Source organism: Populus alba, chromosome 10 (assembly GCF_005239225.2).
Source record: "Populus alba chromosome 10, ASM523922v2, whole genome shotgun sequence".
Lineage (NCBI taxonomy): Eukaryota > Viridiplantae > Streptophyta > Magnoliopsida > Malpighiales > Salicaceae > Populus > Populus alba.
This window is the reverse complement of record NC_133293.1, coordinates 13,130,148-13,200,165: the sequence shown is the minus strand read 5'-3', so window position 1 is coordinate 13,200,165 and position 70,018 is coordinate 13,130,148. Positions and strand designations below refer to the sequence as shown.

General features: G+C 33.6%; 7 protein-coding genes and 1 long non-coding RNA gene across 12 annotated transcripts; 3 read left to right on the top strand and 5 right to left on the bottom strand.

The window, feature by feature from the left end:
* The first annotated feature begins 628 nt into the window (after positions 1-628).
* On the top strand, positions 629-3,374 carry LOC118057909 (uncharacterized). Its single transcript, XM_035070648.2, has 3 exons — positions 629-821; positions 904-1,112; positions 2,732-3,374. The coding sequence occupies exons 1-3, from the start codon at positions 729-731 to the stop codon at positions 3,027-3,029; spliced, it is 600 nt and encodes a 199-aa protein (XP_034926539.1). The 5' UTR covers positions 629-728; the 3' UTR covers positions 3,030-3,374.
* A 10,046-nt stretch (positions 3,375-13,420) lies between these two features.
* LOC118057908 (uncharacterized) lies at positions 13,421-18,326 on the bottom strand. 2 transcript variants are annotated; one of them, XM_035070645.2, is made up of 13 exons: positions 18,155-18,326; positions 17,969-18,067; positions 17,812-17,896; positions 17,655-17,724; positions 17,516-17,576; positions 17,376-17,429; positions 16,919-17,075; positions 16,741-16,837; positions 16,466-16,575; positions 15,755-15,861; positions 14,357-14,467; positions 14,102-14,257; positions 13,421-13,855 (listed from the first exon to the last, which is right to left on the bottom strand). In XM_035070645.2, exons 1-12 carry the CDS (start codon positions 18,263-18,265, stop codon positions 14,141-14,143), a joined length of 1,179 nt encoding a protein of 392 aa, XP_034926536.1. In that variant the 5' UTR covers positions 18,266-18,326; the 3' UTR covers positions 13,421-13,855; positions 14,102-14,140. The 2 variants fall into 2 exon arrangements, with proteins under 2 accessions (XP_034926536.1, XP_034926535.1); XM_035070644.2 differs by lacking the exon at positions 13,421-13,855 and having other exon boundaries at positions 13,871-14,257.
* A 7,524-nt stretch (positions 18,327-25,850) lies between these two features.
* On the top strand, positions 25,851-28,824 carry LOC118057906 (receptor protein kinase-like protein ZAR1). The gene is made up of 2 exons (XM_035070643.2): positions 25,851-27,611; positions 27,767-28,824. Exons 1-2 carry the CDS (start codon positions 26,132-26,134, stop codon positions 28,435-28,437), a joined length of 2,151 nt encoding a protein of 716 aa, XP_034926534.1. The 5' UTR covers positions 25,851-26,131; the 3' UTR covers positions 28,438-28,824.
* A 1,881-nt stretch (positions 28,825-30,705) lies between these two features.
* Positions 30,706-33,355, bottom strand: LOC118057905 (uncharacterized). 2 transcript variants are annotated; one of them, XR_012170848.1, is made up of 3 exons: positions 33,169-33,244; positions 32,261-32,502; positions 30,706-32,075 (listed from the first exon to the last, which is right to left on the bottom strand). It is a non-coding gene; the product is annotated as an uncharacterized lncRNA (long non-coding RNA). The 2 variants fall into 2 exon arrangements; XR_012170847.1 differs by having other exon boundaries at positions 32,261-33,355.
* A 909-nt stretch (positions 33,356-34,264) lies between these two features.
* LOC118057904 (auxin-responsive protein IAA32) lies at positions 34,265-36,640 on the bottom strand. The gene is made up of 4 exons (XM_035070642.2): positions 35,644-36,640; positions 34,888-35,136; positions 34,693-34,801; positions 34,265-34,594 (listed from the first exon to the last, which is right to left on the bottom strand). Exons 1-4 carry the CDS (start codon positions 35,786-35,788, stop codon positions 34,513-34,515), a joined length of 585 nt encoding a protein of 194 aa, XP_034926533.1. The 5' UTR covers positions 35,789-36,640; the 3' UTR covers positions 34,265-34,512.
* Positions 36,641-38,463: 1,823 nt separating this feature from the next.
* On the bottom strand, positions 38,464-44,471 carry LOC118057903 (uncharacterized). Of its 3 annotated transcripts, none has more exons than XM_035070640.2 (9): positions 44,073-44,469; positions 43,911-43,988; positions 42,786-43,469; positions 42,557-42,626; positions 40,910-41,010; positions 40,608-40,782; positions 39,280-39,450; positions 39,094-39,194; positions 38,464-39,000 (listed from the first exon to the last, which is right to left on the bottom strand). In XM_035070640.2, the coding sequence occupies exons 1-9, from the start codon at positions 44,391-44,393 to the stop codon at positions 38,941-38,943; spliced, it is 1,761 nt and encodes a 586-aa protein (XP_034926531.1). In that variant the 5' UTR covers positions 44,394-44,469; the 3' UTR covers positions 38,464-38,940. The 3 variants fall into 3 exon arrangements, with proteins under 3 accessions (XP_034926531.1, XP_034926532.1, XP_034926530.1); XM_035070639.2 differs by having other exon boundaries at positions 38,522-39,000; positions 42,524-42,626; positions 44,073-44,468; XM_035070641.2 differs by lacking the exon at positions 39,094-39,194 and having other exon boundaries at positions 42,524-42,626; positions 44,073-44,471.
* A 2,492-nt stretch (positions 44,472-46,963) lies between these two features.
* On the top strand, positions 46,964-53,938 carry LOC118057902 (elongator complex protein 2). Its single transcript, XM_035070638.2, has 10 exons — positions 46,964-47,244; positions 47,339-47,426; positions 47,672-47,757; positions 48,053-48,203; positions 48,675-48,835; positions 48,930-49,604; positions 50,391-50,712; positions 51,564-51,781; positions 52,627-52,804; positions 53,377-53,938. Exons 1-10 carry the CDS (start codon positions 47,095-47,097, stop codon positions 53,844-53,846), a joined length of 2,499 nt encoding a protein of 832 aa, XP_034926529.1. The 5' UTR covers positions 46,964-47,094; the 3' UTR covers positions 53,847-53,938.
* Positions 53,939-58,967: 5,029 nt separating this feature from the next.
* LOC118057901 (uncharacterized) lies at positions 58,968-61,626 on the bottom strand. The gene is made up of 2 exons (XM_035070635.2): positions 60,295-61,626; positions 58,968-60,151 (listed from the first exon to the last, which is right to left on the bottom strand). The coding sequence occupies exons 1-2, from the start codon at positions 61,521-61,523 to the stop codon at positions 59,278-59,280; spliced, it is 2,103 nt and encodes a 700-aa protein (XP_034926526.1). The 5' UTR covers positions 61,524-61,626; the 3' UTR covers positions 58,968-59,277.
* Positions 61,627-70,018: the final 8,392 nt, after the last annotated feature.

The window sequence follows — 70,018 nt, the reverse complement described above, 5'->3', positions numbered from 1 at the left end:
AATACCAGGATTACGATCAAAACCAGCAAATCCCTCAATTGCCCCATCATTAGTCGATCTCCATCTCCATCCCGTGCTCATGACAGCACCAGATCAAAACCTCCTTTAATGACAATCATATTTTACCCGCTAGTTAAACTAAAAAATATCGGCTCATGTCCTAAAAGCAGAGCATCCAGAGAAAGCAAAGCAGCTCCCCTATAAAGAGGAAAGTGGGAAAGAGAAATGCAAGAACTCAAGCTCGAAGAGACTACCATTAAAAGCAGATAATTAACTAACACAAAACAAAAAAAAATGCCCTTAAAGATTCAATAATATTACACCGTTCTCCAACAGTTTTAAATTATCGAATATCACTCCTATAGCTTATTAAAGACTCTCAATTTTACCATCTACTATTTAAGTTACTAATGTAAAGCGAGCTTTTTCCAGATTTCATCTCTCTCTCTCTCTCAAGTCCAGATACATGCTATAGTATCTCAAAACACACTTCAAAAACTAAAAAAAAAAAAAGGCTTTTTGTTGTTTAATGTTAACGTTGGAATTTTCTGCAAATTAAAAGGGCAAAATCAGGGAATTCTAAACTATAGAAACAGAAGTGAAACATAGAGAAATGAATAGAAAGGGGCAAAAGGGGAATCTTATCAAAGCAAGCAAAACAGCATATTTTTAACATACATATACTGACACAGAGAGTCACAGAGTAGCAGCAAAAGCGATAAAAAAAAATGGCAGTCTCAGTCTCCATTTTAGCTGTCATCACTTCTCTTCACCTCATCGCCTTCGTCCTCGCCATCGGCGCTGAAAGACGTCGCAGCACCGTAACTCTCTCTCTCTCTCTCTCTCTCGATTTTTTAGTCTTTATCCCTTCTATTAATATTTTGTTTTGTGTTGTGTGAGAAGGCTAAGGTGGTGCCTGACCAGTACGATGAGAGGACTTACTGTGTCTATGATACGGACGCGTCTACGGTTTACGGGCTAGCGGCGTTTGGGCTGATACTTATTAGCCAAATGATTTTAAACGGCGTTACCAGGTGTCTCTGCTTTGGTAAAGGCCTTGTTACTGGAAGCTGCTCCACTACTTGTGCCATCATCTTCTTCATCTTTTCCTGGTAAAAGAAAGTTTCCATTTTCTCCCTTCCCATCTCTTCAAATTCCCTGTCTATCATCATTTTTTTTTTCCAATTATTTAGAATCATTAATTTTAACGGTCTGGATCAGTCCTTTATTTACATATACTTGATTGATTAACTGGGTCCCATTTCAAAATTTACTCTTCCACCGACAAATGAGTTAAAAGTTTCTCGAATATTTGCACTCTGTCGTTTGAACTATTAAGTGGCAACATGTGAACTAAGCAACAAAATTAGGGAAACATGTTAATCTGAATAAAGAGTGTGTTGAATTGATGTGGTTATGTTTGGTAGTGATTAATCTGCAGTTAATTAAATCCTTGGGCTATAGTGCCTCCATTTTCAACTTTCGGCTTTCAGGTTTCAATCTAGGCGCGCCAGGCTTTGGCATTTGTCCTTTCGGGAGTTGGTAACTGACCCACTGTCTTGACTTTGTGGCGATGATTTATTAGAAAGAAGCTTGAAGTAACACCTTTTTTGTGTGAACTCTATGAATAAGGGCTTCCCTTTGCCGTGATTATCAATCGAATAATACTGTTTTCGAAGAAAATTATGATTTTTTTTTAAATTAACATGCTTTTTTAAAAGTTTTTTTTTGACAAAATAACAAAATTTAAAAAATTATTGGTGAAATAGCATAGTTTATATCTATTGGGAACTGCAACATTCAAATTTGTTTGTTATTCAAAAACATGACATTTCAAAGAAATTGTGAAATGAGTTACATAAATTACAATGAGGAGAGAAAATAAAAAAATAGATCTCAGAGGCGTACCAAAGTTTCGATTAGAAAACCACATGTGCCATTGAGATGATCCCGATCAGATGAATCTAACGACACTAAGAAAGGTCACCAACAGTTATTGAATTGTGCTACACTTGCCGCACAAAGATGGTGGGTGGCTCATTTGCCTTGGGTGAAAGTGTGGCCTAATCTGGTCATTGTTGGTGATCTTTTTGGTATTGTTGGATTCGTCTTGTAATCTAACGGCACTAAGAAAGGTCACCAACAATTATTGAATTGTGCTACACTTGCCGCACAAAGATGGTGGGTGGCTCATTTGCCTTTGGTGAAAGTGTGGCCTACTCTGGTCATTGTTGGTGATCTTTTTGGTATTGTTGGATTCGTCTTGTAATCTAACGACACTAAGAAAGGTCACCAACAATTATTGAATTGTGCTACACATGCCGCACAAAGATGGTGGGTGACTCCTTTGCCTTTGGTGAAAGTGTGGCCTACTCTGGTCATTGTTGGTCATCTTTTTGGTATTGTTGGATTCGTCTTGTTGTGATTTTTATGAAGGTACTGGTGATATTATAATTCGAGCTTCAATAAGCCTCCAGGGTTTCTTTCTTTCTTTTTTTCTCTCCTCTCTCATTGTAATTTCTAAAGAGAGGAGAAAGGGAAAAAAAGAAAAAGAAAAAGAAAGAGAGACAAATTTGAATGCTGCTTTTCTTGGTCCATATACAAAAAGTGTTATTTCACCGATTCTTTTTTAAACCATGTGATTTTGTTAGTTTTCTTTAAAAACCATGGCTTAATTTGTTAGTTATTTGGATTTATAATAGGTGAGAGATCTTAACTACTAAATCTCCAGGTTAAGCTTTTTAGGAGCTGAGGCATGCTTATTAGCTGGATCAGCAAGGAATGCATATCATACCAAGTACAGAGGACTGTTTAATCAGGGTGAATTATCATGCGCCACCCTTCGCAAAGGTGTCTTTGCTGCTGGTGCAGCTCTTACATTGCTGTCATTGATAGGGTCAATCCTTTACTATTTTGCTCACTCGAGAGCCGATACTGGCGGATGGGAGAAACACCAGAATGTAGGTGTTGGGATGACCAGTGCAAGTTACCCACAGCAGCAACAAACAAGTGAGTTTGAGAAGGTTTAACTATGATTTGATGAGGTCAATATCTACAGTTTTGGGGGCTTATCATTGGGGAAAGATTGACCGTGGAAAATGAAATGGTGTTAGAGATCTTCAAGCATGCATGCGTTAACTTATATCATGTCTGGTGTGAAATTCGTGTTTTTTCCATGTATATTTGTTGTGCACTTCATGGTCACTTGCACGGATTTGACATTATAGTTATACTATTAAGATCGCATCTGCCTGTGTCCCGCTATGCCCATTGAGTCCATCCACACTTGGCTGCACAATAGTCTTATGATTGCTGCTCTTGTAATAATTCTAAAACTTTGATTGTCGAGTTTTTAAGTGGCGTGGTTCCTTCTAGCTTGGTGAGATGTTGCAGAATGCTACTCCTTGTCTTGCAGCTCTGATACACAATGGGCCCTCAAATGAATCTGAGAAAGAATTGTGAATCTATAAATCCAACTGGCTCTGAGGTTCCAGGTTCAAATACTGGATAAGTTGTCTGATGGACTGGTTAGGAAATCAATCAGGTGGTTGAAATCTGACATTTCTTCCCCGTGAGGAAGCTAACAAAAACTCATTAATTGAACATAATTACATTGGAGTTTAGGCCTTAGGGTCTCTGGCATTGAATTTCAACAACTTCTTTTTTTAATAAAATTTGAATTTTATTGACATTTTCCCCATAAAGCAATAGACTAGGGATCCTACACTGCTTTTCATAGAGTTCTATATTGCCTTCCCTTTTGACAATTTCCCCAGAATTTAATGTGTTTGGTGATAATTTTCTATAATTGTTTTATCCTTCTTTTCATTAATCTTTAATTTCATTATGGGTAATTGTTTATTTGAAATAAGAAATAAAAAGCCCGTAATGACGCCACTCAAAGTTGATAGGGCAACATTATGAGATTAATTGAAGTAGGATGTTGTTATACAGCGGCCCCCTCCCATTATAGGCGTTGGATTTTTATTACAATTCGATCAAAGTCTCTTTATCATAAGGATATTCTCAGACTAATTTATCAAGATTAAGTACTATAAATGACTTTAAAAACGCTTTTTACATCTGCTATATTTAAATAAACTTAATAAATCTTTCTGAATATTAACTCCAAATTATATACAATTATAATTATACGCTTAAGTTTAACTACCAAACTAAACTCTCGAAGATGCCATATAATTATACGCTTAAGTTTAACTACCGAACTAAACTCTCGAAGATGCCATCAATCAAGGTAGATCTGCTTTTCTTTTCTTAATTACCCCACTTTATTCTCTTAATTAGTGGGGCAGAGCTTGAGCAGATTTTAAGGAGGCGGCAAAACAAAAAATATGAGATGTTTATTTTTGTGTTTTAAAAATATATTTAAAAAGAATTAATTTTTTTATTATTTTTTACATTAAATTTATATTTTTTGGTGTTTTTAGATCATTTTGATACGTTGATTTTAAAAATAATTTTTTTAAAATAAAAAATATTATTTTTATATATTTCTAAGTAAAAAATACTTAATAAAAACAACCACACTTTCAAAATTTACATTCAACTTTGTTTCAAAAAGATGCGGTTTCAGTATTTTTTTTTTTTTAGGTTTAAAGTAAAGCTATTTTGAATTAAAAAAAAATTATTAATCCAAATCAACCCACTAACCTATGGATTGATCTACTCAACTGTAACCCGAATCTTTACCATGTTTTTTTTGGCTTAAGTTAGCAATTAAGCTAGCACCGCTCCTGGTCTTGTAACCCATGAGGATTTTGCTATAAGAATAATGTGCTGCCTTTCCTTGCACTTGAGATTTTACAGTAATGTACTAGCTTTGATATCCGCGCGATACCACGGATCATTTTTTTTATATAAAAAATATTAAAAAAAATAAAAATTTAAAAATTTTGGGGTTTTCTGCAAAGTTATACCTAACAATCTTAGGTTTGGCTACAACGCCTGACCTAAGAGTAATATTTATAATATTAATAATAAAATTAAACTTGCATGACCCAAGTTTAAGTGAGCCTGACTATAACACCGGACCCAAGAATATTGGATGTGGGTCTGGCTATAAGGTTGTGTCATAAAAGTGTGATAATTAAATAGATTAATTAAAAAAAACAAAGAAAAAAAATGAACAGAAAGGAAAAAACTAATGAAGAAAAAGAAAAATAAATTGAATTAATTGGGTTAACCCTTTAAACCATGTTATCTTGTAAAACCTTGGATTTGCATCATGAAAATTTGATAACTAAATAGAAAAAAAATAATGGGTTTATCGAGAATTAACCGGGTTAACTCGTCAAATCAAGTTAACCCGTCAAGCCCAGGATACGTGTCATGAAAGTCTGATAATTAAATAGAAAGAAAATTAACTTTAACAAACTAAACTAAATGAAAAAAATAATTCGTCAAATCAGGTTAACCCATCAAACCCGATATTCGTATCATGAAAATATGATAACTAAATAAAAAAAAATTAACATTAACAAACTAAATCAAACAAAAACAATTCATTAAAAAAAATTAAAAAAAAAAACAAAAGAAAAAAACGGTCATATAATATAATACAATATAATAATAATTATAATGAAAAAACATAGGGAAAGCTAAAGCTAAAGCTAAATTCTCAATCAACTCAATATTAAAAAAATAAATTTAACAAAGATAATTTAAAAAATAAACATGTGGGGGAAACACTGCAGCCAAACAAAAATCATGTAAGGGAAACACTGTAGTAATCCATAGTGTTTTTTTTTTTTTTAAAAAAAAAAGCTACAAAATTAAGTTCTCAACCAACTTAATATATATAAAAAAAACGAGATCTGTGTAATGAAAGTATGATAACTAAATTAATTTTTTTTTTTCACATTAACAAACTAAAAAAAAAAAAGTCATTAAAAGAAAAAAAAACACAAAGAAAAAAGAAAAAAAAAAGCCCATGGGCAAAAAAAAAAAAAAAAAAAAAAGTCAAGTGTTTTACTGTGTATACAATGATACATTATATGTAAAAAACAGAAGAAACAAAAGTGGGGAAAAAAAAAAAAAAAAGCTGCTGCAATGAAAAACCCACACGTTAAAAAAAATGTAAAAAAAAAAAAAAAAACTGCTACAGTGAAAAAACATTAAAAAAAAACAAAAGTAAAAAAAGGAAAAAATGCTATAGAAAAAAAAACCAAAAATAAAAAAAAAATGCCACAGAAAAAAAAAAAAAAAAAAACAGCTTTAACTACAGTGAAAAAGCTACACATTTTAATATATTACTTAATTTATTCTTCAACTAGTAATGAATAATTAAATTGTTTAATTTTATAATATAGCAGTTATCAATCTTTCATCTCCATTTTAGAAAAGAATGCACTGACCATCAATTTTAAATATAAACATCAGAATCATGTTAATTTGATTTGCTTTTAAAATAATAAAAAAAATATCATAGAAAAAGAAAATGCGATCGCAAGAGAAGAAAAAAAAATCCAATGCAATCCTTATTTTTTCAACTGGAAAGTTTGTTAACGTAAACTTTTCATGCTTTCTTACGAAAATCATGTATTGCTGAATATTAATTAGTAAATACAGTTTTTTTATTTTCTTAAAGAAAAAAGGTAAAAAAAATATAAATAAACAAAATCTTAAAAAAAAAAATGTTTTACTTCGTTAAAAAGCATATCCTACATGTGATGGTTGAATAGGAGAATTTGGTCTCAATGGGATAGCATTTCAAGGTATATCACCCTCAGAATTTGTATTTGAGGCTAGACTTTTGACTGTCTGAGGTCAATTTCAAGCATCAAGTACCAGATTTTATTATATCATTTTCACAATCAAATAAGCAATGTAAAATCAATAAAATTATATAACATGTCTTTTAGCTTCAAACACGCTAATGTATTTAATTTCCTGTGCAACAATAGCTAAGGAATTTTATTCACAAAGAAATATATCATGAACCCTAACGATTTTACTTCGAACTTCAAGATCAATGCTGGTCCAGCTGCTTGATCTTGAATTTTGGTCATGAAAAATCATATACAAGATTGAAATGTTATGATGGGAACCTCTTATTTGCCTGCTGATTTAAGAAACATTCTGCACAGGTATCTGTTTACAAGTTCTGCCATTCCAATTCAAATGGTGGACTGACCCGTAACTTCACCATTACCATTCATGTTTAAACATCTTATGATCTCACTGTTAAGAAACATAACGGAAGTTGCTAAAGCCTAGAACGTAGGATTTTCTTGAGAAATGATATCTGATTTCACGACATAACAGGTGTTAGCTAATCATGGATACAATGATATTTAAGTAGAAGAAATTGATGCTAACTCAACATTTCTGTCTAAGGAAACTGTCTGATGCAAGCCTTCAGTTATCATCCTGCAATAATCAAATGAAGTCAACCAGCACTTCAAGATTCAAATAAGAAACATTTTTCTCTCTGTCACTGACTAAATTGTAGCCGCCAGCCAGCTTCCTCGTTGAAGAAAGTAGACTGGAACCACATTCTGTGCGAACGAAGGCGTTATAATATGACTTGCAGTTATTGAAGAATATGGCTAGCATTTCTTCAACTCTCTCATGATTCTGAGAACTGATAATTAATATGGCAAAGAATTGTATAGCAATCAACTTCGGCAAAAGATAATTGGAGAAAATAATTGGTCAGGGAACAAAAGGTATGATCATAGTGGACTCCAAAAGCAGTAAGATATTCAACAGCATCTTCTAGCACTGACGTTCGGTCCTGCTGAAATACATCTGGGAAATTTTGATTGATTGGATGTAATTAGACGGTATTGCCAAGAAACAGAAACAAAAAATCTGGAGAGAAGCATCAAAACAGTCAGAAATCCTCACAGAGACCAGCAATAACTAACAATTAAATTAATTGCTTTAGCAAAAAGAAACATAATACCATGTCATCCAGTACTAAAGCTTCGACCATTTAAAGATGAATTAGTGGCATCCACTCAAATGAAAAAAAAAAAATCTAATATGTTTTTCAGAACAACCCATTTATAGCAGCTACCAGCTCAACCATGTAAACTCTTACTTCAGCAGCTTCTGAATAGCCACATGAATGGTGGACTAGCTATAAAACAAACAAATAGATAGCTCCATGTCAAAATCAGAGCTCAGTTTGTGACAGATTTTAAGTTTCAAATATCTGGACTCACAAAGTTCCCTTAACCTTATCAATATATAAATACAGCTCAAGCCACTACTCGTGAAATTACAAAAGCCTATAACATGAAAGAGAATAATATAAGGGAGTTGGCTACATAGCCGATCCTTTACATAATCATTGGTGAAAAACACCATTGCTAACTAACTCATAGTTCAGAAAACAAATTGCAGGTAATGTTTTTGTAAAATTACAATATGGAAGCTTGAGCATCCCAGCTTCCTGTTAACAGCAAAATCAAGAAGATATTGTCAATATAGATTAGACACTGCGAACTTGTGACAGTTGGGTATCAATTACTGTAGAGCTCTCAGCTTTCCCTTGATCCGGTCCCTGCGCCTCTGCTCAATAACAAATACAACAACATAGTTGGAACTTGGACGGACTGCAATTTTTAGAACACATGATTACGAAACATCTAGGCTGCTACTAACTCTTACAGACACATTATGCATCTCAGCTGAGCGTGTTCTTTTAGGCCTTTGATCATGCTTCTTTCTCCTCGGTTCTCCGCAAACCTTGTCAGACACCTAAAACCAAACAGATTAGTGTGACAGTATTCAATTCATATGAATAGGTCTAGTGGCGAAAGTATTCGAAGAGCGGGTATCCTTATGACCTTTTAAGACCACATAGATACAATAAAATGCGTATACATTCGTTATGACCATGTATTTAGCCTAAAACAATTAGTAAGGAAAAATCAAGAGAACATGTATGAAACCAAACCAAGCCAAGTCAGTTTCTACTACTCACTTCACTTCGAGATTTTTGAAAGAGTGGTATGTCCTGAGATTTCTTTTTAGCTTCCACTTGACTCTGTTGTGCAAGGTTCCCATGGAAGCTCCCTTTTCAGCTCAGTGCTAGTTGTGGCCTGTAAAATTGGATGACACTCTATGTCTGTTAAGCCCCAAGAAATTTCTTGAAAACTCTCAGTTTCCATCGCATTAGAGTTCGAGAAATTCGGTGTCTGGGACCGAGAATTTGGCTCGGTGACACCAATACCAGCAACCATGGAAACAATATCTCCTTGATACCTTGAAGACGGCTCGGCATCATAATTACTACAACCCTCTATGAACTCCGAAAACTGCATTTGTCATAATGCAAAAATGCATATTTTTGTAAGGTTCAAGATATCATGATCAATAATGAGAGGGAGGAGTTATATTCAAATTGTATTATTCAAATATCTTTTAACCTGAATTATTTTTTCAAAATTTTTAACAAATTATGTTAGAATCATGACAATTTTGGTAACGTGATATGCCTACCATATTTGAGGAAATGTTGCTGCATTCTCTCGCCCCATTTTGTGGAGAGTCGGAAAACATTCTTTAATAGCCTTCATCACGTCACGCATAAAAGAGCGCAAGTACATGTCGATTTGAATGATCGTGCATTTGTATTATTATTTTGGTTTATAACTGTTCTCTGCTATATTTTATTGCTTTTATATGTTTATGGGATCAAGCTAAATATAACTGATGGTTAATTTAAGATATGTGATGTGGTTAAAGAATGTTTTTATTCTTTATTTATTTATAATCTATAATCTTAAAGAAAATACTTTTAAAATGGATAAGTGACACTTTTTAATCACATAATGTGTCTTAAACAGCTTGTGCTCATCTTATCTTGAGGATATGTTAAATCAAAATAAATATACTAACCAGACATAGTAAATCATAGTTTTTAGATCCGATCTGATTCAAGTGTCAGGTTTTCATTGAGTTGTCCGGATCAATTTTAAAAAGAAAATAAAAAAGATATCATTTTAGTAAAAAAAAAATTAACGGGTTGCAACCAAGTTTTTTACTAGATCTTGTCGGATCATATCAGATTTTTTTGTTAACTCTATCTAATTTCAGCTCTGGATTAACCTGTCAGGTCAAGTTTCAAAGCCATGTACTAAACCAAAATAATAGTGTAAGAATATAATAACTCAAATTGATATATTACACTTACAATTTGTCAAGACACTCAGGCAAATAGCTCAACCAAATATTTGAAGCCCAGCTCAGGGAATTTTGTGTTTGGGCCACTGGGTATATGCATAAAAGGAAATGATTAATTACGCCTAGTTTTCTAGGAGTTTTTCTTAATATATGTTTATTTTTTTATAGCAAAACTTAAATAACGGGGTCGGACAACTAAATAGGAACTCTCTTTTTTTCTTATAAATAAATTATAAGTGAATTTATTGATATTAAAATATTATCATAGAATTTACTGATAGTTTATTTTTTTCCAAAATTAAACTTATATGTACTTTTCTCTTTTCTTTTCTTTTTTTGTCTCCTCGAACAGTAATGAAAAAAAAAAAAAACCTAAAGCCTGAGAACAAAATATCTCGGAGAGAGCCTGTTTCCTTTGCACTTCGTTGAAAACATAAAATTAAATTTTGGAACCATTAGTCCCCAGAATTATCTGCTGGAATCCTAAAATACCGCTCAATGTCGTCTCCAAAACCGTTCATTTTAATAGTCCCCAGAACGTGTGTTATAGGATTATTTATTTTTGTGTTTTAAAAATATTTTTAAAAAAGTTTAAAATTTTTTAATATTTTTTTATTTTAAATTAATATTTTTTGATATTTTTAATATTATGATAATAAAAATAATTTTTAAAAAAATTAAAAACATCATTTCAATATATTTTAAAAAAAATATATTTACTTGTCAAACATCTAAACCGTTTATTTTAATATGTATAGGATAAGAAGTCAGAGAGACACGCTGACACAAATGGTCAGAGAGTTCATAGGTGGCATTAACGCAGCAATAAAATATTGTTTTAAATGATTTAAAACACAAAGACATTGACTTTCTATCAATAGAATATTTAACAATCTAATAATGAAGAAGACTTGGACCCCCCCCACGTTATACACATTTTAACTTAGTTTTTGGGATTTCTGCCACCGAAATACCCGCATCATTTCCTTATTTTTCACTCTGTTTACCGACCTGCTCTGGAGATTTCTTGTAGATGACTATTGAATAAGCTGACAAAGTCAGAGGTTAATATAGTCATGCGTTTATTTAAATTATATACTAAGTTATTTTCCCAGTGGCAATACACCCATACTTTAAGAAAAAATACACTCATTTTGCAGACAAATAATTATATGAATGTACTCTTGGCGGAAGATAAATCAATTTGGAGAGTAGAATAGTCGCATCTTTTGTTGACCTTGTTAGATGAAAGGTTGATAATTACCGGCCTCGAGACAATGGCTCTAATTAATCCCAAAAATTATGGAACCTTTAATTTCCCTTCTCCTTTGTTGGGCGCTTCACGTCCCCAAAACTGACTTTGAATTTGATAAGATTTGGACTAGTCCTCTCTTTCCGACACATGGTTTTCCAATTCATGTGTCTTGTCCATGGTTTTCAGCTGCCCTCTACTGAAAATTAAGGTCACTTGTTCTTTGGGAAACCTTATAGGGTACGAAGCTTTTCTTGTCATGACATGGCATTATGTAATTGGTGGTTAAATTTGATATATACTTGTGACCTTGCGTCGAGTCAATGCAAAAAAAAAAAAAAAAAAGTATTGATGAAATGATAGCATGTATGATATTGCTAACTAAAGGAGGACTTTAACCTTTAAGATCAGTGCCCCTAGCCATCACGAGCCAAGAAGAGAGAGAGAGAGAGAGATGGTGAGAGTTTGGAAAGAGACGATAAGAGGAGATGGAAAAATCTATGGTGAAGACTTGAGCAGTGCAGCTTTGCTCTTCTGGGCTGCAATCGTCACTCTTTCTGTAATTGCATCTGTCATTTTATCTTGCGCCGGTGGCGCGTCGAAAGACAAAGCCTCTACTACTGACCATACTTATGGTTCAACATGCGCTGGGTGCGGTGCGGCCTGTGGTGGATAAGCTCGGGTTCGCTGCTGCCTCCATGGAAGAGGCACAAGAACAACTTCACTTCTGCAAATTATCAACGGTGCAGCATACCTGCCATTTACCAAGTTCTGTTTCTAACAACTTTCAATCAAAATTTGCATTTTAGTTAAGAAGATAAGGTAGTTAATGCAACAATTGCAGATTTTCGTTTTTTTTTTTTTTTTTCATGAGTTGTCTTCGTTTTTATTTATATTATAAGCACCTTAGATCATGGCCGATTCATGATTTTTGAAAAAAAAACAAAGATATGTAATTGCATTAGCCATTATCATGACGAAATGAATAATAGCCAGAGATTTCTTATCCAATTTTAGATGACATTTTTCGTTTCAAAACTCAAGGCATCCCAATTTCTTCTTATTTGGTCAAAGCGCATCCCCTCCCTCCATTTAGCAACATCCACTGGATTATATTAAAAAAAAAAAAAATACAGGGCCGCAGCTATAATTAAGGCTAACAAGGAAGTAAGGGGTGGCAAGCCCCAACAAAATAATTTAGAATTTTATTTATTTAGTATTTAAATATAACAAGTAATGGTTTTCTAATAATAAATTATTATTTCATTAGTTATCTTTGAATTTAAAATTATTTTTTCATGTAAGTTGGAAAGAAAGATAAATAATTTTTTAAATTTAATTACTTTTTTTTATTGTTTCTTTATCTTCTTTTTCTAGAGTCCAGACAAAAAATATAATAATACAAAGTAAACTAATGCGGAAAGGTTAAAATAAAGCTGCCAATTAATTCATCAAAACAAGATAATTAGTTACTCAAAATTAAAATCTTTTGTTTTTTTTTATGTTTGTTAAGAATTTGTTCAGGCTTTTATATATATATATATATATAACTCTACTATTTTTTTTTTAGATCTACTAGTTTTACCATTTTTTATTTCTTGTTATAGTGAATGTCATTTTTTTAATGAATTGGATATATTTTATAGGTTTGTTTTGGTCATACTTAGATTTTTTATGTTGTTTTATTTTTAACAGAGCAGTTAAAATTATTTTTTTTTTCTCATATATACCTTATTATCACCAGGTCTAATATACAATTAGACACGATCTTTCTTGTCGAATAAAGTTCTTTGAAGAGCACATAACCAGCTTTAATTCAATTGAAGGTTTCTTTTTTTTTAGAAATTAATAATCCCATTTTTTATGTTAGATTTGCTTTTATATATCAGTTTTTTTTAACATGTTAATTTTATTTTTATATACCAGTATGGTTTACATATAAAAAATTATACCTTGTTATATTAGTTTTGGCCCGCTATTAAATAATCCCACCTCCGCCCTGCATGCTTCCTCTTTCCCCGTCCAGTAGGATACCACTAGTTTTGGATTCATACAATGCCAAATATCTTCTGTGACATCAGCTGCTTTTCAGAATTTCATATGCACTCTTGAGGACAAACACTAATGATTTAGAAGTACTTATGGAAACTGAACTGGAATACAGTAAAAAGCTGGCAGGGGAAATTTAGGAGTTAGAACACCCAAAACGTGAAAATTTCATATCCTACTTAAAACCGTATCCTGTCAAAAGATGGCTCATGGCTCGCTGCTTTGAGAGTCTCTTAGCCTCAAGCATACCCGTTCCATCCTGGAAATGAAAAGTGAAAACACCCAGAAAAGAAGCAAAACAGGTAAAGAGCCTGGAAGTTGACAACAGCGAGATCTTTCACCTAATCCCACTTTAAAGATGCCAAACCATAGTGTTTCAATGATTCTACACCAACGGCACTGCAGCAAGATCAATTAATAAGGAAAGATCAATAATGTTTCATTGATTCACTTAAAAATTTCACAGGTACTGCAGATTCAAATACAAGTGTAAAACATGCAGTGAAGGTAAAATGATAGCAGCATTTGGTACCCGTATTGACTTTTATTTGCATTTCTACAACAATTTTCTTTTCTTTCAACTCTAGTAATCAGTAGATGCATGAGGAAAGTACTTTCTATAGGCATAGCGCAAAATTATCATACAAAGAAGGATGTCATCAGTAGATGTTGCTGCCCATGAGATCACAGTCCACTACTCTTTCTTATTTCGGTGGAGGAAATATCTATGCGGAACCTATCAGCTGGTATTGAGACAAACATATCTTTCAATGTCTCTGGAATGTCGAAGTCTTCGAGAACCTGCAGAAAGACCAAGCAAACAACATTGACAGAATTTCCAAAAGAAGAAAATAGAGATGAAAAAGGATACTTTTATGGGCTTATGGTATGTGGAAACACCTTAAAGACACCATCCACGTTACGGCCACCTACAAGGAAGGTGCACCCAATTCTTTTGCATCCATCAAGTATCTCTAGCATCTTCCCATAGTCTCCATCATAATACTTAGGCTGGAAAGCAGTAAAATAATAATAAATGAATATAAATGGACAGGGAAAGAAAAACTTGTCCATTCTAACACAAATATTTTTCCTAGCAAAGGGAGACGAAATGTAAATGTTCAGATCAGGTCATTGTTTCCTAAGTAACATCAATTTATGTTGCAAGTCAGGTCATATTTTCCAGTCCTCGCTGTAGTTTTTGAAGGCATTCCTGCTAAAGAGTAGAGTAGGGAGCCAAATAAAACAAATATACAGGTCTCTTACATTATTAAGGCCTTCTCTGTCGCTATCTACAGACATAATAATTCCACCCCCTAGGCACACTGAAATGCAAAGTTCAAATCGCATAGGCAAAGAAAATAAAGGGGGTAAATAGGCGCAGTAGTAAACAAATCCCAGAACGTCAGAGTTACATGGGTATGTTGGCAAGCAAAGTTAATCCACGCATATATTTGAATGCATCAGTAAAGGGCCACATTAGGAACTCAGAAAAGTATTACAGCATGTTAGTTTCCTTCCATACCACTAGCTCCCATAAAAGAGCATGAATGCATGGCTTCTGCAGAAAGGGCTTAAAAAATGGGATTTGAAGATGTGCTTACTTGAATGAATTCCAGGAAAATTGCAAGGTTTAGAAATTTCATTCAGCGGTCAAAGAATGAGATTTTTTCTTGGAAAACCAAGTTTTCATTTTTAGATTTCAAGATTTTGAGCATAGTTTAAGAACCTGTACTTATCCTGTATTTTACTATTTAAATACATTTTCTAGTTTTTCAAATCAAGAAAAGTTTCAAGTTTTAGGTTAACAATGCTTCTTATTTTGGTTATACGAAATACGAACAGAAATGAGAAAGTAGAAATGCAAAACTCTTGTCTCTAGATAGCCTTCTCTTTATTGTTTGTCAAAAACATTTTGCATCACGTCCATAAGAAACTGAGATCCATAAACTGTACAGTTTAATCAGTAATCCATGCCCCTTAATAACTTTGATTGTGAATATGTACAATATGACAATATGGCAGCAAAAAAAATGCATTTACACAACAGAATCTTGCCAGCAAAATAGAGATCTTTTCCAAAGAAGATCTTACAGACAATATCTATGTTCATTAGAGGTGCAATGAATGCTATCTAGAGATAAGGCACCTTGACATTTGCAACAAAAGGAGAAAGCAGCATGAAATACCAAGTGATATTAAATAAGCAGCACGCACCATTAAAATGCACCAGAATCATAAACTGAGGTCATAATATAACTTGAGCATATTCAACTAAAGCAATTTCAAGATCCATACATTAATAAGCCTTGCCACCGTGTCTGCACCAATCACAAATGCACTGCCTGGAAAAAGCTCGGCCTTCTTATAGAAATAAGGTTGATTGGAAATAATTACTGTCTTTCCTGCCATTCTAAAAGTGAACTTGTTAATAGGTCATACATATAAGTAGGTGGTGACATTTTTCATACACAATTTAGCTAGATATGAGCCATATTTCTGCTGTTAAGTGAGTTTCAACATTCAAGTGGAGGGAAGAAGAAATAAAAACTACCACAAACTAAATAAGTTAGTGAGGGAAAATTAGCATACTATTAAAAAACAAGGAATCCCACAGAACTAACACAGGGAAATAAATTCAATTCCATTAACCATGCTGGTTTCACAGGGGCAGAGTCCATTAAGAGCTATATGGCAGAGATAAACAATCATTTGGAATGCCTTTAATGCTAGTTAAAGTAATACTCTACATCAAAGAGAAAGAAGGCTATTCCCGAACAAAAGCAGCATAGTGCCACTCATATGATAATCCTGATATGTTCAAAGTAACATTCTGTTACCTTTAGCTCAGAAGTGACCTATGCCTACACCAGTTACCCCAAAATTCTATCACCTCCCCTAAAACAATTCATCCAGTTATAGCCACATCATCACAAAAATATGACCCTTCCACAAACACACATAATACATGATGTCCAGGTGTGAAAACAATCAAATAATGAGCCTCACCAGCCTTTTCAAATTGCTTGATGCGGTCCTTAATTTGTGATACTGATAGTGGAGGTTTGTCAGCATTGACTGCTGATATTTCAAAACAGGGATATCCACTGCCACAAAAGCTACATAAAAAAGAGAAAGCAATGAGGAGCATTGTATTTTTACCCACATTTACACCAATGACAGAAAAGCTAAAATAAATGTCTACAGCATGAGTGGCATGGAAATTGAATTAAAGTGACTCCGGCATGCCTTAAATTTACATTTACAACTACAGAGTCATGTACCTAGTAGCAACTTCCAAAAGCTTGATGTGACCGTCGTGTAATGGATTAAACGAACCAGAAAGTATTATCTTTCTCTCAGCAGTAGATGTACAAGTCTCTGCAAACAGGTGGTAGAAACTAAATGATCGACAAAATGTACTGCTATTTGAATTTATTCAATCCAGGGAACTAATCATACCACTTGAAAATGGATAAACCTTAAAGCATATTTTCCCATCTACAAGTTGTTCCAATTCTTGATCTTCGCTGAAGTGTGTTTCATGTTCATCAGACAAGTCAGATTCGGTCAAATGAGAAACAGATGCTGCCTGGACTTTGCACGCATTTGCAATAGCCTGTAACAAAAGTTTGGGGGGGGAACACTAGCAAAATTAACCAAGAAATGTGTAAAATTGGAGCCATCACAAGCATATCACAGTTTGCAGAGTAAAAGGATTGCTGTTGCATCAGGACTCCTTTATCTTACTGACTTCAGGATCTTGAAAGTTCATAAAACCTTTCACAAAACAATACACACAAAGGGATATAAAAGATGTAACTTTCATGATTTTCAGTGGAAACGTCGTATCTTCTTTCTTTTCTTTTAACTGACTGGAAACATATAATTGAACAAAGCAAACGTGTCTCTCACAAACCTTGAGTAAGAGATGACTCGAAACTGTATCTTCTTGCTCCCGGGTTCTCAAACCCTGGGTTAAAAATCAGCAACAAGAGTACTTGAAAAGCACAACAATAGAAATTTAATTCAAAAAAAAAAATAAACTTTCATGACTACCTTAGACAATGTAACAGTAGATACTGAAAGTCGATCGGATGTTCTTGTTGACAAGTAAAACCTATAGGCAAGAAAAACAAGAAGTTAACCAGTAACCCAAAATGCTGCGAATCCAGAGAATGTCTTGAAGACAGAAAACCTGTGATCCCCAAATTTCGGACGTGAGCTGGCTAAAGAACCAGTAAAACCCACACCAACAACAGGGTAACCTGATTCAACAGACGAAAAGAAGCCAATTTAATTATTAAATTCAGATACATTTAATCAGCAAATACTACCAAATGTTAATTAGTGACCTGGGCTCGAAAGCTTGAGACCACGGTTGTAAGCTAATAGAGCCATTTCCTCTGCAGTTTGTTGACTACAATGTTGACCGGGAATCTGAAAAAATAAAAATAAAAATCATATGCTTGCAAAAAAAATTCTTAAAAGGAAAAAAACGAGCTTGATTACCTTGCCAAGTAATTGAATAAAGGACATTCTAGAGTAAGGAACAACAGCTTCAAGCACTGTATTTGAAGCTCCAGGTACTGACATCAACCATCCTAGCGCCTATAATTATCACGCACAAATTTTATTGGGTTTCTTAATTATGAAGTGGTGATGTGATAAGGAGGATAGACAGGGAAAAGAACAGACCTGAGAGGCACCACCGGCGAGATAAAGTACAGCCTGATTAGGGGCAGAATGTATGGCTTCCACTACACCTCGTATCCACGCGTCCGTCATGGTCGTCTTCTCCACGCTCATCGATCCTTCCCTCTTTCTCTAGGAAAATGACGACCCTTATTTTACTAATCGTGCTCAGCCCAGTCCTTGGGCCCAATACTCTGCGTTAAATAAACGTCAACGAATGACGTTTATTCCGGGTGAAATATTTTTTATCAACATAAAAATATATTATTATTATTATAATCAATTTATGAACTTGAGTTTGTTTATTTATTAATTTATATATATAACTCATGAAAAATAATAAAATATTTTAAAAATTATAATAGCATGCTACCGTCTTTGCTACTTTTACAATCTCCCTAGTTTTTTTTTCATTATCATCATCGTTGTTTTTTCAACTATCCACCTAATTATTGTTATCGTCGTATTTTCTTCATCGTTAATTATTAAATATTGTAAATTATATATATATATATATATATATATATATATATATATATATAACACTTCTCATTTTTAAGAGCAAGTGTCAGTTTTTAAAAAAAGAAATAAAAAGCTCTTTTTTTTCTTTTTATCAAAAAATTATACTATATGCTTGTAAAAAACTCAGCAAATCACAATTTTCGACACCATTATAGCCCCTCTCACAATGGTTTTTGCTCACCATAAAAAAAAATTCTTACCACTATCAAAAATACTTTGCCACAGGGGGTCAAGTATGTGTATGGTAATATGGTATATATAGTATCTTTTAATTGAAAATATTTTTTAAATTAATTTTTAGTACCAACACGTTAAAAATATTAAAAAATATCTAAAAATTAAAAAACAAGTTAAATCATAAAAACAAACACTCCATTCTCCATTGTACCAGAACCGAATATCCTCAAGCCAGCTATCCCACTGAAAACTGAGGTTTTTCACATGCAAGTTTAAAGGGAGCCATAGCACCTTCAAAGTTTGAAAAAAAATAAAATCATATCAGTCCTAAAACTTTGAATTTAAATTTGGAATGAAGGCTTGTTTCGGAAATATCTAAGTTGGTATCCAAAAAAATAATTACTATTCTATGGCCATCACCAGTTCATTTTATTTTTTAAATGTATTCTGATGACTTTAGTTGTAGTGGAACCCAGTTCTAGAACCCTAATTCCACTGTCTGGAAGGGAAGGGACATGAGAAAATTTCAAACCCATCCCGCCGTATTTGCAGTCTGGAAGCAAAATCACATTCTCACAGGATTACTTTTCCAGATCTCGTTATCCCCCTGGCAAAAAAGAAAATCTTGTTGGTCCTTAAATACGTGTTCATGGACAAGGCTAAATGACGGAAAACAAAGAATACTAAGGAATGACAACCTGGCAAAAATCTTGTGAAAAAACAGAGGAAAAAAAATTAAAGATGTTCCTCATAATGTCTGTCTGTGCCCCCAACATATATTCCCTGGTACTTCGTAGACTACTTGTCACTACATCAGTGTCTTCTGATCAGTTCTAACATGCATATGTGATATGGCGACACAAATTGCGTGTTAACTGGAGTATTAGGACATTGTTGCTGCTACATTAAAAAACAAAAAAAAAAAAAAAAGATCACTCCTTTCAACTGTAAATTACAAGGGACTCCCAACGCTACTTTTTTTCCCCTCGGAGAGAAGAACACTCAATGCAGGGCACGTGGAGGATATGGTTTTTCTAACGTGTCCTTATGACATGAGTGTTGATATAAATCTAAAAATTTAATTTTTATACTCATCAATATTAAATTAGAGGGTAAGGTTTCGGTTAATTGTGAAAATAATTCAATTAATCACATAAGCTAAACTTTTCAATTGTATTGATTAATTTATCACCTCAATACAAATGTTAGAATGACACATGTACATGTGTGATATACCTCTATGTTTATATTTTTTAATTATTATTAATATAGGTGTTCGGGTCAGTTTGTGTGCACCTTTACTAATCACATTGAATTTAAAGTTAATGACCATGTAAGTCTTTAGTAGTCTTGAGATTTATAAGACTCAAATTAATAATTTTTAAAAATTAAATTTAAATTCTGTTTAGTTAAATTATATTTTACAAAATTTCTGTAATTATATTTTAAGTGTATTGGTAGTTTCCATAAGGATGGAATTGGAGTTACCAAGGGCACATACGCTTGACTGTTCTGGCTTGAACAGGCACTTCTTGTCCTCTTGCTGACCTCTTATTTTTCACAATGCAAAGACATTATTGACAACAACGGAGCCCCAGCGAGGTGAGATGCTGGTTCTTGTTAACGGATTTAAAAAAAAAAAAAAAAACTTAAATTAATGGTCGGTCGTGATGTTAATTTCTTCAGGGAATGTCTTTTAACGTGTGGTTCATAATCTTCACCAGTGAATCAAGTGATTTGCATTTTCTGTAAGTTTGGCGATAAATATGGTGCGACCATGGTCCAGACAGGTATGCTGGCCCAGTGTTGATGTCTAAGTTTACATAAAATAGAGTAGCTAGACAAACACACCCTAAGGCAACTTCACCGGAAGGCTGATAGAAAAGACAGTAAAAACCGACATTACAAGTAAACAGGAGTCAGTTTTGAAACTATAATATTTATTCGGTTCGGTGTTTAATAGAGTAATACTATATTGGCGGTCTATGTTATGTTATGCTATGGGCAATGCCAATTTTTTTTCCAATATATATATAAATTTAACAATAACTTAATTTGATTAGCATCACGTTTGACAAGCTTAAAACAGTGGGTGGGTGACGCTGCCATGATAACATGGCATCGATCGCTCATCCCAGAAATAAGGATGCATGGAATCTTAAACTTAAATTTCATCAAACTTTGTGTTCAGCGATGCATAAGCAAGAAAGTACATGCATGATTAAATGAGACGAGTTGGATTCCCTTCTCCTGTTCAGATGCCTGGTCGAAGGGAGAAAGGCAACATGGTATTCAACAGCAATTTTTTCTCATAATAAGCAACGACAACGTTTCATCTATACTCAGGACAAAACAAAAAAACCTGGGGGTGTCATTGTACTTTTCGATGACTGGCCACGGTAAAAAAATCAGGTTTACTGTTCATCTATGGGATTCAAGGAGGCCATGGAGCATCCAGGTTGGAATAATGTTACTCTTGATTTTATTTTTTTTCCTCAGCCTCGACCCTTAACTCCTTCTCTATCTAGCCAGTTTTATTCTAAAAAATCTCCTCACGTGGTCATTTTGTCCATTTTTCGTTCAGTTCATCATTAGTTCTTAACAGCGTACCAAAAAAAAAAAAAGGCGTGCACGTGTCTATCATGTGTCAGAAATTCACTGTAAATTAGATGGAAATTCGAAGAAAAGACCATGTTAGAAAAAAAAAAAATGAATGGAAAGACTGACGTTTCAAAGAGAAAAAGAGTAGTCGTATTAAGAAAATATGGAAAATCAAATTCCCATCAAAGCTTGCAATTCACATTCCTAAAAATGGAGGGGAAATCACAAGTACCTCACATTTGCCCTTGAATTGCACCTATTAAGAGTTCTCATTTTACTATGTCATGTCACATCACGTCACATCACATTACATCGTAGCTCCAGCTAAATAATTACTCGTGCTATATTGTAAATCAATTCAATTTTATTAAATATAAAAAAAATTATCTAATTATTATTAGCATATTGTTTTATTAATTTAATATGACTTAATCAATTTTATATATTAAAATAAAATTTAATTAATAAATAAATATATAGTTTAACTAAAAAAATCAAAATAATATAATTTTTTAGAATAGTAAAACAACAACATATTATCTCTACTTGAATTTACTCGAATTGACTTAGATTTGCTCGAATCAATTCGAGTTAACTTGCTAAATCTTCAATTTAAATCATGAGACCATAGTAACTTTATAAAAAGCAAGTAAAAAAACTATTAACCCCATATATCAATAAAATCAATATTGAATGGTGAAATTAAAAATAAAATTCAATTAGAAAAATGAGTCGAGTTGAGTCAACTCAACCTAATCTGTCAACCTTTAGTCATGGGATTAAAAAAATCAATTAAAAAAAGGACATGCAAAAAAACACATGAGTTAACCGATCAAACCTATAACCCGATTCATAAAATCGAGATAACTTTATAAAATGCAAACTAAAATAGATTATGAAATCTAATTCTCATTCAACCTAATACTGAACGATGAAATTTTATAAAAAAATGGCAATAAAAACTCTAAAGTATCTGAGTTAACCCACAATCTTAATAATGAGAATGTGACAAACCCGTATAAAGCAAATGATATATATATATATATATAAAGTGCAATTTCCAATCAATTTAATATTGAAGGACGAAGTCAAGAAAAAAATCAATTAAAAAATAATAAAAAATAACCTTAGTTAACCTGGATTAATTTATCAAACCTAAATCATAAAAATTAAATAATTTCATAAAAATTTAATTAAAATAAATTATAAAATTTAATTTTTATTAAACCTTGGAATTGAATGATGAAATTATTAAAGAAAAAACTAAATTATAAAAGTTAAAACATTCTACTATTCATTGCTCCATTTAAATGCCATTAACAAATAGTAGGTACTAATTACAGTTAAAATTACAAGACATGCTTAAAACATTCAGGAAAAGGAATGATTGTTTTGCACTATTCCTCAAAACTGTACACTAAAAAACTTTTAGTATATACTATTCATATGTGAACAGGAAAAATGTGTGTGTATATATATATATATATTATTATTTACATCATCAGATTTTTTTATTTATTTGCGCTTTCATGTCTCAAGTTACATTAACAATGTTTTGTATGTTGAGATTCCCTTTATTTACAATCCCTCACATGTACAAAGTAATGGTGAATATTTTGATGATGAATTAAAAACTGATCCTGGTGAGATAAAACTTTATTTGTAGTTTAAAAATAAAGATGGAAAGAAGATGAACCATTTTTGTAAAAAAAAATGAAACATACACCATTTAGATATTGGCAAGAAAAAAAATCATTTTAATGCTTTAATTTTTAGTTCATTTATAGTTCGACTCTTGTTACTCTACCATTTCACATTTTGATCTTGTACTTTATTTTTTACATTTTAGTCCTTGAACATCGAGGGAATAAAAGAGAAGGTCACCAAAAAATATATAGAGAAAAAAAAATGCCTGGATGACTACATTTTGATCATTGAAAAAATTTATTTAGATGTGATAAGTTTGTATCTCTCCGAGGAGTTAAATAAAGGCGAGTTTGCCATTTAATCATGTAGGAAAGAGTAGATCGAGAACCTTAATTTTTTTTATTTATTCAATTTTCATTTTTCAAAGAGATTGAAGGTTGTTTTGGGATTGGAAATGAAACGAGTTTCTTAAAATTTATATGATATTTTAAGATGAATAAGAATCAAAAATGATTTTTTGAGATTAAAAAACCTAGATCTTAATTATTTTTTTTCCAATGGACGCGACTAGAAAATCATGTGAAGCATGATAGATCATTTGCCACCAAACAAGTTCGTTAACTATTTAAAACAAAAACCAGAACAAATAACGCTTCATTCGCTTCTAAAAAAAACCAATTAGGTATTTTTGGGTTGTCCTACTAAAGCATAACAACACCTTGTCTCTATTTTTTAACCTTTAATTATTATTTTTATTTAAATTAATACCCTCTCTTATTTATTAAATTTGTATTTTACTTTGCATTATTTTCCTTGTTTCAATTTTAATTAGCGGTCTATCTTGTTCCTTAAATCGTTTTGTTCACTTTTTTAAAAATTACAATTAGTCTTTTTTAATTCCATAATGCTTCAAAACAATTATTTTAATTTACATTTAAATTTATTTTTTATTTTATATAAATAAACTTTATTTACATGATATATTTATAAAAATAAAAATTGTTTGTTATCAGCAATCAAAATCAACTTACAAGATAACCGTGATTAAATATTTACACGTGCAAAATTATTAAATTTTTGTATTTTAATATTTAATCATCATTAATAATTATTTTTTATTTGTTGGCTCATATATATATATATATACATATATTATTAAATATAAATTTCTCAATTAAAAAACCAACGTACCTTGTTTATATCTCTAGCACCTTAGAGCCCGTTTAATTTTACTTTTCAAAAGTACATTTTTTTAAAAAAAAATTATTGTTTTTTGTTTCAATTTTTTTTGTGTTTTATGATTATTTTGATGTGAAATAAAAAATAAAAAAATTATTTTAATATATTTTTTAGCAAAAACAACTTTAAAAAGAAATCACTACCACATTCTTAAATATCCATACCATGTTCCCAAAAATATATATTCTTCTTTTACTTAAATTTTTTTTATATATATATTTCAGATTGTTGTGATGGGTTATATTAAAAATATTATTTTAAAATATTTTTTAATAAAAATATTTTAATCGAGAATTGTTACGAGATGCGCTCTCGTGCTATCAATCTCTTACGGTATTTTTCAAAAAAACCCTTCATCTCTTAGGTTCAATATTAAATTAAAATACTATACGCCACGTGTTGCGGATTACGGGACCAATGTGCAGCGATAATAAAAAGGAAACCTTTTCTTTTACCACTTCCTCGTCTGTGGTCGTAGCGATAAAGTATTCTAAAGTCTACAGTGGGGCTCACCACTCTGCTCTTGTAGCCCACTCGTCAAACGGCTATTTTATTATCATATCTTAATTCATCTCCAACATTTTCCTATCGCGAGATATGGAATCGACTCCTTTACAGGTAGTGTGCATGCATTCACGAGGTGTCCTTCGCCAGGGTCCCGCCAATTAAAAATGAAAGAAAGATCAGGACCATCTGTTTTCGTTTGATTGTACTGGATTTATGATTAAAACTTGGGCGATGTTACCCTAGCAGTCGAGATCCCAGCTATGGAAATGGAATAGGTTCTGAATCCTAGTGAATTTCTGCTGTATATAATATGATCATTGCTGGGTTCAAAGTGACCATAATCATAGCTTCTGTCTCCTTAACGGTTTATAACCAACGTGGGATCATCATGACTATCCAATTCATTGCTTCTGTCAGTTTATTGGGTAATTTGATATTAATTCCATGTCTTTTTACGGAAAGAAATTAGCTTAGGCTGTAATGTAGGACTTTCATGGAGAAAGAATCACCTTTTCCCCCCAATAGAGAATTATAGATTTATTACTCTTCTTTGCAATAATCAATGATGGTTAAATCAATTCTAAATCTATAACGTCATTTCTTCTGTATGTTGTGATAGCTGAAATATTCATATGATTTCAATTATTAATTTTAGTACATTTTTTTCATGCATCCATTGCAAAACTATATACTCTTTTGTGAAAGAAAGCTTCTATCCTCAAAAACTAAAATCTCATGGAAAACATAAAGGGGTCAATAACTATAAACGTTCAATTATGTCCGGAAGTATGTTTTGGCTTAAACGCAAAGAGACGGCTAGACAGGACCTTGCCAAAAGCAAACATTACAGGGAGCTCCCCAGAAAGCAAAAAAGAGCACGCTCATATTAGTAATTTACATGGAGTAGCTTTATGAAAATATCACGATAAATTGACCGGAAGAGAAATCGAAGAAGCCTTCTTAGATCTGTAAATAGTGTGAAAAGTCTCAACAGCTTTTGCTTTTCCCATTTTGTTTTCATCTCTCACTAAAATTATCTATCTTCCCAAGGTCTGGTCCATGCTTTACCGAAATAGCCCTTGCCCTTCTTCAACACTCTCCTCTGCCTGTGACACTCACACCCCCTCCCTCTCTTTCCCACACACAGATAGAGGGGGTCTCCATTGCCTCTCTCAGGCCTTCTTCTCTCTCGCTTGGTTTTCTGCTTCTGAAAGGTAAGCCCCTTGCCTTTCAAGCCCCAGCTACCTTTACATTTTGCACCCTCCAACAGTCCCTTTGTTTGGAGACATGTTTTCTTTGATTTTGCTGCTTCTTGCTCTCTTTAACTGTCATAGTCTAGTGAGTTGTTTGAATAATGAAGGGTACGCACTTTTGTCATTTAAGCAGTCCATTCATGAAGACCCAGAAGGGTCTTTGAGTAACTGGAACTCCTCCGATGATAACCCCTGTTCATGGAATGGGGTTACATGCAAGGACTTTAAAGTTATGTCTGTTAGCATTCCAAAGAAGAGACTTTATGGGTTTCTTCCTTCTGCTCTTGGGTCACTCTCTGACCTTAGACATGTAAATTTGAGGAATAACAGGTTCTTTGGTAGTTTGCCTGCTGAACTCTTTCAAGCTCAAGGACTACAAAGTTTGGTCCTTTACGGGAATTCCTTATCTGGGTCTTTGCCAAATCAATTTGGCAAGCTTGAGTACCTTCAAACCTTGGATTTATCCCAGAATTTCTTCAATGGGTCTGTACCCACATCATTTGTTCTATGCAAGAGACTTAGGGCCCTTGATCTTAGCCAAAACAATTTCACTGGTTATTTGCCAGTTGGGTTTGGTGCTAGTTTGGTTTCTCTTGAAAAACTTGATCTTTCATTTAATAAATTCAATGGTTCAATTCCTAGTGATATGGGAAATTTGTCTAGCTTACAAGGAACTGCTGACTTGTCACACAATCTCTTTACTGGTTCAATCCCAGCTAGCCTTGGAAACCTTCCTGAGAAGGTTTATATTGATCTAACTTATAACAATTTGAGTGGTCCAATACCTCAAACCGGTGCTCTAATGAACAGAGGACCAACAGCATTTATTGGAAACCCTGGTCTCTGTGGCCCTCCATTGAAAAATCCATGTTCTTCAGACACCGATGGTGCAGCTGCACCTTCATCAATCCCTTTTCTGCCCAACAACTCCCCCCCTCAAGATTCAGATAGCAATGGCAGAAAGAGTGAGAAAGGAAGAGGACTGAGTAAGACTGCTGTTGTTGCAATAATTGTTAGTGATGTCATTGGAATTTGCCTTGTTGGATTGTTGTTTTCGTATTGCTATTCAAGGGTTTGTCAGCGTAGTAAGGATAGGAATGGGAATAGTTATGGTTTTGAGAAGGGAGGGAAGAAAAGGAAAGAGTGCTTTTGCTTTAGGAAGGATGAGTCCGAGACTCTATCTGAGAACGTGGAGCAGTATGATCTCGTGCCACTAGATGCGCAGGTGGCTTTTGATTTGGATGAGCTGCTTAAGGCATCGGCTTTTGTTTTAGGGAAGAGTGGAATTGGAATTGTTTACAAAGTTGTGCTTGAAGATGGGCATACTTTAGCTGTGAGGAGATTGGGCGAGGGGGGCTCTCAAAGATTTAAGGAATTCCAAACAGAAGTGGAAGCAATTGGCAAGCTAAGGCATCCTAATATTGTAATTCTCAGAGCGTATTACTGGTCTGTTGATGAGAAGTTGCTCATCTATGATTACATACCGAATGGGAGTCTTGCCACAGCACTTCATGGTAAGTTCCAGAAACCATCATGCCACCGGAGCAAATTTTCTTTTGCCTCATTTACCCTAATTAATAGGTTTTATTTTTGTTTGCTCACGCAGTATTTTATTTGTTGGTTTAATGTTTTTGTTATTTTGAATGTTTCGATTCTTTAATGTCAATAGGGAAGCCTGGAATGGTGTCATATACCCCATTATCATGGTCGGATCGGTTGAAAATCATAAAGGGAATTGCAAAGGGCTTGGTTTATCTTCACGAATTCAGCCCTAAAAAATATGTTCATGGAGATCTGAAGCCAAGCAATGTACTTCTTGGACAGAACATGGAACCACACATTTCTGATTTTGGGCTTGGACGACTCGCTACCATTGCTGGGGGGTCCCCAACCCTGGAATCTAATCGAATTGCCTCAGAGAAACCGCAAGAGAGACAACAAAAGGGTGCGCCAAGCTCAGAAGTTGCTACAGTTTCATCTACAAACTTGGGATCTTATTACCAGGCTCCTGAAGCACTAAAAGTTTTAAAACCATCACAGAAATGGGATGTTTACTCTTATGGAGTTATCCTACTAGAAATGATCACAGGAAGATCGTCAATGGTCCATGTTGGTGCCTCTGAGATGTATCTCGTTCACTGGATTCAGCTTTGCATTGAAGAGCAGAAACCACTTGCAGATGTCTTAGACCCCTATTTGGCTCCAGACGTGGATAAGGAAGAAGAGATTATTGCAGTTTTGAAGATTGCAATGGCTTGTGTTCATAGCAGCCCAGAGAGGAGGCCTACGATGAGGCATGTCTCTGATGTTTTTAACAGATTGGCTGTGTCTTCTGATTAAGAAATCTAACAGAACTGTGAATCCAATGCTCTAGTGCTTCTCGAAAACCATCGGTTACTCTGAGAAGGGATTTCAAAGATAATTGTTTTTGGCTCTTTCAGTGGAAACATGTACCCTATTAAATTCGCTGTAGCAGTGTGAAGAGTATTGATGGCATCTGTGTAATTTCTCGTCATTGTCCATGTTAGGATTCTCTCCTTTGGTTTTGCGTGATGACTAGGTGAAGTTAGGTCTGCTAAAAGAGCATGCTAGCAACTGGGTTTTGTATGAGTCTGGCTTGTAACTTGTTCGTATATGTAAAAGGATGTCTTCTTCTTGCTCTCGTTGCAGGCCCTTTTGTCCCTTTCTTTGTTCTCCGTCAATGAATTTACCTCTTTCCTTGCTGTAGCTCTACTGTAATAACAAAAAATATTGTGTGGCTGTGCAATGCAGATAGATGAAGTATTCTCGCCACGTGAAAGAAGAAAACCCTAATGGCTGGTGACTGAGTGGCCACACACACACACACACACACACACACACATCCTGATAATATCCTGCACAGTAATCCTTAAGAGTTCTAACTATTTTCAATCTTTCTGGCAGCCATAGTTTTCCCACCAATTTGCTTAAACTTATTACCCTTTTTGTCCCTTTCACTCAAATCTCCATGCTTGATCGCATTATGACATTAAAGATTTCAGGGAATTGTTACCCAACTGGCTTGTGCTAAAAACAGAAGCCACTAGAAATAGTAGGGTTTTCTAGTTACCGAACCGCGTGGCGCGAATATAGGGGTGGAGTCCACTAGTGATCAAAGTATCCAATTACGAGAAAGTTCTTAGCTGTACACTGGATTTGATTGGTCATTGATTTGTTAAATCATTTTTTGACTTTAAGAGAGATTCTTGTTGGAATGTCTTTGGTCAATTCACTCCAGCTAAGCTGGTTTATCAGGGTTCTAGCTTCATTCAGGTTTTACTAATCTCGGGGCTTTAATTTCTTGGTCATGGTGGGGATGCAAGAATGCAAGATTTTTTTTTTTGAATAAATTTCGAATATAGACATACCTGTTTTGAATTAAATTTCGAATATAGACATACCTGTAGTCTTGTACATGATATCTGTCTTATTAGTCAACATTTTTATAAGGGTTTTTTCTTCCATGATAAAGTGCTTTAAAAAAAAAAAAAAAGGAACAGAGAAAAACAAAAAAGGTGATATAAGGGCCTTATTTCACTAATAAGGCGCATCAGACTGTAAGTAATCTGTGTACTGTACACAGATCTTTTACTATAAATCTGCGAGCCTTTATTTTTTTTTAACCAATTAACAGTTGGGGTGAGCTACAGTTGCGGTGGAGCAAAGGCCACGATTTGGCTGGCTAAGATATATTTGAGTATCAAAAACTTGGATTTAATGGGATGATCGGTCAGTTTATTTTTTTTTTCTAAGGTAAACCTCTTCTACTTTATTATTTTCAAAAAATTAGTGAAATAACAGTTTATATATGTTATAATTGAATAATGCAACATTCAAACTTGTCATGATTCAAAAATATAAAATGTAAAAAAAATTATAAAATAAACACACACATTACTTTTAGAAAAGAAAAGAGAAAAAATCTTAAAGATATAACAAAACTCTAATTAAGACATTATTAATATCTTTAAAAAAATCTTCACGAAATAAATTCAAGAATATCAACAAATATTACTATCAATAACTGCTACTCATCACACTTTAAACAACAAATATAACCAATTCCAGTAGCTATTGATAGGTTTTTTTAGCATCATTAAATTCATTTTGTCAAGATTTTTTTGAAATATTAATGATATCATAATCAAAATTTTAATATTTTTCTAAAATCACTTTCTTTCTTTACTCTTTCCTCATCATACCATTTAAGATTTTTTTTTTAACATGTTGCTATTTCCATCAAAGATAATTTAACATTTATTATTTTCCAATCCCGACACTCACCTACACTTTGCTACTTTACAAAAAAAAAAAAAAAAACTGTGTTATTAATTTTATCATTTTTTTAAAATGGTGTTAATGAGTAAAGATACCCTTTCAAATACTAGGAATTATCTTAGCTTCAACCCGAAAACGTTTATTCATGTTGTTGTGGTGGTGGATGGAAGAGGGAAAAACTGCAAGAACATCGTTTCCCACCCATCCTCCATCTTTAATTGCATAGAACCATGGATTTGTGTGGCCAGAACGATATTGACAACCTGCCTACACGAATTCAAGGCAGGAGACGTCGTTTTTACTAGATGCTTTAACATTAACTCCAGAATCTTTTAATTGACAACTCAAAACAAAATCAACCATAAACTGTGTGGTAGACATGAATTGTTTATAGAAACATTCAAAAAAGAGGAGAGATTCGGATTTCCTTGTTCACAGAATGTGTATTCCCTCTTTGTTGTTGAACCATCCCAGCGTTCACATCCCCGGTGACGGTACACGCTTAAGAAAGATGCACTGTCCAATTTGCTACCTGGGAGAACCGTCAGAAAAAATAGAGAAAAAAGGAAGAGCTAGCTAAGAATTTGCTCCGTTGAAATCTCATCGGCGCAACGCATAAACAGACGCAACCGATCAGCCTAAACAACTTGTCCGCAGACCATCTCTGCTGATTTACTCCTAAACTTGAAGGATCTCTCTCGTATTCTGGCAGGCATGAGCTCATCCCATCTCCTTGACCTTCAAATATCCTTGTACATTCTGCAACACCTTCATCACACAGCATATGAATTCAGAACAGCTAGTCATTTTCATGAATAAAGCATGGGCACATGTTTGGGCTAAACTTTTTTTTTTTTTTTATCAACATCAGTGTAAAAGGAATATATAAAATACTATACCGATATTATATATGTAATATAATACCTATATCTATATAGCATAAAAAGAAACAATGATATTATTTTAAATTTATTGTTTAATAATAAATAACATTAAGCATTAGTTTAATAGGATCTTACATTAACAAATTATGCTTATATTATATAGAATTCAGTTTTATATTAACTGAGAACCATGCTTATATATTAATCTATAAGTTTATATAAATATATTAAAACTAATTCAATTTAGTAATTTAATTGAATGTTAGGGCAAGAAAAGAATCCTTTCTTTGTTTTACTTGTATTATTTGAAAGCAAACAAGAATTTGAAATGCTATAAGAACCCTTATTGTCTATTGCCTTGTCAATAACCTCACTCGTCAGTTTTGGATTCGTGACAGCACGAATTGCTACAGTTAGTGAATATAGCCTAACCACTTCTTTTTGTGATGAACAGCAGCAAATCTTGAGGTGCCGTATCACACTTTGATGAAGAGATAAGCCTCCTGACAAGCATTCTCAAGAGAATTTACATGACAATCACAAAATGGCATTATTAAATTGATATCGTCAATCTTGGTGCCTAAAACAGGTTAATAAGCAGAGAGAGTTCATCATATCAAATGCCATTATTAATTTGATATCGTCAATCTTAGAACCTAAAACAAGTAACAGGCAATTTGATATTGTCTCAATTTATAGAGGTTGTTTTCTTTTAAAATTGACAAAAAAGCAACCCCTTGGAAGCGCTCCGGGACAATTTCAAATTAAGTTTCTTCTGGATACGCCAGTATTTATCTGAAAAAATCAACAGCAACAATAAACTATTTACCACTTTTATTATAGAGGAGAGATGTAAGAGAATCTGATTACAGAGCACTACCATATGCACAGAAGAACCTAGAGTGTGACCTAGTGCCAAAACATGTCACCATATAAAGTCGAAAGAAAACAATAGATTCTACGGTATTGCAATAACTTACATGAGGTATAGCAGCCTAATTGTTTTGAAGATGGACAACCACATCACCGCTGAACGGAAAATGAGAATTTCGCTTGAAGTTCCCATTTTGAGAATCTCCTCATGGAAACACAGTATAATCTTCACATTTGATACCTGAACCATATCCATGCTTACCGTGAATGGATACATTGTAATCTTCCATTGACCATTTTCCTGAGAACTTGAGCTGCACTTGATGTGGAGTTTTTGGGAAAAAAACCCCTGATAACAATGTTATAACATCTTAATCAATGGACATTGTAAGGGTGAAATAGGAGTCAATGCTTTGTCATGCATTTCTGCAAAGAGAGTTATTGACTCATGGACCACTTACTCTTACAATGGCCATTGTTCAAGATGTTATGACTATGAAGATCAAATGCATAACATTTTCCAACCACTGTATTTTAACTCTTTTCTATGCTAATTCGCTTCTCTATGCAAACAATATCCATCCATCATAACATTGTAAATTTAAATATTGACATTAGCATTCAGAGCTCATACAAAAAGGTTAAATGCCAAAACAGAAAAGGCAAAATTAAATGCCCGGGGGCAGGGGCAGTTGATGAAGATGTTTACAAGTATACGCATCATGCACGATTCCTAGCAATTACATTTATTTTCACAAAGAATATGAAGATAAATACTGTTCCTTCCTTACAATCAACCCTAATAACCCCCCAAATTTCACCATTACTGATCCAGGATTCATGCGAATCATCGGATAAAATGAAATTACGGTCCCATCAAAACTGTTGTAACTGGTTTTACCACCAAATCATTTTTTTCCTAGCAAAGAATATTTAAGCCTAATGCTAAAAGCAGAAGCAGTGTAAATTTAGGTACTGGAAGATTCAAGTAGAGAAACAAAAAAGTTAGCAATACCCAGTCGTTGTCGACGGTGAAAAGAGGCGGCTCTCTTGTTCCCTCGTTGTTCCTTCACGGATCAAGAAAATGGGCTGCACCTTGTGTGTCTGGTTTTTTATACTGGAAAAAGATGCCCTCCTCACGGCCCATGAGTTCATGACGAAACAATAGAACCCTAAGAAGCCCAAAAAGGCTATCAAGGTCACCAGCGAGCCAGATCAAACTTTTTGTTAAAAAAATAATCAGTACTACAAGTATATATGTTATTTCATTTGGGTCCTACCAAAGAAATACACTCAGATTTTAACCTAATATATATTACACTCATATTTTATTTTTTGTATATGTACATTTTTTTTCACATAGTCCGCTTGTCATTTACATTTTTTCGATGTTAATTGTTTGATGTATTTTGATTATTTTAGATTTTGTAAATTTAATTTAAAAAATTATTGGCTTATTTCATTTTTATTTTTTTTTTAGAAATAAGAGTGTTTCTGGTGCTCCAGAATGGTGTTTAAGTTATGCATTTAGGGTGTTTTGCATAGTTGTGGAACTAGAGGTGCTTTTAAAACAAATGTAATTTTTCAGAATTTTAAGGCTTATTTATTTTTGTATTTCAAATATATTTTTAAAAAAATTTAAAATTTTTATTTTTTCTTTACTTCAAATTAATATTTTTTTATGTTTTCATATTATTTTAATATATTAATATTAAAAATTATTTTTAAAATTATTTTTATATATTTTCAAATAAAAAATACTTTAAAAAATAATTATTATCATACTTCCAAACAAATTTTATATTCCGGGAGGCGGTGGGATAAAAAAACACTACTTCCAACACTGAGACAACACAACCTTCAAACATTTAGACAAGTGATCCTAAGATTTCACGAGAGTGTCTGGAATGCAGGCCAATTCATGTTCTTAAAAAAAATTAAATTTGTTTTTGTTAAAAATTAATTATTTTTTTATGTTTTGAATCATTTTAATGAGTTGATTTCAGAAATAATTTTTAAAAAATAAAAAAATTATTTTAATGTATTTTAATATAAAAAACACTTAAAAAAATAACCACAATCACATTTCTATGTATTGAAAATGCTTTGCAACCTCGTTAAAACAGCATCATCTGCTTACTTTCGTTGACATAAGCATACGATGCTATATAGCATATGCTTGTAATTAAAAAAATAATCAACTCGAAACATGAAATATGTGCTGGCTACTATCCTGATACAAATGTCATCTTTCATGCTTCTTGGGAGCTTAAAAGTTAACTACTCATTTTTGCCTCATACACAATAGACATGGCAATTCAAAGAAATGCCTAAAAAGGCGTGATGGCAGAAGAACAATTCAGGAGAAGGCCGGTGAATATGGAAGAAGAGGTTCGCTTTTTCGTGCAATCCTCAGCCGCTTGACGCTTTCTACAAACTCCCTGTCAAGATTTTTAAGAAAGAGGGACTCGCTAAACAAATGTGTCCTGTATAAGGTAGAGAAAAAACATGCATAGACAACAGTGGATTAAGAACTTACTTCCAAGGAACATCACCAACGGTCCTCCAATTCTCCTCTCTGTCCTTGTAGAACAGGCAGAATTCAGACCCTGCTTGGAACAGCCTTAACCCAGATGCAGATTGTCTTCCTGGAACAACGAAGCTTAATCATGTTATCTTTGATTCTGACAGAGAGGGGGAGAGAATGGGTTCGAACGTGTTTTTTGGTACCTACCAAACATGTCTTCGAGCTGAAGTGCGAGGCTTGAGTAACCACCATGATCTAGTATGCATATTTTCCGGCCAACAATCACCCCGTCCATGTTTACCTTCACATAAGCCCACCTGTCTCTGCTCTGAACTCCCTCTGCCTCCTCGTCACAATCTTGTGGGGTAAATCTATTGTAGCTTGAAGTGGAGTGTTTTAGAGGTGAGTTTGCCTGAGGCCAGTCCATCAGGTCACCATATCCCTCCAGGCCTACCACTGATATATGTACAAGAAACTCCAGTTAGAAAATTCAGATTGTAGTTATCAAAAACAGCAGAAAAAGTGTTCTGCTTTTCTAGGCTCAAGCTTCAATTAAAATGAAATTCATTTAGATAAGCAGAGGCGTTCTACATCATCCCAATTTATAATTGACAAACTACAACAGTTGCTAGTCAGATCTTATCACTATTAAGTGGAGGCATAACTATCCAGAATCATTTAGTACTACTGATTCTATCAAAAAGGTTGTCCATAGTAATGAATAGCTCTTTCTGCGATAAAACAATTTTCGTGTACACAGCAAGATTTGTGCTAGCGCTGAATTTTCATCAATTCCATGGTGTTTCGTCGATTATTTCATGATTTTGTCAACATCCTTTCTCCACAAATGCTACTTGTAAAGCAAAGCATGTCGCTGTCACGTTAACTTCATGAAAGAGTTCTTTTACCTGATGACTGCTGCAAAAGTTAAACAAAAATTAAAGAAAGGAACAAGGGGCATACGATGTCCAGATGGATGATAAGCCTCAGGCTGCAAAGTTCTGAGACTGAGACCCAGATCAATAATACCATCGTCTTCCCTGGGCTGATAGTAAGTGGAGTGAAGAGCTGGAGGGTTTAGAAGGAAGCCTGATGCATTAGAATCCATCGGATTAATATTGCAGGATTGATGAGTGGAATGAATGCTGGTGGTCAAAAATTAAAATTGTGTTGATTTGCACCAGGTAGGAGAACCCATTTATACATTGAATTCTGCAATAACAATTGAAAGTGGAACCGGGCTGCAGCCAAGTAGACAAGCAAGTTTTCTCCCATTATTAATCATTGAGTGGTGCTTATCTTCTTGTGTTCCTCTGATACTACCAACATGCAAGTACACAAGGAAGTTGCTAAAAAACAGAGAAACAAGGGATGGCCTAAGTGATTGTAGCAAAAGTTGGTTCGGATTCTGCAACCCGACATTACAACAAGGGTTCCCCTTTTCAGGTTGGAAATCCAACGGCGACCAACCAGTCAGTGAATGCTCAGGATTGAACTGCTGGGTCCAACACACAAATATGAAATTATGTAGTGTGTTTCTTTCTCTTATATTTATTACAACTTTCTTTAAAAACTGGAAAATGGACTCTTAATAAGCAATATTTTGAGTTTTCGACAGCAAACAATGCCTCTGTGCACATTGTTCCAGGAGTGGTGGCTGCAATAATGGAAATCGGCACTTCATTATTTTTCCCGTGCCTGTATGGAAAGAAAAGCAGTGTCTCGTGTTCCGGGAAAAAACAATCCTGTAGAGATGTAGTTTTGGCTTGAGTTTCCGTTCTTGCTTTTAATTTTTTTTAGTTGGGCAGTCTCTCTCAGATGACAGAACAACTACTCTCTGGTGGGGACAGCGATCTCATCGTCACCCCCGATCCCACTCTGCCTTGCCCTTGCTGGACATCGCTGTGTGGACGAAACCTGCTTGCCAGCATAGGATTCTTCTTAACTAGACTGGAGAAAAGGAATTGTCGTTGAATTAGACGGATCCCATAACCACTTTGTTCTTTGGAATACAAAGGATCTTGATTATTAATTCCTCTTCCAATTAGCAAAATCTGAGGTCTGATTCCTACTCAGTACTGTAAACGAGCCATGTTTAAGTTGACGAGAAGGATGCTCAGGGTTCCTAAATCAGGAATCTGAATACGCTAGTCTTGTTGGGTATCCAACTTTTTGGTCAAACCACAATTAGTCTTGGAACCAAAAAAAAAAGAAAGATATTCACCTGAATATAGAAATTAGTTCCAATGCTAAGTGGTCCGACAACAATTATGATGGTTGTTAAATTATTTATTTTTACGCAATATAAAAAATAATAATGTAAACTTGAATTATAAAAATTAAATTGTAAATTTTTTCAATTAATTATATATTAACAACTCTTAAGTAGGAAACAACAATATAATACAATTAAAACAAAAGTAAAATAAACAATATAAAAATTCAAACACTTTAAAATATATAATTTAAATAAAAATTCATATATAATTTAAATAATTTAAAATTTTCACTGAATAAAAATTAGCAATCCTAAAAGAAATCCATGTACTTTCAACGTAAGTTCTTCTTATTTAGAAGCAGGTACAGATGTTGTTGATCTTGGTGATCAAGCGAAGGATTTGGAAGAGCACCTAATCTGCACGAACGAAAACATTCAAGCTGCTACTCATGAAATTTTTATAATCTCGTAAACTCGGATGCAAAATCATGAATTTAATCGAGTTTACCTATATTATACAAATCAAATCTGATTTTACTTAGATTTTAATTTTTTAATTTAAATTTACATAATAAAGACATGTTAACTCAATTATATGAATCAACTCATAATTCTAATGATAATAATATTTACCATCGAACAGAAAAGAACATTTAGAATTGATATCCATTTTATTTATTTTTTGCTTTCAATCAAATCCTTGGATAATTTTTTCTTTCAATTCCATTCATAGGTTAATATAATTATCCTAGAAGTCAAGTGATTGTCGGTATATACATGCGTAAATTAACACAAAAACGAAGAAATGAAATAAAATGCTTTGTTCTTTTTCCTCTGAGATTTAATTTCTTAAAACAAAACGATAATGTTATTTCAAATTCAAATATTTTATAAGGACCCGCAAGGCACAATTTTCACACACTTGTGTGTGTAAGACAAGGAAAAATTTCAGCTCACACAAGTGAAAAGAAACCAGCCACGAAGAAATGAAATAAAATGCGCTGTTCTTTTTAATTAATCTGGCATTTAATTTCTTTGAACAAAATATGTTTCTGATGATGTGTTCAAAAATCTATAAATCATATGTAGAACCCTAGAAAATTAACACGAGAACTTGATTTGAAAAAAGAAAAAACAGATATTGAGAATTACTCTTGAACCAGGATTTGAGCAGATCATTCTTAAGTTCCATAAAAGTTGACTGGTAAAAGACTATTATAAAGAAATCAATCAGCTTGCAATTCATTTCTGGAACATGATATGCATCATTTCTGAAACATGATATGCATATTTAATATTACAGTTATTATTGTAGTAGTTGTTTTTTAAATTGTTTTTTATTTAGAAATATATTAAAATAAAATTTTTTATTTTTTTATTTTATTTTTAATATCAAGATTTAAAATTATAAAAAAAAAAATTTGAAATAAAATAATAATTTTTTTTTTTAAAAAAAAAAACATTTAAACGCAAAATCCAACTGAATAGCTTCCAAGCATTGAGATTGAGGCCCTCTTTATTTGCCTGAAACACGTTTCAATTTTCCAATATTCGAAAAAAATTGAAAAAAAAAAAGCGAAAATAAAACAAAATTATATCGGTTTTGTTACAGGACAAGGAGGAAACGAAAGAAATGCATGTCTGATGTCTCGGTAAATAATAAGATATCTCGTCATCCCACCTGAACTTGATCTACAAGAATTCTTTTTCATTATATCATTTCACCATGAACTACACGAAATTGAATGAATGGAGAAAAATGAGCATACTTTTAACCGAATCTTTCCTGACCTTAATTTTCCTATTATAAAACAGGATCAAAAGTCGTATAAACTTCATTTCTTCCCTGTGTTTAACTTCCAACCAACACGGCAATCTTCGCCGCCGGAAAGCTTCACCAAAGATATGAACGTGTGCCTGGCATTTGACTTAAAGCTGGACAGTGTTTAAATCCAAGAGGGGTATTTCAAGCCTGTAGGAAAATAGTGTCTGCTGCTACTGCAACGAATACCATAGGTAATGAAGTTTCATTTGCTGGAGACTCATGTCAGGTCATATCGGCTAAGAAATTCAACTATGCAAGGATAAACTTGCTCCACTGCCTGTGAGGATTAAAAGGCATATTACAACACAAAGCACTGAAAAGAAACTATCAAACAAGATGTTACGCATTGCTGCAGTTATGAACCACTTACCAGTCTCCCCCCCACCAAATCATAATGTGCATAATGAGGACCTCCAGGTTCTCCAAACACTTTGTAGGTGGCCAAATGCTCAGGGATGAGCTTAACAGTTTCTAATGCATTCAAATCATTATGAGAAAGAAGCAAACGATTGGCATGTATGGAAGACATCTAAGCAAGTTACTGTAGTTCACACACCTTCAACAGCTTCTGGTGGGCATATCAGATCTCTGTCTCCTGCTATGGCTAATACAGGTACTTTGCTCTTATGCAGATGATCCTGGTAGAAAAATTTACCACTCCTGTCACACAACCCACCATTTCGAAAAGCTGTTGTAAGCTGTAGAATAAGTTTTGCGGGTATGGTACCTGCCAGTAAAAATCAAAACATATATTTACAAAATAGTACAATAGTGATGATAAAAGGAGGGAAACTGACTTAAGATGATCAAATAACAGTTTCAGATTAACAATGGAAAGTCATCCATCCCATTCTCAAGTGTGTATGGGGGTGGGGTGAGGGTGGCGAACAAAGTCTGTACAAATCAAGTTATTAAACCACCGGCAGTAACCGCATGCCAGTGCTTGTGAGACAAGCTTAAAATTATAGCCTGTATGGAGACAGATATTGTATTGACGATCAAATGCATTTGAATAATGGAAAAAAGATATGGAAAGAGAAAAGATGGGTGTGTTAAGTCAACAATCGTTCATTGTCAAAATTGTTTCTTCAATAACAATCCCTTAGATTCATCAATACCAGTTTTCCCTTTTACCCCCCCCCCCCTCCTTGGAAAAGCATAGCTCCCAGGTCAACTGCATTAAATTGATACTTCTTTTTCCCTCGAAATCATTTTGAGGCAGGTCAATGGTGTCTTGAACAACATCCCACTCTTCATAGGGCCATGTGTGTTGTGATTATGTTTTAAACACGGTTCATGAGATTTTCCTCGTAAAAACAATATTGCTAAACTTTCCTCTTTCCTTAGAATCCCTGCCCGGTCTCATTACTTAATAGACGGATGTTTTCACTGTTGAACAGATCCCTTCAACTAACCCACTCATTTTCCCATAGTTCTATACTCATCAGTCAACATCAATACCGGGACCTTCTCCATTCATATCTGGGCCTGAGAACAGTTGTGTAATTATGGGACATTTCAACATGGCATGAATGAGTCAGGATTGCATCTATGTCCTGTATGCATAAAATATAAATTTGATTTTCCTGAGTCCATATCCCTAATACACTTTTACACTCTCATTTTCATCAATGTATAGCGCCAGTGGAAATATTTATTGATTTCCAACAATTCCATACTAAATCAGTGGTTACTGTTCTCTCTGTCCTCAGTCCATCACAATAAAGAGAATTTGTCATCACCTTACATGACAGAAAAAAGCAGGCTCGAATCCCCATTGATTTAACAGTCTAAACAGAGAAAATATGTTCACACACAGAAAGAGACTAAACTGAAATAGAAAAAAACAGTAACATTTTTGCTCGATAGGAAAACTGTACTCACAAAAGTTGTTCAAGACAAGCTTTTCCAGCAACTCTGGATGCATCATGTCCTGTGCTGATATCAAATCATTAAGCCAAGACAAGACATAAGGAGGGCGGGTTGAAAGAGGATATGCTGCTGACAGCATTGCTCCCAAAGGAACAACAGGTACATTAAGAGCTTGAGCAGGGTCTGCCTATTTTTCAATAGTCTCATTATTAGTATCATAAACAAGGGTATTCCTCACAAGAATTCAAAAGTAGACAGCTACATCTGACCTAGATAAGCAAAAAGATGATGTGCAGAATTTGTTTTCAACTTACAAGGGGCAAAAGCAATTTGAGTCTCGAATTTGAAGGTGTGTAGTTAAGTGATGAAGCTAGAGTACCAATAGCAGCCAATCCAGAGTCTCTTCCTTCATAACCTTGAATATGATAAACAAGAAATGAATATTATTTGTAAAATTATCACACATTTATTTCTTTTTGTATTCAAATCAGAAAATAAAAGAAAAAAGAAACCAGGAGATGGAAAGAAGACATTGTTTCAATTTTATTCCAAGGTTAGTAAATCTTGCAATAAAGGCTAACCATGTTTTCAACAGATAAACTAATTTAGTACATGTTTAATAGACGCAATCATTATTCAATGAAAGCATGGGAAACATTAAATACATATTTTTGAACAAGTGTGGTTTCAGACACTATCTAACTCTACCATTCTGCAGACTACGGCCTCGTCTAACAAATGCAGCTAGTCATGGGCAGAACATTCTAAAGTATACATATTAAACATGCAGTGTCAGTAGTTTCACCTTCACATCAACTCCAGAGTTCAAAATACAGGAAAGAGCTGCATTGAATTCTTTAATTAATCTTATTCTTAAACGGACCCAACATGAGCCTTAAAGTACAGGAAAAAAATTAATTTGCAAATATCACTACCATGCTGCAAGTATCCATAAAGCCATCATGTTCAAATGTAGCATGTAATGGTGTAAATCAGTTAAACTCAGAAAGCAATCGGGTATTTGCAAGTGCTGTGTGAAGAATCCAGAGGTTGTCATGAGACATTCGCAAGGTTTTTTTCTCTTTTCTCTTTTTCTTGCATTGTAATATTTCTTTGGTGACTTAATGCAGCTAAAGCTGGCGACAAACAGACTTAGGCTTCATAAAAGTCAATGATCATCTCCACACAAGCTAGCAGTCAATTGTTAAAGATTTAGAAACAAGATAAAATGTCTACTAGAAAAGGAAAAGACACTCAAAATATAGATCATAAGAAATAAAAGATAATGCTACAGACAGAGGAATGCACCATCTCTACAATATTCTGATCCATTTGATCTGCTACCTCCAGGATGGAAGATTTTAGGAGACACTTGAGAAAGCTTCATGTTTTTTCATCTTAAAATTCTTACTACTACATCCAGTTGGGAAGTTACAAAGAACTTGGATACTCGAAGATGATCACCTGTCCCACTGAACTTAGTCTTGCTTTCATTTAAAACTTGGACTGGCCTATTATTTGGGTTATAGGTACTCCTTGTACTTCTCTAATTCCTTGGATACGAGAGAGAATCTCAGGCCCTTCACCAGAAATACTCAATCATGGTTTAAACTTCAAACAAAGATTCTAGCCAGAAGTCTGGTCCAGATTTTTTAACATTTGTAAATGCTAGATGCACATTTGAGGCTTTAGAAAAAAAATTTATTGATTGGAAGATATAAAAACTTATAAACTTAATTGTGAAGGGAAAATGACTAAACCCAGAGTCCAACATATTATGGGACTTACATGAGCAACTATAACGAATATTTTAATGTGTTGGAAAAGCAAGTCTACTAAACCCAGTAACACGGAAACATGCGTACTATGTCCCTTATAAGCAGAAGATTTTACAGTTACATGACACGCAGTGAGTGATGGTATCTTACTGCATCGTGACAGCATTGCATAGAGCAAGATACCTCCCATGGAGTGTCCAATAGCAAGCAATTTACCATCCTTTGGCTTGGTTTGGGCCCTTATATACTCCATCTACAAAGATAAAGGTAAAGCTTATTAAAGCAAGAGGAATCACCAAGAATTGTTTATAACCAAATTTCAATGATCATGGTAAAAACAATTATAATCAAAAGGCTAACTGCAAAGACAGAATGGTGCATAGAGTCTCAGCAAGATAAAATGTCACCTCACCGCAGCAGGAACATCCTCTTCTAGGTAATTATCGAAGTCCCAGTCATACTTCACAATCAAGTCAAGTTGTTTCTGGAAATCTTCTATGGTTGATGAAAGACGCTCTTGCAAGTCAAACAACTGCGGAGAAACAGATTTTTGACCTTCCTCGATAACATTAACCAGCCCTTGACTCAGATCCCTGAATTGACCAGCAATAGCTGAGTTTTGTCTTGCTTCTAACAAGCTCAAAAGCTTTCCCCTTATCTCGGTCATGCGTTCAGATAATTGAGAATCTTCTAAGATTTTTGCTATCTGATCGACTAGCTTTGCAAACATAATCTTCGATTGACTTTCACTGAGAAAGCCAGAGAGTCTCTCAGACAAACGCATGAAGACTTCTGTCAACTTTGTCACTAGTTTTGATTCATCCCACACAGTTACAATACCTGCCAGATGTGGGTCCTCTTCAACAAAAGAAACCCTAGAATCTGACACGGGACTGGGAACCTTACTTGGCTGCTGGTCTGCAGACAAAGATCCATTTGCCATACTCTTAGTTACAGCCTCCATCTGCTCAGAGACTTCATGGGCAGCCTGCTGAACAGCTTTGGGAGTTGATCCCTGTACGCTCAAACCAGCACCCCGAACCTCAAGAATCCACGTCTCAAATCCCTGGCCAGACATGTACCGTGCAAAGGAAGACTGCAACCATGAAACGAACGCAAGAGGATAAAGTGTTGCACGGTCGGAAAATACAAAACATGCAAACGAGTAGAATTAATTTTAAGATCCCCCCCCCCCATAAAGAAGAACAGAACAAAATAATAATTCAGCGTTTGTTGGAACAGCTAACCCCTGAAATTTAAATCAAGCTCAGAAGGTAAAACCTGATTCACTGTGTCAAGCGATTTGAAGCAGTTAGAATTTGAATAGGAGATATTCGGAAAGGTCAATCGTAACTAGAAACGTCCCAACATTTTTTGGATAAATTTCGCATTGAAAGCAGCATATACTACAGTCAAAAGTATGCTGTTCCGTGCTTTACTAGATAATGTTTTGCATAAAAAAATTAACTACTGCAATTAAATCACATGTATCTTGCTTGAAATGGAATTAAACATGACATGCAAAGAAGAGTGTTACCCCAGGTGAGAGATCGTAACCAATGGCATTAGTCCCGAGTCCAGACAATAGCAATAGCGGATGATTCCTTGGAGGCGCCTGTAATCAAATAAAAAAATGATTCAAAAAGGGAGAAGATTGTAAACGAACTAGAGCATGAAATGTAGACTAAGTAGGACCGACCTGAGGAGAAGGATGGTAGCGCCAGAGAGCGGGACGCCAGTCGGAGTTGGAGACGGAGACATAGTGGAGCTCATCGGCAGTACAAATCGGAGGCTTCTCTGGAACCTTGACTACAGGTTCAGTTGACTCGGAGGAGAACGCTCTCGCTCGGAACGACGTGGGAGTCGAAATCCTACGGTACGATGATAGTAGTGGTCGTGGAGAAAAAGACCTCCGCGCAGAGGAAGCGATGGCGCGAGAGAGGATGGGATTGGGATTGATGAAGATGAGATTGGCTACGTGTAGGGCGGAACGAATATCTGATTGGATTGTTGTTGCCATTTTCTTTTTCTTCTGTATCTTGTTTCGTGTTTCTCCAATGTCTTTTGATTTTTAATTAGAAAAGTTGTTGGAATTGGTTGTGTTTTTATGGCCGGTCTCGGATGTTGACTTGCTTCGCTTTTGCTTTTGGTAGATTTTAATTGCGGTGTTAATTGTTTTTTAAAAAAAATTATTTAAAAATATATTAAAATATATATATATATATATATATATATATATATATTAACCTATAATCTAAAATATATAAAAAGAAATTAAAACTTCAAAAAAAAAAAAAAAAAAAACACAACCAACCGCATAACATACAGGCTCGCAGGTGCGGCAACGAGGACTAGAAAATGCGGTGAGGTGGGGATGGCTGGTGGTGATAGGGACGGGGTTCTTTTCTTTTCTTTTCCTTCCCTTCTCCCTGCGATTCCTATCATCTTTGATGGATATTGCAAGATCTTGTTCGCTTGTCCGTTATCTCCCCTTTTGTCGATGTGGGCCACAAGAGTCTCACAAAGCCCATGACGTTCACCGTTCTGCAAACTTTTACACAAGATAGGAATAAGATTCCTCCTTTTCCCTTCTTTTGCTCCTCTACAAATTTTAATTTAATTATTTACCAAACAGGTTGTAGAAAAGATAGATGGTTCAGTAGATTAATGGAACCGATATAAAAAAATTTTGTGGAAAGAAAGATAAATAAAAAATAGTAAGATGAGAATAAAATGGATAGGTTACGGATAAGAGGAAAAAATTGGAGATATGCAGTTTTTTATTTCTGAAATTGAAAATGAAATACACTTTTGACCACGTGATGAACGAGGAATATTACTAATTTCAAACCAGCACGCATGTAAAATTAACCCATTAAAACAAAAGCTAAAAGTTAAAGAGCTTAGTACTTTACTGTATAAATTTGCACAGTAAAATTACAGTTTTATTTTTAATTGGAAAAATTAGTTGGCTATGTTTTTGGGACATTAAAATCTTTTAGTTATTATAAAAATAACAGGGTTACATTGACTCTTTGCATTTTTATTGCACAGTATAATTATCTTACTATCCTTCACTGCAAAAAAACCATTAAGCTCTGGTTAAGGGGTTTTTTAATATTTGACTTGTTTTTCAAACAATTAAACTATGCTATTGCCCTTAGAATGTAAAAACCCTTGCATTTTATTGAGGGATCTTTTTGTCTTTTATATTTATTTATTTAATAGTTATTGAAGACAATAGAGTAATTTTATATATATAAATAGAAAAACAAGTATGAAAGAGCACTAATAGCATCGAGAGAGTTCAGATGGCCCATTTAGTGACGTCTAATGTTTTAAACCTTGCTTTTAGAGCACTGGTCAAAACATCTTGGCATCCCCTCCACATGCAAGTGACGCTTGTGGTCTTTTTTTTTTTTTTTTTTTTTCTACTTGATTTTTATGATGACATTAGAAAAAAAATAAACCCTTGAAGTTTGTTGCTCTCAAGATTTTATCTCTATTATTTTTATTATAATTTTTGTTATTTAGAATAGTTAATGAAATTCATAATTTTTTTTTTTCAATTTCATCAATATTCTTTTTATTATAATTTTATTTATTTATAATAATTTATAAAGTGATAGATTTTTTTTCATTCTCATCCCCGATAAATGTTTTCATTTGCTAGATTTATTTTCTATTTCCTATTATTATTGTTCGTTTTTATTTTACATGGTTTTTGCAAAAAAACCATAATACAATTTCACCAATCTTGAGTTTTTCTGTCAAATTAAATTCTATTTTTTTTTCTTTACAATACTTTTTTATAATGATTTTTTTATTATTACTTCACCCTTTAACATTTAATTAGTCAAGTGTTTAGCTTTCTAGTTGAGTCAAAAGCTTGAGTTTAATGGGTTGTTGATTTAAAAGATCAACTCAATTTATAAAGTTGACACGGATTTTTTTTTCAATTTGTGTCCGTCTTTTAGTATTTTGTTATTTTGTTTTCACCCTTTACTAGATTTTTTTAGTTGTTTTGAAAATTACACATGTTACCTTGATTTTTGTTTTTTTGGTCTTTATTAAATTTAGTTTCTATAGAATAATTTTATTTTTAAATCAAATTAAATTAATTAATATGAAATAAAATAAAAAAGCACAAAATCACCGGGCTGAAATCCAAAATTCTCGCTTGTATATATGGACAACTATAACTCATTTTCTTTATTTTTGTAATTTTCATCAAGTTACTATTGTACTATACAATTTTAAAAACTGTTACCGCACAACGGTTAACTTACATGTATTCAAACGAATGGTTTATATAATTACAAAATTGCATAAAAACATATCATCTCAGATTTTATTTTTTTTATATACCAAGTAAAGATATTGTAGAACAATGTTTTAAGTTTTTTTTCATAAAGGTTTTTTCATAAATGTGCGCAGATGGCAAAATCGCCAGCCTAAGAAAAAATAACTATTAATTTCATAGGACCGAAGCCCAAGGAAGATGACTTTACGACCCAATCCACGGTCCAGTTTCGGAGTTGAAAAACCAGGCCCACTCTCACCCCCATTTTTTTTCTTTTCGTCCTCAGACCCCCGTTCTTCTTCTCACCTGAAAAAACCTCGCAGAAGGTTTTGGCCGCGCTCTCAGCTCGATCGCTGCAGCAGTCAGCAAGTCTCTCTCTTTCGAAGAAATTTTTGAGATTATTAATAATAAGTTGACGATGAGTGGGAATAAAGAAGAGAGTGAGGTTGAAGTGAAGAGCGTGTTCATAGGAGCAGGATGCAACAGAGTAGTGAATAACGTTTCTTGGGGCGCCTCTGATTTAGTTTCCTTCGGTGCCCAGAATGCTGTCGCTATATTCTGTCCCAAGGTATCTTTCTTCCTCATATTCTCTAACTATCAGACTGTAACCTTGTTGTAGTGGCATTCTTAACAAACCTGACTTTTTTTTTTCTCTGGGATAGACTGCTCAGATTCTGACCACACTTCCTGGTCACAAGGCCTCTGTCAACTGCACTCACTGGATTCCAAGCACAAAGTTTGCTTTTAAAGGTTCTTTCTTTTTATGTGTTCCTGGGCTGTTCTTAGTTGTTTACTGCACAAAGCTTTATGTATAATAGTGATCTATTTGGATTCCGAGAGATGTTTAAAAAGTCAAGAAGTTTGAAAATCCTGCTTTCTGTTAACTATTTAGTTTTGCTAAGTCAATGCAAAGATTTTTGGAATTCTTACTTCATAGGCCAGTTAAGATTACATTTTTGTAAAATGCTAATGAAATTTGTTGTTTTTGTTGGCAGCAAAACAATTAGACCGTCATTACCTGCTTTCTGGAGACACCGATGGTGCTATTATTCTATGGGAGTTAACTCTTGCAGACAAAAAGGTAATCTGATTCTTCTCTTCTTCTTATGTTTTGGTGTTGATGATTCAATCCAAAATCAGTTTCATTTCATGGGAATTTGGTAAAGTTTTTTCCGTTATTTTATTGCTTACCTATATAACTTGTTGAATCATGAACGTCCGGAATCATAATCAATAGCTATGATGTTTTGTTTTAGGTAGTTGTTACTCTATGTAGTGTTTAAATAACTCTGGGCATCTCTTACTTTTAGAAAGCAATTCAGTAACTTATATTCTATAATTTTCTTTTTTCATCGTTGCGTTTCTTTTATTTTCAGTGGAGGCAAGTGTTGCAGTTGCCACAATCACACAAGAAGGGGGTTACATGCATAACTGGAATTATGGTTTCTGAAACAGATGCAATTTTTGCATCGACTTCTTCTGATGGTAAAGTTTATGTGTGGGAACTGGTCCTACCTTCTGCTGGAGGTAAGCAAGTAAAAATTTTTCGACTGTTTCATTTTCATTGCTATTGAAATTTAAGGCCAAACAATGTTTAGTTTGCTTGTTCTTGACATTGTTTTAAATCAGACATAAGCTTGCTATGGAGATGACGTAGAGATTGTTTTGTCAATTAGAACTTTCTTAGTTGACCAATGCGTGTTTTCCATGTATATAATACCTTGTTGAACTATCTATACAAACTTCCAGTTGCCTTATTACTCTTAAAAATTTTGTGTGAACATTGCATAGAAATGGCTATTGTAATCAAGCTACAGAGTTTGGTTGCAGTTTGACATCTTAAATGTTGATTGAATTCAATAACCCCAATCTATATTATGTACAGACCATGGCTTCTCTACAACATTTATCCTAACTTAGCCTATTTGTTGTCATCATTGATGAGACATTGAACTAATTGCTCTTGATGATGATTAAAGCTTTATTTGCTTGTTTTAGGTGAATGTAAATTGTCATGTCTGGAGACCCTATTTGTTGGTTCAAAGCCTATGGTGGCTCTTTCATTGGCAGAATTGCCTGGAAATTCTGGGCATATGGTCCTTGCTATGGGGGGATTGGATAACAAAGTTCATCTCTACTGTGGGGAGAGGACAGGAAAGGTAACCAACTCTGAATCTAAGTCTACCTATTTTCCAGCACAAAATATTTTCTGTGCATCTCAAACATGCTGGTTTTCTTTTCTTATGTATCCAGTTTGTTCATGCTTGCGATTTGAAAGCACATACAGATTGGATCAGGAGTTTGGACTTCTCATTGCCCATATGTAATGATGAAGCAAACAGCATTCTGCTTGTAAGTTCGTCTCAGGACAAAGGCATCCGCATATGGAAGATGACCCTTAGGGGTTCACTGACCAACAACCAGGGTACATATAGGAAAGAGGAAATAAGCCTGGCATCTTATATTGAGGGTCCTGTACTTGTTGCTGGCTCTTCCTCCTATCAGATATCTTTAGAGTCTCTCTTAATTGGACATGAAGATTGGGTGTATTCAGTGGAGTGGCAGCCCCCTTCAATTACATCTGTAGAAGAAACTACCTACCATCAGCCACAAAGCATTCTGTCTGCTTCAATGGACAAGACAATGATGATCTGGCAACCTGAAAGGAAAACTGGTATCTGGATGAATGTGGTCACTGTTGGGGAGTTAAGTCATTCTGCTCTAGGATTTTATGGGGGCCACTGGAGCCCAGATGGAAATGCAATTCTAGCACATGGATATGGTGGGGCTTTCCATCTATGGAAAAATGTTGGTGTTGATGTGGATCATTGGCAACCACAGAAAGTTCCATCTGGACACTTTGCTGCAGTGACGGATATTGCATGGGCGAGGTCTGGAGAATACATGGTATCAGTTAGTCTTGACCAGGTAATGTTTTGTTCATGATTTAGGAACTGTTTCATGACATATTTTTCCTTATTGCGAGTCTGCAAAGTTCTTTCCAGTTAATTTTAACAGGCTAAAACGATATTAAATATACAAAATGGAAAGTTAATCTGGTAACATGCAGTGAGCCATTTGATGGACCAAAAGAATCTTAAAACTTGACATGAATAAGAAAAGTCTCTCAAACAAAGAGGTATAACAATAATCCAATATCAGAGTGCTTTATAAATATGTTTTTATCTCATGTCTTCCTACTGTTGTTTAAGTAGACACTAGATAGTATGTGTAACGATATGAATAGTGCTTCTACATATGAATGGGGCTGTGTGGATCACAAAAGTTGGGGCATACATGACAACAAGAACATCTCTTTGACTTATCATAACATAAGTTCTTGTCCAAAAACAAAAAGCACTGTAAGCAAAAGCATCAGAAAAGAAAATTCATACCCACTTCGGTTTTATCTTGTCAGCAAGTTGCCTGCGAATTTAAGGAAGAGAAATTACTTAGCCTTTTAAAGTTTTCTATTTTTAGAAAAAAAGAAAAGAAAAGAAAAAGAATAGTTATGGGAAGAGATTAAAAGTGGCAACCTTGAAGACATTCATGATAAAAGTTGAATTATTGAATTTTTGTAAGTGTTATTCTCGTATTATTGCTTAGTAAAACTGGTTGTTTACCCCTAATAAAAATTATTTCGTGATTTTGCATACATACATCTGAGTTTTACATGTTACTTCAGTCACTTTTGACAAGTAGTCTTCATTTCAGACAACTCGTATTTTTGCTCCATGGCAAAACAGTGCTTCTCTCACAGACAAGGAATCCTGGCATGAAATTGCTCGCCCTCAGATTCATGGCCATGACATCAATTGTGTGGCCATCATCCAAGGAAAGGGGAACCATCGTTTTGTTGGTGGAGCTGACGAGAAAGTTGCTAGAGTGTTTGAAGCTCCTTTATCTTTTTTGAAGACACTGAATCTTGCCACTTGTCAAAAGTCTAGTTTTCCTGAAAACCTTCAAGTTGATGTTCAGATTTTGGGTGCAAATATGTCTGCTCTTGGCCTGTCTCAGAAGCCTATTTATGTTAACAGTGAGTGTCTCTCCCCCTCTCTATATATGTATGTCAGTGTGTGGTACATAAAATCTCTGCATGTACTAATCTTGCAGTTTAATAATATCTGTAACAATTCGAAAGTCTTGGTCATGGTTTGCTTCTTGTAGATGAATTAAATATGTCAAACACTTGATGCATTCTTAGATTATGGAACTGACAGTTTTAAGCATTCTGAGAGGAAAAAGTCTTTACCTCTCTTCATGTGACATTTTAAATTGCTACAGCATATCTAGTGCAATGAAAGTTTGCAAGGTACATAGTTACTATAAGTGAAAAAGGCACTGTATTAGCCTCTTTAGTCATTCTTGCAATTGTATTCTTATGCCAGTTGGCCTTTTGTTTTATGTGGACTGGGTTGATGCATCCCTACCCTGCTCCCACTCTTGAGCTCCACCCTCAAGATCTATAGATACACATATTCCAGCACATTTTGTCTGCAAGTGTGCACGCATGCCTGTGCATGTATTTGCCTAACAAATAAGACTAGAACCTGTTACCAGGTATGAAAGTAAAAAAGTCTTGGTTTTGAAATAGAAGGGGTGAAACTGTTGGGTAACACTTTCATAAAAAAAAACCAAAAAGGAGGACTGGTTTCAAATTCTTCCTCTGGACCATGCTTTGTTGGGGCCATAATTAGATAAAGGCTCTTCATTGTCAGTAACAAAAACAAAAAATTAAAGACGAGCCATTTTTTGTTATAGATATCTATCTCTTAAACTGATGATGGTTTCGCCCTACTTTTTCATAAAAGAACAAGATTTCATGCAACTAGCAGCAAGTGCAAGTTTCCAACTAAAAGCATTTTAACTGATGTTTTTGTTTTGCAGCTGTGCAGGAGACCCCAGAAAGGAATGGGAATGATGGTCTCGATACCCTCGAAAGCATTCCTGATGCAGTTCCAGTTGTGTTCACTGAACCTCCCATTGAAGATCAGCTGGCATACCACACATTATGGCCAGAGTCGCACAAACTTTATGGTCATGGAAACGAGCTTTTTTCCCTAAGCTGTGATCACGAGGGGAAGCTTGTCGCTTCCTCGTGTAAGGTATATACTTATAATACCAAATGTTACTTCTGTTTTAAACTCTAGTGTGAACTTCAACAAAAATACCATTAGGCATGGGAAAGGAGAAAAAAATTTGCTTATAGCTGTCCTTGTTGCAACCAGTATCCTACTTAATTTCCAAATAAAGATGGAGAAAAAATTAAAAGACTCCTATTCCAGTCATGTTCCTTCCAATTTTTCTGTGCTTAGTTTGATTCAGCATTTAAGCTGCAAAAGTACTTACCCTTGGGTGGATGGCAATTGCTTGAGTGCTTTACTTCAGCTATGAACGTTCAAGTTGGGAGAGACATTTCTGGGAAACATGGACGACAATTACTCTGGTGCAAAGTATGTATTGTAACTGGAGAAGATACTATATCATTCAAGGGAATACTTGTTCTTTAGAAGTGATTGCACCCAATAAACATGCTGGAATATTATGTCCATTGGCTTCCATAGTAACATTTATATGAAACTAATTTGGTCTCATTTTCACTGCTATTGGGAACAGTAGGGTTTCATAAACATAACTTATTTGGGAACTCAAAGAAGTGTGAAGGAAGAAAATCTTTTTATTTGAAGTTGAAGTGGACCAGTAATGAACCAGGAGGGCAGCTCATTCGAATACATCAAAAAAGTTAATTTAAACTGGAGAATATATTATAAACTCAAACTAGTATGAGTGGCTCTCTTGCAACAACTTGTATAAATGAGGAGTGGCATTCTTTCCACTACATGTATGGATTTTTAGGCAAGTGCATGAGATTGTTCTAAGATTGCCACTGCAAACATACAGGATGGTTTGGGAGTTGTAAATTTTTAATTATATATTTTATGTTTTGCAGGCCCAGTCTGCCATGGTAGCAGAAATATGGCTATGGCAAGTGGGCTCCTGGAAGGCAGTTGGTCGTTTGCAGGCACATAGCTTAACAGTGACACAAATGGAATTCTCTCGTGATGACAGTATGCTTTTGGCTGTGTCAAGAGATAGGCAGTTCTCCGTTTTCACAATCAAAAGAACAGGTACCCCTTATCATGAATTTATATGCTACTCTTCGGTGTCATCATCCTTGTGCTTGTGGATTAAATTAAGGCTAAAGCATGTGCTATATGGGAATGGTCAGAAGAGAGATTTGCTTGAAAGTGAATAGCAAGAGTAAAATAATTTTTATGTTTTTTTTTTTCTTTTCTTTTCTTTTCTTTTGAAGATCTGGATAAAGGCTGACAACAGCAGAACTTTAGACTTGTCTAGAATGTCATACTTCATTGCAGTTGGTTCCGTGGATCATTGCTTTTCTGTTGTTGACATATGACTCAGTACTTGTACCACTGCATCTTCTGGGGCATTTGATTGCATTTTCCATGTTTGTTTCTTTCATCCAAAAGGAGATGTTAAAAAGTCAGTGCACTTTATTTCATCTTCCTCACTCAGCAATAAATTGGACTCAGAAACTATTCTCTTGGGATGAAAGTACACGGTTCTTCAGAAACATGATGGGATTAATTTTATGTGTAAACTTGCCTTTATAATTCAAGACTCCATGAAACTTCATAGCATGTTATGATCGAATCTTTTATTCGTGATATTTGTATAGGCACAGATGATGTTAGTTATCAGCTTCTAGCAAGACAGGAGGCGCACAAGAGAATTATATGGTCTTGTTCCTGGAACCCGTTTGGTCACCAATTTGCAACTGGTTCCAGGGACAAGACAGTGAAGATCTGGGCCGTAGAGCAAGAATCATCAGTCAAACAGATGATGACTTTGCCACAGTTCAGCAGCAGTGTCACTGCCCTCTCATGGGTCGGTATTGATCGTCAAAGTAATCATGGGCTTCTTGCAGTTGGAATGGAAAATGGACTCATTGAATTGTGGAGTCTTACCATCAATAAGAGTGCAGCTGCCACTCTTGCAGTCCGGTTCGATACTTCATTGTGCCACGTGTCTTCAGTGAATCGACTGTCATGGAGAAACCCTGAAAAGAGTGAAGAATGCAGGCGAATGCAACTGGCTTCTTGTGGAGCTGATCAATGCGTGAGAGTGTTTGATGTGATTACTAAGTAAACAAGTTTTTTTTTTTTAATCTTTTAACAAATTTTTATGTATCAATTAAAGACACGTTCTAATTTCTCAAGTTCTCTGATTTATGTTTTTCCTTTTCGTGTCCCGTGTCAGCTTGACAAAGATCACATGAAACCGATCCATTTCTTTTTCCTGAATTTTCTATATAACATGCTATGCAGAGGCTAATTCTAGGTTTTATAATTCCAGGGTGTTTTATCCACCTTTTATTAATCAGTGATTAGAAGTGCTAAATAATCTACTTAGCCAGCGGTCATAATATAAAATTGCAATTTTAAGCAGCTATTTGTGGCCGGAATAGGTATCTTTCTTTGTGGTCCCTTTGACAGGCAGGCTGCTATTACTGCCATGCATTTTCTAAACTCCATTTTTCATAAACCAGCCATTGATAGCGTCAAAGAGGTTGAAGCCCTCACCTAAGGTGCGAATGTGAAGCTTCAACGATTTTTTAAATATATTTAACGATATAAAAAAACAAAGGATATCTCTCTAGTCTCCTCGCATTCAAGGATGGCAAGAGAATTGTAGGCGCAGTCATTATTTTCTTTTCTTTCTCGGCAAGCACGCCTAGGCACCAGGTCAATCTTTGAGCATTGAATGTTAGATTGTCAAAGATCCCAATCTATTGCTCTACGCCACCCAAACCCTTTAAAGAGATGCTTAGCCACTGTAAGTAACTTGTCTGAAATGCTACTGCCAGCGCTTCTTCTTCTTCGGCGAAAGAGAGGCTCAAATCTAAGAACATTGAGACGCAGAATATAGATAACTTGTTAAACTAGAAGCTCATTGCCATTAGCGTTATTTGCGCAATTACAAATTACAAAAAAATAAAAATAAAAGCCATTGAAATACTGTGATCCAACTCGGGTTATCATACAGAATATTTTCTTTACATTAAATAAAAAATTAATTATCTAGTATTAATCTATTGTAGAATAAAATGGGTTCACAATCTAAACACATATACACATCCTCGTCTCATTAAAGCAGATGATATCCTTTCTCTTTTGAGCTGCCCCCTTGATTGTAAATAATTAAATATTTCGCTTTGTTAGGAATGATGGCTCGGGATGACGGACAAAAAGGGTCCTCGTTTGGCACCTGAGAAAGAAGAGATTATCCTTCCTAACATTCCACACTTATAATTTACAATATATAATTGATCAATGCTATTCAAACAAAAACTTAGGCCATGTTTGTTTTCAGGAATTCACTTTCCTGGAAACCATTTTCCTCACTTTCCCATGTTTGGCAAATACATGGAAAGTGAGTCAAAGGAAAGGAAATTCTGGTCAAAGGAAATGTTAACATTAATCTCAGGAAAGTGTTTTCCGGTTTTTATTCTTGGAAAACACTTTCCTGAGCCTGCGTTCTCGTGCTTTTGTAACTGTTCATGTTAATTGCACTGTTCAATGAACAGTGCAATTAACATGAACAGTGCAATTACGTATATTGTTTACTAAAAAATAGTGAACAGTGCAGTTCTCTTGCACTGTTCACTTGCTTGCGGAACTCTTTTTTTTTTTTTTTTTTAACATTTAAAAAAAAATAGTTTAGATTAAATTTTATACCTTAATATTTTATTCAATTTTATTACATGCTAAAAATATTATTAAAGTTATAGTTTTTGTCGGATGTATTTCATATGTAATGAAATTATAAATGGTTTCATGGAATAGTAAAAAATATTTTACAACCTTATTTCGTATGTAATGGAATTATAAATGGTTTCATGATATATATAGTTATATTTTATAAAATAAGCTATGCATGAATATAGGATATAATAAAAAAAAATTCATCATTATACATTTTAGATTTCATTTTTTTTTATTGTAAGTGATTAAATATTTTATATATATTAGATAAATTTTTTAAAAAAATAATTTATTAATAAATTATTTTCCAGTTCATTTTCCATAATACAACCAAACACTGGAAAGTGTTTTCCATAACACTACCAAACATCGGAAAATACTTTTCCGGAATTCACTTTCTAAGAATTCACTTTCCCCGGAATTCATTTTCCAAAAGGAATTCACTTTCCTGCAAACAAACGGAGCCTTAAATTAACGGATCAACATTCATCCTTCCACATTTCCACACTCCTACTTTATAGTCCATCTCTCCTAACAAGGCTCTATTTTTTTTGGCCGAAATCTAGGGTCGCAAACAACAATCATTTGTATATATATATATATATATATATATATATATAACAAACAAACTTAGGTGTGCAGGTTTGGGCTTGAAGGCTCGTCCACGTGCCTATGTTTTTCCTTGCAATGGCTCGAGAGCGTTGGGCTATAGACCCGAGAGCCCAGACTATTTTTTGGCCCTCTTTTTTCTTTCAAGTTAAATATAATTTTTTTAAAAAAAAATTACTGAATCTGGTTATGTTCATGGCCCAGAGCACAAGTTTGACAAGTTAAACCATAATATCCAGGCTATTTTATTTCTAATATTGATTTTCTTAATTGATATGTTTTTTAATGTTTTTTTCATAAATAATTTTTTAAATTCATGTTTCAATTAATATTCCTCCTTTATAATTTTTTTATTTAATATTTTTTAGATAAAAACTTTATTTTAACGATGTTGTCTGTATTTAGTTTTTGAAAAAATTATTCTCATTCATCTCTATTTTTTTTTATCTTTTATATAGATTAAATTTATTTTAAAAAATAAAAAAATATTTATCTTCATATAATATTTCTAATATATATAGCCTTGTATTTTTTTTTTCTTTTTTTATTTAATCAATTTAACGTGTGTCTATTTCTATTATTGTTTGATTGAATAAAAAAATAAAATTTTGATAAACAAATTCAACAAGGACAATCAAGTAAATATCCTGTCTTATGAAATTAAGTATTATGACCTATACACGTTTTTTGATTTTTTCAATTTTATTTTTAGTTATCAGTAATAACTTTTTCCCTATTTATTAACACATACAGTTCTTAATTTATTTAATTACGCGTATACATTAACTTTCTATTTTACATAAAAAATAAAATTTAATAAACAAATTAGTATGGTTTTGTAGAAAAAAAATAGTTGGCCCGTAGTGGAACACGAGTCAAGCAACTAGTTAAAATAAACTAAAAGAGGTGTTTTTGTTCTTATTGTTCACCTACTCACACAACAATATGGATTGGAGCGGTTTTTCTTAGTTTTTAATTTCATCCTCAAGTTTTTATTTAGTATGATTTATCCTTTTTGAGCCAAAATTAGTGTCCAGTTGGATATTTTTTTAGGAGAGATAATTGAATTGAAATGCATGAGACTAAAGTAAAATAACAAAACAGGTAGAATAGGTGACGGATTTAAAATTTGTTTCAAGAGTTCATTTTAGTCCCTTATTTTTTTGAGCTATTAGGTAATTGGTCCGTGTAATTTTCAAAAATCATAATGTGATACCAAACTTTATTTTCCTGATTTTTCAGTGTTTTTATTATTTTCAATTAACTATCAAATTGAAAAAATTTTGTTGTCCTTTAATTAATTTATTTTTTTGGAAAATTTAACCCCAATTATTATTATTATTATTATTATTATTATTATTATCATCATCTTGTATTTTTTATGTAGTTTTTTTTGTGTGTAATTTCAACCTGCATAATTTTTTTATTTATAGTGCTTCCAGTCAAATAACTTGGGTTATGATTTCAAAAATTATTAAGGGTTGAAAAAAAATTTATCTTTGTTTTTTAATATCTTTATTCGACTTTATTTTTTATTTATTTTTTTGTTGCCTCATATTTTTATCGTGTTATCAAATTAATTAAAATTGAAATCGTTTATTTGAAATTCTCTAATTTACTTCTCTGAAAACATAATTGTTTCCTGACTTATTTTTTTTCATGATTAAAAAAGTTAATCTGTCCGTGACTTAGCACGGGCCAGCAATATAGGACAACCTAAATTATGATCAAGGAATGCGATGGCGTGGAGTGGAGGCAGCATCAAGTCCTTGCTTAATGAGTCCAAAGACGAGGCTGATTCTGTAGGAAGCGGGCAGCAAAAACACGTGTTTGCTTTGATAATCAGACACAAACAGCTTAATTTCTCCCATCTCAAAAAACAGAACACAAAACCTCGTACGCTAGTTAATGCAGAAGTATAAAACAAAAGAGAATCTAACGTTGCTGTGACAGTGCAGTCACATGACAAATCAGTGACTCGCAGTGAGCATACACACAATATCCCCTCTCTCTCTCGTCTTGATAGAAGTTGATCTGATCTGATCTGATGAGATTGTAAGGAAAGAAGGACGCAAGGAAAGAAAGAAGAAAGCGTAGCCTTTGTTTTTATGGAAACAGCTTTCTCAAGACAGCGAATGCAATGGTGGTGATCAGTCAATCATGTTGAGTATTGATAGAAGGCAGTGTCTTTTTCAAAGAATCAAACAATGGCTATAATTTCATAGCATGAATGGAGTCCCCTTACTTTAGGCTAGGCCATGTATATGTGTCTCATTTCGTCCTCAAACAATCTACTTGAACGCACCTTCACGCATAAATTTCTTTGTTTTAAAGTGCAGCACAAGAGCTGATTGAAAAGATGGTGCTTACGTGAGCTTGGAAAAGATGATTGAAGAAGAGGAAAATAACAGTTGAGGGCCGAAATCTAATTGTGCATTATACCTTCATAATAATAACATCAAAAGACTGGAAAAAAAGAGAGCTCCACCAATTATTATGACATCAACTATCAAACTCTGAACCTCTTTTCCTGGCAACTCCAAAATGAAACGGTAAAATTGGGGCATGAATATCAAAAGGCAGCAAAATGCAAGTTCACTTAAAAGAGGCGAATAAGAACTTGACAACCATAAGAGATCTTTTCGCCATGGTTGAAGCTGCTGCATAACACAACAGAAACGCAGTTTCGAAGAGAGCACTAGGTGGTGGGTAGCTAGAAGAACTTCATGGCAGATACGAGACAGTTTAGCCAAGGATTTCTCTAAATCCGTTTTGTTTACATTTGCCAAATTTATTTGTTCGAGAGTTTCTGCTAGTTATGTTTCAAGTAACAAAGATAAAACACAAAAGACTGGAACAAGGTATACGCAAAAATGCAGGCCTCCTGAAACATAGATTTAAGAAATTCAAAGCTCTTACAACTTGTGTACATGTTTATTCAGCAACTGGTATGTGAACTGCACAATCACACGATATATGAAGTTTGAGCTTTTACAGTATAATCCCAGACCACTTTCATTTCCTATGACAGTAACAACATGACGTAAAAGAAAGAGTGAAGACGAGCAGAGTTCCTTATTATCTACCACAGATACATAAATACAAACCAATACCAATTCCAAGACAGACGCTAAACAGAAAAATGAAATATATAAACCAAACACCCTTCTTTCAAAATTGTGTCTTCTTTCCTCTTTCACCTCGACTTACATTGCCTGCGAACTTCTGATCTGCTGCTTGATGTTGTCACTGGCAAACTGTGCGGAAGATTCTGGCAATGCTACAGCAGTAGCTGCTGTCATAGTTTGGTACTGAGGCATTGAGGGTGCCATAGGCTGGGCATAGTATATCTGACCATGTGCAGGATCACCAAACTCATAACCATAATTAGCAGTGCCAGCAGAAGTAGGGGCAACAGACTGGGAAGGGTGATGAACTTGAGAGTAACCAACATATTGCTGTTGATGCTGGTTGGAAGGGACCTGAACTAACTGTGGCGTGCCTGGAGTTGCTGTTCTATAAGCAGCCAATTCAGCTTTTGCAATGTGAGCATTTCTCATGGGATTGAAAGTTGTGGGAGTGGGTAACATGTTTGGATTGGGAGGTGTTTGAGGGCGGCTAGAAGGGATGGTAGTTGTTGGTTCATTGATACCAGGTTGTTGGACAGGTAAATTGTAAGCTTGGGGTTGCCTTGCCTGCACATAGTACACAGGGTATTGCTGATCAATCTGAGGATGGTGGTGGTGTTGCTGCTGGGGAGGGTATACAGGATAATATGCCGGCATTGGCACTGCCCCTGTGGGATGATATTGAATATAATGAGCACCAGCATGCATAAATTGCTGCTGCTGCTGCTGCTGCTGTTGCTGTTGCTGTTGATCGAATTGGTGCTGCAATACATACCCAGAATCCTGAACCTGTTGTTGGATCTGAACTCGAGTGTTCGGATCAGAGATAGTATTGATCTTCGAATCAACAGGATGAGCAGCAACCCTGTTGGCTCCAGATGGGATTTGCACAATTTGCTCCTGATAAATCATGGGCTTTTGTCGATTTATAGCATTGCTTAGACTGCTATCACTGAAACATTAAAACAAACACAGACGACCCAATTCAAAATCTAATCCTTTCTTCACAATTAAACTAACAATCTAACCATACCATTCAAATTTAATAAAAAGAAGAAGCCCAAACCAATATAAAAGCAATAATAAATTAAGTACCTTGAAACTGAATCTGGGGAAGGCAAATCAATAGCACCACCAGCACTGCCAGACCTCAGTTGGTTCTGAGGAATCAAAGTCTGCACCTGAGTCTGAGGTTGTGGTGGCTTTCTATAACCAGCAGGAACCCCATGATCGGATCTCTCATCATCAGAGAAAACCCGATTCTGATACTCACCAACAACCACTTGACCCCCAACAGGTACACCCGGCGACGCAATCGCAACAGGCATCGGCGGCGATGACAGAACCACAAACCCATCATCCTGCCTCTGCCCAACACCCACACCAACACCACCTCCACCACCGACAGTCATTTGAGCAAATTGATCCTCAATTCCCACCGCCACTTTCTGATCTCTAACCCCACCACCATCCTCCACATGAACCCTTATCGGAGGCAAATTCGCAAGCGAAGGCGAAGACGAAGTAGACCCAAAAGACGACGTAGTTTCCAGCATAGGAGAATCAGGAACTGAATGAACATCTTGCTTTGCAACGCCCTTGTTCGACCCCTCCCCATCTCTACTACCACCACCAGCAGCAACTAAATCAACATTACTGTTGTTATTACTGTTGTTTCCATTATTTAAACCATCACTGCTATCATTATAATCAAGACCCAACAAACAATTAACCGAAGCAGAATCTGAAAAACCTCGGTTCAACAAGCCCGCGGCAGCAGCTCCGTTCAAAGCATTCAAGAACCAATCTTCCGATTTCGCACTGTTTTCAAGAATTGGCCCAATAGACTGCGACAACTCCGACTTCAAAGGGAACAGAAAGAGGCGCAAACGCGACGGTTTTGGACCGTTGTTGCTATTCGTCCGGTCATACTCATCGATCATGTTTTCTAAATCTTCATCTGTAGTGACGGAAATCAGAGAATCCAAGTCTTCGCTTGGGAGTTGGTACTTGAAAATGAAGGGTTCGCCGTTAAGGAGAGTGTTGGAGAGGCGAGAGGAGAGCGAGGAAAGAGTTGAGTGACGGTCGACGACGACGATGCGGGTGTCGCCTCCTACGTAACACAACGACTTGTCGTGTGGGCGAGGGACTATATGGCCGCCATAAGAGCACATAAGGCGGAGTTTTGAAGAGAGAGGGGGCAGTGGGTCGTCGAAGTAGTTGGAATCGGTGTTGCGGGAGCGAGGGGAGGAGTCAATGGAGTCTGGACATGAATTGGGGCCGGGGAGGGTGGCGGCGGCAGCGGAGAGAGGTGGTGGGTCCATGGGAGATTAAGGTGGTGGGTTGGAAACGGAAGAGAGAGAAGGTAAAGGGGGGTGAGGCAGTGGAGGTTGATGCTCTTATAGGTACTCCACGCCGGGTCTAGGTGGGTCTCCTCCTGCTGTTATTTTTTCTTTCCAAAATTTAAGTTTTTAATTAGATTTATTTTATTTTATTTTTTAACCTTTTTGGGAGGAGATAAAAAATAATAGGAGACTGGTGAGAGGGAAAAGGGAAGAAGGGAAGTTGAAATAAAAGCTGTGGACAGTGAGATGGGGGTTGACAGCTAGCTAGTTTACTGATGGGTCACAGTTGGGGGTGGGGTGCCTATCTAGTAGAACAAGGACTATGTTAGTCTTTTACTCTCGGAGTTTGGATTGGGGCGTCGTAATTTCTGAAGGCAGTGTTTCACAGCATGTTAAAATTATATTTTAAAAAAATTTGAAAAAATAAATTGCTAAAAAATATTTTATATATACTTTTAAATTATTTTGATGTTTTAAATATTAAAAATAATTTTTAAAAACTAAAAAATATATTATTTTAATATTTTTTAAAATATAAAATACATTAAACCATGATCATTAGCACTTTTCAAACAACCCTGAGTATGAACTTCTATCATCCAGAAATTTCCTGCACTTCATGAACTGCCTACCTTCAGTGAAATGTCTTTTGAAATTGATAGCTGCTAATAAACGTCAAATGCAGGCAATTTCAGAATTAATTAAAAATAGTATTGGTATTATCCTAATTTAGCCCTCCGGATGTTTTGGATGTGTTCATTACCGTAAAACTATTTTTCTTTTTCCTTTTCCCTTTTTTTTTCATTTTTTCTAATGAAAGTTGGAAATTTTGTTTATTTCCTTGGAAAAAAACATTTTTTATTTTATTAAAATATACCAGGATGGTAACATTTTTTTCATAAAAATCAAAACTATAATTTATAGTGGTTATTTTAATATTTTATATTTATAACAATCTACTTGTAAATATTAATTTTATTTCATTCAAATTAAAAATTATCAAAAATAATTATATTGTTAGCTAAAATTTTAATTAAATTTATTTATATTAAATTTGTAATGAAAAATAAATTTATGACACCGGCTAGATATGAAAATATAAAAAATGGTTGCGATCCTTTATATTGATAAAGAATGCTTGTTTATAAAAGATTTTAAGAAAAAAAAGTTGTATCATTCATGTTTTTCTTCGTCTGATAAATAATAATGAAAAACTTGTGGAAAAAACTTTTAAAATGCGTTTTTCAAACTTGATACTAATTTGAGAAACTAAAGAACTAGTATTCTAGTCTTGATGGAGAGATATTATATTTAAACAAAAAGTCTTTAGTTTTTCTTTTTTTTATTTTGATTTTATAAAAAAATGAAATGAAGCTATGTTTATTAACTATCCTATTTCTTATGCTTTTATTCTTTTATCCTATTTCTTATGCTTTTATTCTTTTAAAAGATTAAATTAAGACTCTATTTGTTTTTATATTTTAAAAGTATTTTTAAAAATATTTTATTTTATTTTAAATTAATATTTATTTGTGTTTACAAATTATTTTAATATCCTGATATTAAAAATAATTTAAAAAATAAAAAATATTAATATTAATATTAATATATTTTAAAATAATAAATATTTTTAAAAATAACAAAAAAATAATAATTTTATTGAGAGAAGTAGTTTGAGGATGAAAGAGATTTGTCAGCACGTGGTTGTACTCGTTTTTCTCTATCAGCCTATTCAAGAATCCTAGTCTGGAAATAAAAAGCTCGAATTTTATTTGATAATGGGTGAGGATTTTACGGGATGTGGGACACGTAACTTCCTTAAAAAACTCGAAATCGGGTAGATTTTCCTACAGGCCAAATTAATTAAAACATAATGTAATTTAAATAAAAAGCTCTTGATTCTGGATTATACTAAATCAAATTTTAATGTGGGTTGTAATTACGAAAGATATCGGTTTATTTATTTTTATATTTTAAAAGTATTTTTAAAATAATTTAATATTTATTTTAAATTAATATTTTTATATTATTTTGATTTGTTGATATCAAAAAATAATTTTTAAAAATTATATATTATTTTAATATATTTTTAAATAAAAAATATTGTGATGAGCATTATATTTTCAAGCACCCTGTTAAAAACTGTGTACTCGCAAAAGCAGTTGATGTTGAGGTTTTGTAATTTTATGTAACATATAAATCCCACGCGATATTATATCAAGTGCATAGCAACAACTACAGTCGCGAGCAATTTTTTTCCAAATTTGATTCGTCTGTCATGAATATTATCCATTCATGGACATATATTTCTATGCCGGAATTACATACACTTTAAACAGTAGCGAGATTTTTATAGAAACAAAATGTAGTCCAGTAATTAATATATTATTTGGTTATTTTTATTCATTAAAATCTAATAATATACCTTTTTATAATGAAATCTGATACTACACTTAAAAAACAAGTTAGGAATTCTATCATTCTTCTGTTTTTATATAAAAACAAAAATCCTTTGAGAATTTACATCACCTAGGATGGTACAATCCACCTCATCAACGTCTCTTGAAGAGAATGTTCAGTAAATAGCAGGATTCTATGAAAAAATAATTATAATTCCATTTATAAACATCTCTAAACATGGAAGTTGACATTAACAAAAAAAGAAAAGCTATAAAAAATTGTGTTTTCACTGTTCACTGCACATCACAAAACACTGTTTATTATTCTAGTGTTTTCTATTTTATTTTTTGGATTAAAAAACAATTCTATATTTCTTTCCCATGTTTTATCCTTCACGCGTTTGATTTATCAAGCATTAAATATCATGGTTTTTTGTAGTTTGTTTTTTATTTAGTGGTTCTAGTTTCACAATGAGTATTACAAGTTTAACGGATTAACCTAGTTAACTTGAATTTTTTTTTCTAACCTGTATTTTTTTAATTTCATCATTTAATATTGAGTTAGTTATAAACTAGACCACGTGATTTATTTTATACGAGGTTATCATGATCTAATGATCAGAATCATGAGTTATGTGGGTTAACCTTGACAAACTTAAGTCGTTTTATTATGTTATTTTTTATATTAAAAAAAAAGATCACATCATCCAGCAATGAGTTTATTGGAATTCAAATTTTATAATTTTATTTGTAGTCTTATAATTTAAATCAGAAGTTTAATATATTAACCCAAGTTGATTGGGGGTGTTTTTTTATTTTTCTTTACACGAGATTATCCCGGTCTCGTAACTCAAGTTATGAGTTTAATGGGTTGACTAGGATTGTTTTTTTAATAATTTTTTATTTATTTTATTATTCAATATTGGATTAACTGGTAATTATATTTTATACTTTGTTTTTATTTACTTTCTATGGGTTACTATGATCTCATAACCCGAGTCGTGGAACAGACATGTTAACCAGTGTCATTTATTTTGGATTTTTTTTTTAAATTTTTTTTAATTATATCATTTAATATTGGGTTGATTGAAAATTTAATTTCATAATTTATTTTGATTAGTTTTGTATGAGTTTATTATTTTTTCATAAACCGAATCAGGGATCTAACAAATAGATATAGATCGATGTAATATATTTTCATCTCAATATTTTTACAATCTTGAAATTTATGAGTTAAAGAATGTTTTTGTTTATAATTCAAGTTCCTTTTTAGCTAGAGTAGTCTACTTAAAAAAAAATTACATTAATTAATTTTTTGTGCTAGAAAAACAAAACATTGTCAACATTTGAATTTTTTATATTTTAAAAAATGATTCACTTTACGAAACGCGTTTTCAAAAAGCCAACGAGAGGAGGGAAATTAAATACTATAATACTTACGTAGAGAATCTTGTCAAACGCAGTTATGCCGCCAAATGAGCGAAGCGAACGCACATCGCGGGGTGGCGCAATCATCATGCAAACTTTTGGCTAAAAAATCACAGCCCGACTTGCATACCACGCGCCACAAAACATGGCGCTGTTAGCTGTCTGTCAGTTGGAAAATTCAAGCAGTAAATGTGATCGGCGCGTGCAAGGATGGAGAGTGGGGATGATGCCAGGCGGCATCCACGTAGAAGCTGGGCTGTAAAGTAACAGTAACGGTAGAATTTAATTGCCTTTGTCACGTCACGTTTCCCCTCCAAACAACGAAAAAAAAAAATCAAAAGAATCAGGTGCTTCTGGTCTACCATCTTTTTGTGCTCATGGCCTCTGGTCTGCAATTTTTTTCCCCCTTTTCCATTTTTTTTAAAGTTTACTGACGATATTTAATATTTTTTTCACGGGCATAAAAAATTTCACGAAATTCTCCCCTTTATCATCACACGTCATTACATTGCATTTTTTTAAGGGCGTTAAAAGTAAGAGAAATGTGTTGGAGCACGGGATTAGTAGATACCGCTGAACTTTTCTTTGATCCATCTGCTCTGTTTCTCTTTCGCGTTTCAACCGTTTGTTTTTGTGTTAGAATGGCGTTTATATGTAAAAATGTATTTTATTTTAAAAAGTATTAAATTAATTGTTTTTACTATTTTGATATCTTAATATTAAAAAAATATTTTGATATATATTCAGGTAAAAATATTTTAAAAAAATACTTTAAAATGAAATACTGGACAAACACTAAATACGTGTTTGTTCATGCCTTGATTGCAATGCACCACATACACGAGTACTCTTGAGAAAATTTTGGTTAACTAGTCCCTGTCCAGGCAGGAGAGGTCCTTTGGATACATTAGAAAAGTTTTAGTTCAGTGCAAGGAAATCAATATAAGAACACGGGATCTAACCTGGATGCATTAAAAATGATTAAAAATATATTCTTACAATATAATTAACACAGACTAATTTGTTTTGGAAAAAACATTATTTAACGTGACAGGGATCGTTGTTCACAAACGTATAGTGATGGCTTTGGCGCCCCTCCCATGAAAAACAACATTAAAACTGGAAAGGGCGGCAAAGCAATATCTTTACAATATCTATTTAATAGTCAGTATTAGATTGTCAATAGCTTCAATGGTCAGGTAGTTTGTTAATGGTGGTGCTTTCTTCTTCTTCTTTTTTTCTTTTTTTTTTATTTGTTTGAGATTCGTATTTATTATTTAAAATTTTAGAGTTGTTATTTTATTTATTGAAATTTCAACCTTAATTTATTTTTTATTATTGGCTCTCTTGTGAAATTTAGATATATTGTCAATTTCATATAGTAACTTGGTATTTTTTCTAACTTGTTTTCATATTTTTTTATCATTATGTTGGATAGGATTTTATTTTTTATTTCATCTTTTAATCAAAGTTTTGTATTTGACATCTAATTTGTTTGTTTTTATTTAAATTTTGTTTTTTGTTTTTTTTAATTATTATTTCTATTTTGTATCATTATTTTATTTTTCAATATCATCATTTAATATTTGATTGGTCTGGAACCATACTTCGTGATTTTTTTATATATGGTGCTTAAAACCTAGTGACCCGAGTAATGAGTTTGAAAAGTTAACACGGGTATAAAATCACTTTTTTGTTTTTTTAGATTTATTTTCTTTTCTTGTTCTCATCATTGACATTTTTTTAATAAAAAATAAACATTGTAATTTTCTTTATTTTTTGAATGAAGTTGATCCAGGTTTGCTTAACACTTCTTGCATGTCATTTTTTTAAAAAATAAATTTTAATATTTTTTTGATTTCACTCTTAAAATTTTTGGTTCTTTTTTAAAATTAAATTTCTTCATTTTTAAATTTTTTTTTATTAGGTTATCCTATTGTCATCTATGGTTGGTTTGTCAAGAATTGGGGTTTGTAATTTTTTCCATATATTTTTTATTGGGTTATCCCATTATTATTACTTAGGTTACATGGCCATTGTGTTAATTCAAATTGATTTGGGTTGAGATTTTTTTTTATCATTTTTTATTCAAAATTTTCCTTCCATATTTAATTAGCTATGAATCGAGGTATATCATTTTTTTTTTCTCTTGAATTGTTTTCCAAGTCACTGTGATTAGTTTTTATTTATCTAGTTTGTTTCTTGTTGTTTTTTTATTTAATTAAAATAAAATTAATTTATTCAATCCAATCGGGTTTATAATTTATGTTGTTGATTTTTCTTTATTTAAAAAGTGCTTGCAATGCTTAAACATCATTTTAAATACACAAAATAAAAATCCAAACTCAACAGTGTAACACAGGTCAATGAACCTAGTATCATTCCATGTTCCTGGACAGTATTATTTTTTTAATGGATGTTAGAAAATATAGCAATGGTTATTTTTTAAAGTATTTTTTTGTTCAAAAATGTATTAAAATAATATATTTTTTATATAAATTATTTTTAATACTAACATATTAAAATAAAAAAAAAAACATTAAAAATTTAAAGCAATAATTTTTCACGAAATTTCAGAGTCTTTATTGCCAGAAAATACATTTGGACGGAGGTCCAGTTCTTGCAATCCAAAGCGAAAGGAAATTGAAAGAACAATTTCGTACCAAAAAACACACGCAAAGGAAGAATGTCCAGGTGTTGTCCTGCAACGCTAATTTGCAGTCTCGAATTGGAAGCCGAGTGCGGCGGCGCTGGGCACACTCTGCAAGCTAGTCTCTGTGGATACACTAGGGAGCCGTCATCCCTGTAGTCTGTACCAAAAGGGAAAAAGAAAAAGAAAAATGGAGTCACGATAAAAAAGCTTGCCCGGATAAGCTTCTGTGGAATAACTAGTTATTCAGGCAGATCAGTATTTTCTTAAAAAAGGAAAAAAACACCAATGGCATCGTGAACGTTGATTTCAATTGCAGATTAGGGGTCCCATGCCAGAGAGAGACTGGGAGAAGTAGTGGAGGAGTTGTGGCCCAGACTGCCATCTTTAATTAAACAGCACTTTCTTTTTTTTCTTATTTGTTTTTTCAAATCCCAAAATAGGTGCAAAGATTGAGTATTACGCGGCCTCTTGAGTCCTGCATGCACCAAAAATTAAGGTTGACCTTTTTTTCTAATATAATTAATAAATCATGAAACATGGCACGGTTACGGATAATGCGGCGCACGCAACATTTATTGTTTGAAATTGCCCTTCAGTATGTTACATTTCTTATAAAAAAAATTTAATTTTTTTTATATAATTTTAATATATTAATGTTAAAAATAAAATAAAAATTATTTTAATGTGTGAATCCTTTTTTAAAAAAATACTTTGTAATACAATATCAGATATAACAGTCAATAAAAATGTGATCCTTAATCTAATCTTAATCCGCCCATGATTTTAGTATTTTTTAATTTTAAAAACTCCAATAAGATTTAAATTCTAAAATTAACCCTGATTTTTTTTTTTGTTGGGATCAACACAATTATGGGTAAACCCAAATCAACCGCCATAATAATATTGGTATATTTATAGGAAGTAATTTCTTTCCCAGGAATTCCAATTATAGATGATAATACAAGTTGATGTTCTCGCGGACCAGGATAAGACTTCTAAGGTAGACCGTGAATTAGGGTAGTGTTGTTGTCGCTATTTAAATTACTGTTTTATTCCAAATAAAATTGTAAGATGACTTTTTTGGGATATTCTATATACCATAAACATCATAAACCGAAGTATAATTCTTTTAGTGAAAATATACTTTAAATAAAATTAAAAAAGATAAATTGCCGTCATATATATGATCACTGTATTATCTTTTTGGCCTTCTAAACCCAGATCGAGAACAAGAATGCGGCCTTGGAGACCGACCCAATTGCCTATCGTAAATTCGAAATTGATAAGTGAGCAAACTCTTGGATTTAAGTCTAAAGTATATTTTTTTCATTGTGAGATTATCAATGTTCCATTTCTACCCCTCGACATTTTAAAATTTCTCGATAGTACCCTTATAGTTTTTTTAAAAATATCTTTCCCTTTGTGACAGCTACTATCTAAAAGCTAACATTTTCATTTTCATGTATACAATGAAATTGATTAAGATATTTTAAAAATTATTTCTTTATAGGTTTTGTAATGTAATTCAGTGGTTAATATGTGGAGGTAACATGAGATAGCGGGTTCGAGATTTTGTGGTGTTATATTTTTTTCTTGATGAAAAAAAAGGTTAATATATATATTGTTATTCGGTTACAGATTTTGTGTTGTAGCTCAAGCGGTTAGCATGCAGAGGTGGCGAGTTTAACTCCACTGGACATCGTATTTTCTTAAAAACAAACACGTATTTATTTTTTAAAAAAAGGGTTAACTACAGCTCTACTCCTTGTACAAAAAAAAATTACAGCCCATGTGTGCAGCCCTCCTGGGCTCTTTTGTATTGGCCTTTTTATCCCTTTTTTTTAATCTATCGTTAAGATTTTATTTTATTTTATTATTTAATATCAATCTTTTATAAATTTTTATCATTTAATGTAGACTAATTTTTATATTTTTTTATTATATAATAAAATAAAAAATAATAATTTGACCTAGTGAACTACATAATCCAAGGT

What these genes read in the sequence shown, in the direction of transcription:
- LOC118057909 (XM_035070648.2), top strand. Translation starts at nt 729, where the DNA reads ATGGCAGTCTCAGTCTCCATTTTAGCTGTCATCACTTCTCTTCACCTC. An exon ending in CTGAAAGACGTCGCAGCACC is followed by an intron (nt 822 to 903) that starts GTAACTCTCTCT and finishes TTGTGTGAGAAG; the next exon opens with GCTAAGGTGGTGCCTGACCA. An exon ending in ATCTTCTTCATCTTTTCCTG is followed by an intron (nt 1,113 to 2,731) that starts GTAAAAGAAAGT and finishes CTAAATCTCCAG; the next exon opens with GTTAAGCTTTTTAGGAGCTG.
- LOC118057908 (XM_035070645.2), bottom strand. Translation starts at nt 18,265, where the DNA reads ATGAGCGTGGAGAAGACGACCATGACGGACGCGTGGATACGAGGTGTA. An exon ending in TTATTCAATTACTTGGCAAG is followed by an intron (nt 17,897 to 17,968) that starts GTAATCAAGCTC and finishes TTATTTTTTCAG; the next exon opens with ATTCCCGGTCAACATTGTAG. An exon ending in CGAGTCATCTCTTACTCAAG is followed by an intron (nt 17,076 to 17,375) that starts GTTTGTGAGAGA and finishes CTTTTGTTACAG; the next exon opens with GCTATTGCAAATGCGTGCAA.
- LOC118057906 (XM_035070643.2), top strand. Translation starts at nt 26,132, where the DNA reads ATGTTTTCTTTGATTTTGCTGCTTCTTGCTCTCTTTAACTGTCATAGT. An exon ending in TCTTGCCACAGCACTTCATG is followed by an intron (nt 27,612 to 27,766) that starts GTAAGTTCCAGA and finishes TAATGTCAATAG; the next exon opens with GGAAGCCTGGAATGGTGTCA.
- LOC118057904 (XM_035070642.2), bottom strand. Translation starts at nt 35,788, where the DNA reads ATGGATTCTAATGCATCAGGCTTCCTTCTAAACCCTCCAGCTCTTCAC. An exon ending in TTATCATCCATCTGGACATC is followed by an intron (nt 35,137 to 35,643) that starts GTATGCCCCTTG and finishes TACATATATCAG; the next exon opens with TGGTAGGCCTGGAGGGATAT. An exon ending in GTTGGTGATGTTCCTTGGAA is followed by an intron (nt 34,595 to 34,692) that starts GTAAGTTCTTAA and finishes AAATCTTGACAG; the next exon opens with GGAGTTTGTAGAAAGCGTCA.
- LOC118057903 (XM_035070639.2), bottom strand. Translation starts at nt 44,393, where the DNA reads ATGGCAACAACAATCCAATCAGATATTCGTTCCGCCCTACACGTAGCC. An exon ending in TCAAATTGCTTTTGCCCCTT is followed by an intron (nt 40,783 to 40,909) that starts GTAAGTTGAAAA and finishes ATTGAAAAATAG; the next exon opens with GCAGACCCTGCTCAAGCTCT. An exon ending in CCCACCAGAAGCTGTTGAAG is followed by an intron (nt 39,195 to 39,279) that starts GTGTGTGAACTA and finishes TGAATGCATTAG; the next exon opens with AAACTGTTAAGCTCATCCCT.
- LOC118057902 (XM_035070638.2), top strand. Translation starts at nt 47,095, where the DNA reads ATGAGTGGGAATAAAGAAGAGAGTGAGGTTGAAGTGAAGAGCGTGTTC. An exon ending in CACAAAGTTTGCTTTTAAAG is followed by an intron (nt 47,427 to 47,671) that starts GTTCTTTCTTTT and finishes TTTTGTTGGCAG; the next exon opens with CAAAACAATTAGACCGTCAT. An exon ending in TATCAGTTAGTCTTGACCAG is followed by an intron (nt 49,605 to 50,390) that starts GTAATGTTTTGT and finishes TCTTCATTTCAG; the next exon opens with ACAACTCGTATTTTTGCTCC.
- LOC118057901 (XM_035070635.2), bottom strand. Translation starts at nt 61,523, where the DNA reads ATGGACCCACCACCTCTCTCCGCTGCCGCCGCCACCCTCCCCGGCCCC. An exon ending in TCCCCAGATTCAGTTTCAAG is followed by an intron (nt 60,152 to 60,294) that starts GTACTTAATTTA and finishes TTAATGTTTCAG; the next exon opens with TGATAGCAGTCTAAGCAATG.